Source organism: Syzygium oleosum, unplaced genomic scaffold, assembly GCF_021117445.2.
Source record: "Syzygium oleosum isolate NSW1041296 unplaced genomic scaffold, Sole_v2.1 Sole_v2.27, whole genome shotgun sequence".
Taxonomy (NCBI): Eukaryota; Viridiplantae; Streptophyta; class Magnoliopsida; order Myrtales; family Myrtaceae; genus Syzygium; species Syzygium oleosum.
Window position 1 is genome coordinate 1,350,124 of NW_026607511.1, and position 68,187 is coordinate 1,418,310.

The 68,187-nt window shown below is 41.2% G+C and overlaps 8 protein-coding genes and 1 long non-coding RNA gene across 9 annotated transcripts; 5 read left to right on the plus strand and 4 right to left on the minus strand.

Annotated features, from left to right (window-relative positions):
- Nucleotides 1-402: 402 nt before the first annotated feature.
- Nucleotides 403-4,681, minus strand: LOC115684348 (pentatricopeptide repeat-containing protein At2g36240). The gene is made up of 3 exons (XM_030609083.2): nt 4,610-4,681; nt 3,621-3,818; nt 403-2,751 (listed from the first exon to the last, which is right to left on the minus strand). Exons 2-3 carry the CDS (start codon nt 3,795-3,797, stop codon nt 1,288-1,290), a joined length of 1,641 nt encoding a protein of 546 aa, XP_030464943.2. The 5' UTR covers nt 3,798-3,818; nt 4,610-4,681; the 3' UTR covers nt 403-1,287.
- A 1,517-nt stretch (nt 4,682-6,198) lies between these two features.
- Nucleotides 6,199-7,016, plus strand: LOC130135041 (protein PELPK1-like). Its single transcript, XM_056303271.1, has one exon. It carries the CDS (start codon nt 6,271-6,273, stop codon nt 6,739-6,741), a length of 471 nt encoding a protein of 156 aa, XP_056159246.1. The 5' UTR covers nt 6,199-6,270; the 3' UTR covers nt 6,742-7,016.
- A 3,317-nt stretch (nt 7,017-10,333) lies between these two features.
- On the plus strand, nt 10,334-11,051 carry LOC115667768 (protein PELPK1-like). Its single transcript, XM_030589312.2, has one exon. It carries the CDS (start codon nt 10,373-10,375, stop codon nt 10,841-10,843), a length of 471 nt encoding a protein of 156 aa, XP_030445172.1. The 5' UTR covers nt 10,334-10,372; the 3' UTR covers nt 10,844-11,051.
- A 2,840-nt stretch (nt 11,052-13,891) lies between these two features.
- Nucleotides 13,892-17,751, plus strand: LOC115667129 (protein PELPK1-like). Its single transcript, XM_030588745.2, has 2 exons — nt 13,892-14,071; nt 17,234-17,751. The coding sequence occupies exons 1-2, from the start codon at nt 13,990-13,992 to the stop codon at nt 17,521-17,523; spliced, it is 372 nt and encodes a 123-aa protein (XP_030444605.2). The 5' UTR covers nt 13,892-13,989; the 3' UTR covers nt 17,524-17,751.
- A 2,598-nt stretch (nt 17,752-20,349) lies between these two features.
- On the plus strand, nt 20,350-21,136 carry LOC130134504 (protein PELPK1-like). Its single transcript, XM_056303281.1, has one exon. The coding sequence runs from the start codon at nt 20,437-20,439 to the stop codon at nt 20,905-20,907; it is 471 nt and encodes a 156-aa protein (XP_056159256.1). The 5' UTR covers nt 20,350-20,436; the 3' UTR covers nt 20,908-21,136.
- Nucleotides 21,137-30,730: 9,594 nt separating this feature from the next.
- Nucleotides 30,731-32,537, plus strand: LOC115684282 (leucine-rich repeat extensin-like protein 5). Its single transcript, XM_030609023.2, has one exon. The coding sequence runs from the start codon at nt 30,803-30,805 to the stop codon at nt 32,375-32,377; it is 1,575 nt and encodes a 524-aa protein (XP_030464883.1). The 5' UTR covers nt 30,731-30,802; the 3' UTR covers nt 32,378-32,537.
- Nucleotides 32,538-46,504: 13,967 nt separating this feature from the next.
- Nucleotides 46,505-51,485, minus strand: LOC115684330 (probable choline kinase 2). Its single transcript, XM_030609068.2, has 8 exons — nt 51,198-51,485; nt 49,996-50,353; nt 49,487-49,608; nt 49,127-49,319; nt 47,963-48,080; nt 47,804-47,851; nt 47,042-47,142; nt 46,505-46,725 (listed from the first exon to the last, which is right to left on the minus strand). Exons 2-8 carry the CDS (start codon nt 50,344-50,346, stop codon nt 46,567-46,569), a joined length of 1,092 nt encoding a protein of 363 aa, XP_030464928.1. The 5' UTR covers nt 50,347-50,353; nt 51,198-51,485; the 3' UTR covers nt 46,505-46,566.
- Nucleotides 51,486-55,812: 4,327 nt separating this feature from the next.
- On the minus strand, nt 55,813-58,974 carry LOC130135072 (uncharacterized). Its single transcript, XR_008814541.1, has 2 exons — nt 58,851-58,974; nt 55,813-56,034 (listed from the first exon to the last, which is right to left on the minus strand). It is a non-coding gene; the product is annotated as an uncharacterized LOC130135072 (long non-coding RNA).
- Nucleotides 58,975-59,697: 723 nt separating this feature from the next.
- Nucleotides 59,698-63,396, minus strand: LOC115666622 (root phototropism protein 3). Its single transcript, XM_030588318.2, is given in 5 exon segments — nt 59,698-60,077; nt 60,080-60,569; nt 61,124-62,410; nt 62,529-62,598; nt 62,879-63,396. Coding segments are annotated over 5 exon segments (1,992 nt in total). The 5' UTR covers nt 62,992-63,396; the 3' UTR covers nt 59,698-60,045.
- Between the last annotated feature and the right edge of the window lie 4,791 nt (nt 63,397-68,187).

Here is a 68,187-nt window from a genome sequence, read left to right on the forward strand (position 1 = left end):
TTTTCTTAAATTCAAGCTTTAGTAGGAAAACCTTTTTCTTTGACTGGAAACATTTTCCATTGACTTATTTACCTAAACGAATCAAATGGCGAAACTAATGGACCCTTATAACCTCAAATTTGGCCATTTTAGAGTTTGACAAAGTCCAACCAATGATATAGAAAATATTCAAAGAATTTAGCCTATATGGAATAACTTCCATGACATTTGGTAAATCTCTCGTAACTTCACACTTTGACATTACATTAAACTTCAAATAGTTGAAACTATTTTAAGCATTCAAATATTGGCATATGAAATTGTAATTACCGCATTCACAATTTTTGAAACTTAAATAAACTCTTTTTATTTTCAAAGTTTGGAGGAAACGTTATAAGTAAAAGCCATAAAGTAGTCAATAAGTGCAGGCAAACACGACACTCTCAATTAGTCCGGAATCCGGATCACTTGACATCGAAAGAAGGTCGTCTATCCTCGTTTCTTGTCACCAATAGTACTTCGATAATCTCAGTCGTTAATGCATTCGGAAATATTTCCTTAGGCAGCCCAAAAATTAGGGAATAAAAGAAGAAAAAAGAGTTCCTGATGAAATGGAAGGAGGCTCTGTAACACATATAGTATGACTAGGTTGTGTAACGAAGTAAAGTCCCAACCAATGTTGCCAAGTAGAGGAACGCTCATCCCTCTTTTTCGCACTTCCTGTCTTTCAGAATTTCCATGGAGTCTCTGCCCTGAAGCTCTTACCTCATTAAATTGATTGATAACAGTTTGAGATCTCCCTGAAAACTTAATGTTGATCTTCTGCAACTTTTCATCATTCGTGTATAGTATACTAGCTTATCGATTTCATTATTAATTACGTTTATTTGCAAATGCAGATCTAAACAAACTATTTTCAGTCGCTTGAACTTTACCGACTATCATATCCTAGAATTATGTTTATCACTGTTACCATGGTTCATACCTCCTAGATGTCGTCCGGGCACTACTTGTCCACATCATCTCTTGCCGAACATCACAATCTGGCTCTGCTGGCTTTATGATTCCCACAACTCAATGCGAAGTTTCCGTTCCTTTCCACTCATTGTTTTGTGCATGTACCAATTTCTATTCTGCTCCCTACCAGGCTGCCCATTGCCCTCAACCATCTGAAACACAGGCATAAACCTGCTTCGTCCCAAAGTGATAAAACTGATTCGCAAACCGAGCACAAAGCATAAGGGGGTTCCCAAACCAATGCCAGCATTCAAGAAACGAAGTTGAAATGAATAAGATCCTAACCCATCTTCAACCTTTCTTCCTTGAAGTAATTTTTGAGTTCAAAAGTCCACCAATCAATCTGTTGTATGTTGTGAGATCAGGTATAAAATCCTTGTCTAACATCTCATCTACCAGAATCTGGCCCTCCTTTCTCTTTCTTTCTCTTGTAAAACCAGATACCAGAACCCTGTACGTCAGGCCATCTGGTTCCAAACCCTTGCTTTGCGCCAACAACCTCAATTTGTTCGCTTCCACAGTCTTCCCCATATCAGAAAGATCCTCAAGCAAACAATTGAATGTCACAATGTCCGGTACAATACCTTCTTTAAGCATATTTTCCATCAAAGCAAGTGCTTCTTCCCTTTTCTTTTGCTTCCTCAAACCTTCCACCAAAGTAGTACAAGCAATCAAGCTTGGCAAATTCCCTCTCTTCCACAGATCAGTAACAACATCAAGTGCTCTATAAGAATTGCCTGAACCGCACAAAGCTTCCACAAGCCCAAAATAATCGTACTTCTCAGGCAACACTCTCTTACTTGAAAAACCAATCAGCAATTCACATGCCTCAGCCACTTTACCTTCCCTACAGAGACCATCAACCAGAATCTCACAAGTAGCACTCGACAACTGGCACCCCAGTTCGATCATCTCGTAAGCCATTGCAATCGCATCCTCAAACTTCCTCTCCCGAAAAAACCCCTTGATCAAAGTATTGAAACTGACCACATCGGGGCTGCAACCCTTCTCCTTCATCTCCTTAAACAATTCCAAAGCCAATCCAAACTGTAAATTTCTACAATAACTACTAATCAAGATATTAAAGGTGATCACATTAGGCTTGACTCTGTTCCTTATCATTCTATCATAGAAAGCCAAAGCCCTGGCATGTTCACCCCATTTCACAAATCCATGAATCAAAGCATTATAACTCACCACACTCGGCTTACCATCAATCATCTTCTCCATACTCTCAAAAGCAATCATTGCTTCCTCCAGTTTCCGAGCTCTGCAATAAGCCTCGACTGAGAATTGAAAGATTGACTCCGTCCTGGGGCATGAGAAAATTCCATCAGAGCAAGGGCAAGGGTTTGAGGCCATGAACTGGAGAAGCAAATTGAGTTGCTCGAAACGGCTTGAAATAGCGAGAGTGCGAGCCATCCACTCAAATGTTGAGTGGTCATGGCGATAGGAGTCGATCGTGGAGGCCCAACTGAAGATATGAAAGTCGTAGAGGGTCAAATTAGGGTTTGGGTGGAGTTTGGACTTGAGGAAGTGGAGGAGACTCTTTGGTGTGAGAGGGAAAGAGAGTTTGGACTTAAGAAAGTTTATCAGATTATCATGATTGGTTGTAGAGAGAGTCAAGGTTGGTAATGGAGATGGAGAGGGCAGCTTGAGGTCTGAGAGAAGAGAGGGAGGTGGTGAAGAAAATGTTTGAAGAGGTCTTAGAGTGGGTTTTACAATTTGAGGGAGATTCTTTGACGGTGGCTTTACCTGACAGTTGACAAATAGAAACCATTAGGGAAATTACAAGGAAGAAATTCACCTGAGATTGGTAATACAACTCAAGCAAATGAGATCCAATATCAATCAAATGCCAAACTGGACCTTACTAATGGATTAAGCTGGCTGTCCATGTGATTTGGTGAATGGGAAATTATTGCTACTATATTCATTGCCACGAAGCTACTAACCAAAGTATGATTATAAGATGTTCTCTCATTTTGGTTTCCAAAGCACAATATGAGAAACTCCTGGAACTAATTTTGACATCACCAGAACCCAACTTATGATTTTATAATTTTATTCCAAAACATTCATCATCCTCAACAAAATGACAAGAACAAGATTAAGTGACCTGCATCAATGTCAAAAGAAAAGGCTATGAAGGAAATAAAAGAAATTAATAGACTACAATAACTTTTCTCAAATCAAATTCCCTATTTTACAAAAACCAAGCGCAATAGGGGACAGGAGGGGCTTTGAAGCAGTTCCTTCCATTCCTCCACACCACACCCCCCCCCCCCCCCAATCTTTGGAGAAAATGTTTTGTGATCCTTGAAGGGATCTAAATTTTTTTTTTAAATTTTCCTTCCTTTTCTTTTGTCTTTGTACTATTCAAACAAGGAAAGATTTCATTTCCTCAAGTTACCAAAAGCAGCGAGTATAAAACTATTTGGATCCAATAACAGAGAAAGTGAAGTAAAATAATTCAGAATGCACAGTAAATCAATCAGAGTTTGAAGCTAACCAAATAATATGTTCGGCACCAAGAACATAAGACGTAACACACCAATGCATGCTTCTTAAGGATGTCAAGACAGAATGCATAGTTTTCTTAAGGATGTCAAGAAAGAATGTACCCGGGTGCTACCATCCTTTGTGTGCGCATCATCTAGAGACCGTGATGTAGCAGAAAAGGCTTCATGAAAGGCTGAAGAAGAAGAAGAAGAGCTCAAAAGCCTATGGTTCTCTTGAGCGTGAGCAGCAATGGATGGAGTTATGCGCTTAATCAACAACATAGATGATGATGTGGACATGTCTTCATTCAGAGCTTGAAACTGAAAACAAGAACCCCACCATCATAACCCTCAAATAATATTCAAATAACTTCTAGTGTAATCTATGCTGTCCAAGGAAATGTCATTATAACCAGATGAGGGCACGAGGATAGACTTATTGAGAGAAAAGGGGTGGAGATTTTGTCATTGTTTGACAATGGGTTTACCACCTTTCATGCAACATATAGAGTTGAACAAAATACCAGTTCACATCAATAATCAAAAGGTGATCACGTCAAAAGGGTAATGGTGATACATTGCTTTCCACATCATAGAACATCCCTTACAATGTTATTTTCATACGGATTATATTCAACGCATTTTCATGTTTACGAAGTCGAAACGTTCTCAACAGGAAAAGAACAAAACAAATCAACACATCTACTTCAACACCAAGTCAGCCATTTCCCATCATTTGGACATGTGAACCACGCAACTAATACTACCGTCCTTTAAATATAAAGTGGCGGTGGTGTTCAAAGGTCCGTTAATTTAAATTCCAATCTGAGCTGTCGGAGAAATCCAACGAAAGGGACAACCCTCCTCCTTCACATAAATTGAGTGAAACATTATGACAAACACAAGGTGTGCAAGTACTTACAAGACACCGAATCGTCTATAAACTTACCAGGTTAGCTTGTTGGCAAGACCAACCCACATGAGCTATGACCCAGAAGTGACAAGATATAGAATAACGAAGAACATAATCCAGTGACTCCACAACACATGATCGAACCATCGGCCCCTCACATTGCCCTGTGAAATGCGTGAGAGAGAGAGCGAACAATGACCTGCTAAGACCGTGAAGAAGAAAGCGGAAGGGGGATTCTACTAGTCCTTGAGACTTGAGCTCGAGCTCCAGCTGCAGCGACGGAGCGAGAGAGACAGAGAGAGAGAGAGGGGAGAGAAACTCGAGCTGAGCTTTTGCGACGGGCTTCGCTTTTTCTAAGGACGGCCCTTTAAATGTTTCAAGAGGGGCCGCACAAATTTGACAGCAGTACTTATCTAGCTCTTGCGACGCTTTGGATGTGCTCATCCTTGGGCCAGGTTTGGTCAGGTTTGGTCAGGTTTGGGGCGGGTCGAAAATCGTCCGATCAAATTGACAAATTTAATTTGCCTTGACCAATTTTCATACAGTATAAATCTACCGACACATTCCCATCCTGACCCATGCCCAATACATACCCGACCCGATTGGAACGAGAGAGCCACAGAGAGAGGGAGAGAAACTTGAGCTGAGCTTTTGCGATGGGCTTCGCTTTTTTAAGGATGGCCCCTTAAATGTTTCAAGAAGGGCCGCACAAATTTGACAACAATACTTATCTAGCTCTAGCGATGGCTACTACGCCCATCGCTAGAAGCTTTGGATGTGCCCATCCTTGGGGTCAGGTTCGGGTTAGGTCGAAATGGTCTAACCCAAATTGACTCATTTAATTTAGTTTGATCCATTTTCATACGATACAAATCTAGTGACACATACCCGATCCCAATCCATATTGCTAATACTCTTTTATATTTAACACAATCTAGAAAAACTCGTACAGAAACTGAGGTGAGAACGCGAGATCGAGTGAAGGTGAGAGAAAGTGAAAAGAGAGTTATAGTGGCGGGTTGGGTCTAAGTAAGTTATTTTAACACCTATTTTATTTTAGGTTTTACTATTCTAAGTCCATTTATGACCCATTTACTTGAATATAATTAATCCATATAATAACTTTATCCATTATATATGGGTTAAAAAATAGATCTATGACCCATTTTGACAGGTCAAATTCGAACCCAGATCTTGACAGAGAAGGAGCACGCTTACCATTTGAGTAATCCTTAACGGTGCATTTGTATAACGGAAAGTGTATGATTTGAAAAATATATTCCTAAAAGCGATCGCTTGTATCGCTTGAAATAATTAGTCAATAAAAAATATTTTCATTATCAGTAATAATTTTTGTCTAAACATTTTCGTAGACGATGGATATTTTTCGTTTATTCATTTTTATAAAAATATTTTCTGAATCAATCATTTTTCACGATACAAACGTAGCCTAGATCAAGTATGCATTTCGTATTTGGTGATCATCAACAAAACTTAGAGTTTGGTCTTACATTATTGACTTCTCCGACCAAAACTATGGATTCGTCCTGTTGTACTCGGGGAGATCATACTCCATTTCCTTTCTCTTCTCTTTCCCGCCTAACTAGGAACTCAGCACAACTGATAGTTACAGCCTCAGAAAGCCAATTGTCGGCTCCAACTTGTTGAACACATGGAAATGAGATTGGTTCAGAAGTTGAACCAACAATTAGACAAAAATCCCACCAAACCATACTTGCAATCTCCCCAATCCCCACGTCCCTCCTCTTTAAAAACCCCCCACCAAGCCATTGCTCAAACACGCCCGCACCTCTTCACTTGAGATTCATAGCTTCAATTTGCTAGCCGATTGATTCTCCGATGGCGAACTATCATAGGCTCGCGCATCTTTCGGCATTGTTCGTCCTTGCTTTGTCTTTGACGATCGGCGAGAACCCGGTCGAAGCTCGCCGACTTATGGAGGCGACCTTGCCCGAAGTGCCCGAACTGCCTAAGCCAGGATTGCCTCACCTTCCCGACATCCCGAGCTTGCCAAAGCCCGAATTGCCATCACTGCCGAAAGTCGAATTGCCGCCACTTCCCGAACTGCCAAAGCCTGAACATCCAACAATACCTAAGCCAGAGTTGCCGAAAGTACCCGAATTGCCATCACTGCCAAAAGTTGAATTGCCGCCACTTCCTGAACTGCCAAAGCCTGAATTTCCAACAATACCAAAACCGGAGTTGCCGGAAGTACCCGAATTGCCTCATCTTCCTGATTTCCCTAAGCCAACATTGCCTTTCGTTCCCACAGTGCCAGAGGACAAATCTGTGGCTGCTACTAGTCCGTGAACCGCTGTGATGTGGCGATGGAGTAGCGATACAATGTGATGCAATATAGTATTTTATTACTTCTATTTCAATGGTCTGAACATGCCTCAGAACATGATTTATTAGTATGACTGTTTGTGACGTGAACTGTGGAACTCGTTCATAGTTTGTGATGCCTTGTGTAACTTTGCTTTTAGAGTAAGCTATAATTGCTCTTTTTCAATATAGCTACTGCACTTGCCCATGTTTTATAGGAGTTTTATATTCCATAATAGAAGATTTTATGTTTACTAAAACTCCTTATCTACTTTTGTTCACATTTAACTTATATGGAAGTTTAACATTTTAGAGTTATAACAGTAATAATAATCATTCGATCTAATAATGGAAGAAAAAATCAGCAAAAAGAATGTGTCTTTTATTATATGATGGAATGAGATAGATTATTTGTCTTACATACAAATTATAAATTCACTTCCTACTCATCAAACATCTGACATATCATATTTTACTAAAATTGAATTTATCATAGATTACTTTTCCTTTTAATTTTTTTGGTCGATCTTTTCCTTTTAATTCGGCACAATTATTTTGTCATTTTTCAAGCAATCATCATTCTTTAGTTAAGTAAAATTAACTCTAATGTTGGTACTTTGTATTTGATTGAACAAAAGTAATTTTGCGCTCTATGTTATTGTATTGATGCATGTTACTTATTATTTATGTTTTCTATCAAATAGAATATTATGTATATTATAGTCAATTTTACTGTTATAAAATCTTTTTTTTTCCATTCTTGAATATTGTTTCGCATATTCAATCAAATACAATTTTCTTCCACTTCTTTTGTCTTTGTAATATTCAAACAAGGAAAGTTTGCATTCCTCAAGTCACCAAAAGCAGTGAGTATAAAACTATTTGGATCCAATAGCAGAGAAAGTGAAGTAAAATAATTCAGAATGCACAGTAAATCAATCAGAGTTTGACGCTAACCAAATTATATGTTTTGGCACCAAGAACATAAGACGAAACACACCAATGCATGTTTCTTGAGGATGTCAAGAAAGAATGCATAGTTTTCTTAAGGACGTCAAGAAAGGATGTACCCGTGTGCTACCATCCTTTGTGTGCGCATCATCTAGAGACCGTGATGTAGCAGAAAAGGCTTCATGAAACGCTGAAGAAGAAGAAGAAGAGCTCAGAAGCATATGGTTCTCTTGAGCGTGAGCAGCAAAGGATGGAGTTATGCGCTTAATCAACGACATAGATGACGATACGGATGTGTCTTCATTCAGAGCTTGAAACTGAAAACATCTACTTCTAGTGTAATCTATCCTGTTTAAGGAACCCTGAAATGCCAGTGCAACCAGATGAGAGCACGAGGATAGACTTATGGAGAGAAAAGGGGTGGAGATTTTGTCATTGTTTGACAACGGGTTTACCACCTTTCATGCAACATAAGAGTTGAACAAAATACCAGTTCACATCAATAATCAAACGGTGATGGTGATGCACTACTTTCCACATCATAGAACATCCCTTACAATATTCACGAAATTTTTTATCTTCATCACATTTTCACGTTTACGAAGTAGAAACGTTCTCAACAGGAAAAGAACAATTCAACACATCTACTTCAAACACCAAGTCAGCCATTTGCCATCATTCGGACATGCTAACCATGCAACTAACACTACCGTCCTTTGAATATAAAGCGGCGGCGGTGGTCAAAGGGCTGTTAAATTTAAATTTCAACCTTAGCGCTCGGAGAAATCCAATGTAAGGGACAACCATCTTCCTTCGCATGAATTAAGTGAAACATTACGACAAACGCAAGGTGTGCAAGTACTTACAAGACACAGAATCGTCTATAACCTCGCCGGGTTGGCTTATTGGCAAGACGCCACATGAACTATGCCCCAAAAGAAGGCCGAAGGGGGATTCTTGGTCTAAACACTGTCGTCCTTGTGCTCGAGCTAGAGCTGGAGCGAGAGAGACAGAGAGAGGGAGAGAAACTCGAGCTGAGCTTTTGCGATGGGGCTTCACTTTTTTTTTAAGGGATTAGTGCATTGAAAATCCTAAAACTTGTCATCAAAGTGCAACTGAATCCTAAAACTTTCAAAAAATGCAATTAAGTCCTAAAACTTATCACAAAGTACAATTGAGTCTTAAAACTTTCAAAAAGTGCAATCAACTCCTAAAACTTGTCAAGTTGGTCCAACTAAGTTCTTTTTTTTATTACACTTTTTAAAAGTTTTATGACTCAATTGGACTTTTGCAACAAGTTTTAGGACTCGATTGCACTTTTTAAAAGTTTTAGGATTTGATTGCACTTTTTGAAAATTTTAGAACTCAATTGCACTTTCATGACAAGTTTTAGGACTTCTAATGCGCTTATCCCTTTTTTTAATTTCAGGTTGGGCTGTCACATGAAATTTTCAAGAAGAAGGGCTGCACAAATTTAGTGGCGGCTACTGTGCCTGTCGCGAGAAGCTTTGGATGTGCTCATCCGCGGGTCGGGCTCGGGTCGAAAATGGTCTTACCGAAATTGACTTATATAACTCGTTTTGAACCATTTCCGTGCAATATAAATCTAATGACTTATATCCGACTCGACCCATACCCAACACATATCTGACCTCGACCCATATTGTTAAAACACTTCTGTATTTAACCAAATTTAGGAAAACTCATACCGAAACTGAAGTGAAAGCGCGGAGTGAGCAAGCGCGAGATCGAGTGAAGGTGAGAGAAAGTGAAAAAAGAGTCATAAAAGCGAATTGGGTTTAATTAAGTTGTGAACCCATTTAAGAGCCATTTTATTTTGGGCTTTACCATTCGAAACCCACTTTTGACCCATTCACATAATATAATTGATCCATATAACAACTCAGTTCATCGAATATATGTTAAAAAATGGGCCTATGACCCATTTTGACAAGTCTAATTCAAACCCAGACCTTGACGGAGAAGGAACACGCTTACCATTTAAGTAATCCTTAAGGGTGCATTTGTTTCGCGGAAAGTGTATGATTTGGACAATATTTTCCTAAAAAGGATTGCCTATAAATAATTGTTCAATGAAAAACGTTTTCATTATCGATAATAATTTATGTCTTAATATTTTTATGGACGATGAAAATATTTTTTTGTTCATTCAATTTTGTAAGAGATAAAAGTGACTATTTTTAGGAAAATATTTTCTAAATCAATCATTTTTCACGAGACAGATGAAACCTAAATCAGGTATACATTTCGTATTCGATGATCATCGACAAAACTTAGAGTTTGGTCTTACATTATTGGCTTCTCCGACCAAAACTATGGACTCGTCCTGTTGTACATAGGGAGATCATACACCATTTCCTTTCTCTTCTCTTTCCCGCCTAACTCGGAACTCCAGCACAACTGATAGTTACAACCTTAGAAAGCCAATTATCGGCTCTAACTTCTTGTTGAACACATGGAAATGAGATTGGTTTAGAAGTTGAACCAACACTTGGCCAAAAATCCCACCAAACCAGACTTGCAATTTCCCCAATCCCCACGTCCCTCCTCTTTAAAACCCCCCCCACCAAGCCATTGCTCAAACACGCCTGCACCTCTTCACTTGAGATTCATAGCTTCAATTTGCTAGCCGATTGATTCTCTGATGGCGAACTATCATAGGCTCGCGCATCTTTCGGCATTGTTCGTCCTTGCTTTGTCTTTGACGATCGGCGAGAACCCGGTCGAAGCTCGCCGACTTATGGAGGCGACCTTGCCCGAAGTGCCCGAACTGCCTAAGCCAGGATTGCCTCACCTTCCCGACATCCCGAGCATGCCAAAGCCCGAATTGCCATCACTGCCGAAAGTCGAATTGCCGCCACTTCCCGAACTGCCAAAGCCTGAACATCCAACAATACCTAAGCCAGAGTTGCCGAAAGTACCTGAATTGCCATCACTGCCAAAAGTCGAATTGCCGCCACTTCCTGAACTGCCAAAGCCTGAATTTCCAACAATACCTAAGCCGGAGTTGCCGGAAGTACCCGAATTGCCTCATCTTCCTGATTTCCCTAAGCCAACATTGCCTTTCGTTCCCACGGTGCCAGAGGACAAATCTGTGGCTGCTACTAGTCCGTGAACCACCGTGATGTGATGATGGAGTAGTGATACAATATGATGCCATATAGTATTTTATTACTTCTATTTCAATGGTCTGAGCATGCCTCAGAACATGATTTATATAATTATGACAGTTTGTGATGTGAACTATGGAACTCGTTAATGTTTGTGATGTCCTGTGTAACTTTCTTTGTACAGAGTAAGCTATAATTACTCTTTTTAATATAGCTACTGCACTTGCCCATGTTTTATAGGAGTTTTATATTCCAAAATGGAAGATTTTATGTTTACTAAAACTCCTTATCTACTTTTTTCACATTTAACTTATATGGAAATTTAACACTTTAGATTTATAACAGTAACGATAACCATTCAATCTAACAATCGAAGAAAAAATCAGTAAAAAAATAATGTGTCTTTTATTTATGATGGAAGGAGATAGGTTCATTTGTCTTATATACAAATTATAAATTCACTTCATACTCATCAAACATCTGAAATATCTTATATTATTAAAATTGAATTTATCATAGATTACTTTTAATCTGGCACAACTATTTTGTCATATTTCAAGCAATCATCATTCTTTAGTTAAGTAAAATTAACTCTAATGTTTGTACGTTACTACATTTTGTATTTGATTGAACCAAATTAATTTTGCACTCTATGTTATAGTATAGATGCATGTTAATTATTATATATGTTTTCTATCAAATAGTATCTTGTGTATATTATAGTCAACTTTACTGTTATGAAATATTTTTTTATTCCATTCTTGAATATTGTTTCGCATATTCTCAATCTATTCTGCTACAAATTCCATGTCAAGTGAAATAGTCGATTTCTCTCTCTATTGTGTAGATATATTTGCATATTTGTTCTTTATGTCACATAACAAGTCGTGTTTGACGGAATCAATTTTACCTAAAGTTTATAAGCATAAACATCTTTTCATTATCATGAAATTAATTATACTACTATTATTTATAATATTCAAAATATATGATATTTTTTACTATGTTGACATTCTAAATATTCTTCTCTCAAAATATTCTTGAAAAAATAAAAAGAATTTTCTATATACGTAGTCTACTTCACCACACGGACAAATATCACCTGAATATTTGTATTTAGATTGAGATTCTAAGAGACTTTACTTTAAGTTTTGAAATTTCTTGAAAAAATTATTATCATTCTCTTTGGAAAAGAAAAGAATCTGAGCATTAAATTGAATGCATTACATGTTTAAAAGTGTATTGGGTTATAATTTTAAGGATTTTTCTTTAAATTTTTCTTTTCTTGAATAAACCTAAAAATTCGATTTGGATAAGAAACGAATATTTTTGATGAAATTGAATGCTTTTAATATCCAGAAGCATCTATAATATATTAGACCAGCTTTCAAACCCGTGTGCTATAGATACATCTATAGTTAATGCTCTACTGTGTACGAAAATATGATAGATTAATACCACAAAAAATCCAAAATAGGTACACTTGTGACAAATTTATCCCAAACTAATTTTTGATCACCAAAAATCCAAACTGATAAACCTGTGACAAAAATGCACCAAACTAATTTTTTTGACTACCAGGAACCCAAAACTGGTAAATTTTTGATAAATTTACACTCCGTTAGTTTCCTTTAAATTGGATTAATACATAAAAAAATCACAAACTGGTACACCTGTGACAAACAGAGGATAAAACCCAAAATTGATACATCCGTCAACTGTTGCGTGTCATTTAACAAAATAATTTAATAGTAAAATTTAACGGAAACTAACATACGGTAAATTTGTCACAAGTATACCAGTTTAGGGTTTTTGGTGGTCAAAAAACTAATTTTGGATAAATTTGTCATAGGTGTACCGGTTTGAGATTTTTCGTGGTATTAACCCAAATATGATTATATTTTTTATATTTGTTGCAACTTCTATTGTAGTATTAAGTGGGTTATTGAATGTTTTTTTATCTTTTATTTGTTCATCAATCACGTACACTACTATTCAGAGAACATACTATAAAATTCCTTAATAATTAAAAAAAAAACCTTGCAAGGTCGGCTATTATATTATCATGTGAGATGGATTATATAAAAGATAATTTCAACTCATAAGTTCTTAATCGTTTTTGCTAATTCCTCTGAAATCGAAATCCCTCACCATTCCTTATATCTTTGTGTATTGTTGCCGAATTTTTAAGCATAGTTAACTTTTGAAGCCACTTATAAAAAGAGTTTGTGGCAAAAAAAAGAAAGAAAAAGAATCAATTGCTTTTCGAGATATTGATAAGAAGGATGATCCGTACATAATATATAGATTATTAGCTAGTCTCATTTTTGACATTTCGGATGTAAATTTATATTTTGAGATGTAGTCATTTTTCTAATCTAATTGGGAGTGATAATAACCGAATATCCACTCAATTGCAAGTCAAGATCAAATAAAGAAAAGAAAAATCAATTTCTCATAAATTGATTTTGCACCTAAGACCCCTTTCTTAGGAGAGAAAAAGGAAATTAAATGCACATAAAGACCAGAATAAACAGACCCAAAAAAAACGGTGAAATAATGGTAGTTATACAAAAAAAATTGAAATTTAAGTGACAATCATCTTTAACTCTAGCATGCGAAAAGAGAAAATGACAAGTATTGAGTGCACGTGAATGGAAAACTTAGAGAAGGTTAATAAATTTATTAAGTGCCTTTAATAGTTCTAGACTAGTTTTAGATAAGCATACATTTCATGTCCAATGATCACCGACAAAACTGAGAATTTTTCCTTAAATTATTGAATTGGCCGACCAAAACTGTGGACTCGTCCTGTTGTACTTAGTGAGAGATCATATACCATTTCCTTTCTTTTCTCTTCCCGCCTAACTAGGAAATCCAGCACAAGAGATAGTTACAACCTTAGAAAGCCAATTATCGTCTCTATCTTGTTGTTGAACATATATGGAAATGAGAATGGTTTAGAAGTTGAACCAACACTTGGACAAAATTCCCACCAAACCATACTTGCAATCTCCCCAATCCTCACGTCCCTCCTCTTGAAAAACCCCCCCACCAAGCCATTGCCCAAACACACCTGCACCTCTTCACTTGAGATTCATAGCTTCTTCACTCGAAAGTCCTTCAATTTGCTAGCTGATTGATTTCTCCGATGGCGAAGTATCACGGACTCGCGCATCTTTTAGCATTGTTCGTCCTTGCTCTGTCTTTGACGATCGGCGAGAACCCGGTCGGAGCTTGTCACGCCCCGAACCCCAACGGGCTCGCGACACCCCTCGATGGTCAATCATTGAACACGACGTCCCGGGGCGCGTCGCCGACCCAAGCGAAACACCCAACGATAAAGGCAAGCGAGGCGAATTTAAAACAACCAGACAATAAAATATGAGGGGATAGTCAAAACAATAATTCCAAATACCTGACATCAAGGGAATAGTGGTGGGGTATCTCTTATTATCAAAAGAGGGCACACAAAATATGGGGTAACTTGACCCGTCCTCCATCCCAGAGATACCACGGTGTCGTCTCCAATCAATCACGGTCGCGAGATCTGAAAATGGTTATATAATAACCGTGAGAACGAGTCTCAATAAGCAACCCCTATACCCCGCATAGGCCAATGCGTGCCCAGGACAAGTCGTACATGCAATCTACCCGATTACATATATATAATTCACATAAATGGACTTACCTCGCCATCCAACCACATGCCACTTTTGCACATTAGTCAAATCATAATAATGCAATAATAGTCAATGAACACATCAAAATCATTCGAGCGCCATACACACGTACGTTCATCCAATTCAACCCAAACACATTTCACATGCGCATCCATCCAACTTTCACACGACCGGGTCAACACCCCGCTGGTCGGCCCTCCGATCAATCAGGGCTCTGTCCCGGGTCAACACCTCACAAGGACCTTTCAAAAATAAACTTTCACACGACCCGGGTCAACACCCCACAGGTCCTTTCTCACAACCCGGGTCAACACCCCTCAGGTTGGCAGCCCTCAGATCAAGCCGGGCTCAGTCCCGCGTAACCACGCCTCAGGACATTTCTCTCGACCCGCGTAACCACGCCTCAGGTCATTACTTGCCTTTCTAGCCACACCCGCGTAACCACGCCTCAGGTTGGCAGCCATCAGATCAAGCCGGGCTCAGTCCCCCGTAACCACGCCTCAGGACATTTTTTCCCTTTCCAATGACCCGCGTAACCTACGCCTCAGGTCTAACTCACCTTTCATAGCCCGCGTAAACACGCCTCAGGCTCAGCCCTCCGATCGATCCGGGCTTTTCTCATGCACATGCACCACAATACAAAATTCACCATGCTCTTAGTCATATAAATCAATTTCAATCACCACCCATTCACCAATGTCAATCTAGCACGCCACATCAGTCAACTCAATTCATGCTCCCGACATCGGCCCACCGACCCGACATTCAAGTCGGCACATTCAATTAATCCAATTCACCCACAGCGCCACGACAATTCGGTCGAGGCATATTTATCTCGATCAATCACTAAATCAGCCGCACAATTATCGCCACAATAATTCACCAATTAAGCACAATCGGTCTAATTAGCCAACGCCTAATTAAAGTCCTAAGCCGGTACTAAATTTCACCCTAAACAAGTCTAAAAATACCCAAAGTACTAGGTAAGGTTTAGGAAGTCACTTACTTGGTTTTGGCCCGGAGAAAATCGGCTCGGGCCTAAAATGGCCCGGGTGAACAGTCCGAACTAGGCGCGGGCACGGGCCAACGGGCGCGGTGGCCGGCCAACGCGGCACAATGGCCGGACGGCGCCCTTTAGGCGCGCGGGCGCGGTGGCCGAACAGGCGTGCCGGGGCGCACGGCAAGGCCGAACGGGCGAGGTGCAAGGTGGGCAGACAGGCGCCGGGCCACGGCCGGGCGACGCGCCTGGTCGGGACGGGCACGGTGCAGGGCGATAGGCCACGATTGGGCGGCGGGCGCGCGGGTAGTGCGCGTGGGCAACGGCTCGGCCACGACCGGGGGCCGCTCGCCGCGAGCTCGAGCACTGCCATGGGCACGCTCGGCCGAGCAGTGGTGGCCGTAAGCCGGGTGGCTCGCCGGCAAGAGCCGGGTTGCCGGAATGACGATCGGACGGCGACGGAGGCAAGCTACTTGGCGGGCAGCGAATTTTGCAGTCGGCGGGTGGGGCGAGCTCGGGCAAGGACGCCGTGAGGTAGCTAAGGCTGGCTTGGCCGTATTGACCGTATCCGGCGACGGCGGCGGCGGTGAGCTAAAGGGGGATGAAGGTCGGCCCGGGGCGGTGAGGGTGAAGGAGAGAGAGAGGGCCAGGGGTGAGGAGCGGCGGCGACGAACTCGCCGGGCGACGACAGTGGCGGCCTGGAGGCGGTGGGACGACGGCGGCGACGGCCCGAGCAGCGTAATTGGACAACGCCCGGCGCGACAGACAACGGCGGCGAGTGACACGGGACGGCGGTCTCGAGCGGCGAAGCCAGGTGCGGAGGAGAAGGAGAGACCCGGTCGGTCGGGGTGGTGGGCAGCGGACGGTGGCGGCGGTCGGGCGGTGCGACGGCGGACGGCGACGGCGGCCCGACAAGCAACGGCGGCGCTGGCGAGCGATCCCGTCAGCGAGTTGCGAGGAAGCGAGGCGGAGCGGGGAGCCCGGTCGGTCAAGGAGAGAACGACGAAGAAGAAGAAGAGAAGAAAGAAAGAAAAGGAAAAAGGAGGAGAGAGAAAGGAGAGAAGGGATAGGTGCATGGCTTAATGGGGGAGGGACGTGCACGCAAGGGGCGGGGGGGTGGGGGCGAGGACGCGGCTGAGAGAGAGAGAGAGAGAGAGAGAGAGAGAGAGATGTGCGCAGGAGGGGACGTTGCACGGGGGTGGGTGGCGCGGCGCAGAGGAGAAAGGAGAGAGAAAGAAAAAGCTAATATTTATCCTCGAGCGCGAACCAACGGACACGGTTTAAACTAAATATTATTCTAGCTGTCGCGATTCAAACCCGGGAAAAGATCTAAGCTGTCCCGAAAAATCCCAAACAATAATATAAGACAACGGGCCAAAATAAAATAACTCGAAACACACTACGAGGAGGTCTACCGGTCAAATTCGCACCCGGTCCAAAATTTCACTTTTCCACTATTCCGACAATCTCGAGGCTGGCCACAATAATATCGACACTGTCCAATTAAATTCTTCCCGAAACTCCCGAAAATCGACTGCCAAGTTTGGGGTCTAAATAACGGCCAAATTCGATCAAGTGCGATTCTAGCAAAATTTCTATTTTTAAAAACAAGAACCCAAGAGTGATCAGTTCCCGGGCGAAATTCTATTATAAGCGCACTGACGAATTACACGTTTTATAAACCCCAAAAATGGGCCAAAATCCGGAATGTCACAGAGCTCGCCGACTTCTGGAGGGGACCTTGCCCGAAGTGCCCGAATTGCCTAAGCCAGAATTGCCTCACCTTCCCGACATCTCGAGCCTGCCGAAGCCAGAATTCCCATCACTGCCGAAAGTCGAATTGCTGCCACTTCCTGAACTGCCAAAGCCTGAATTTCCAACGATACCGAAGCCGGAATTGCCAGAAGTGCCCGAATTGCCTCATCTTGTTGATTTCCCTAAGCCAACATTGCCTTTCGTTCCCACGGTGCCAGAGGACAAATCTGCGGCTGCTACTAGTCCATGAACCGCAGTGATGTGACGATGGAGTAGTGATACAATATGATGCAATATAGTATATTATTACTTCTATTTCAATGATCTGAGCATGCCTCAGAAAAGGATTTATTAGTAGGACAGTTTGTGATGTGAATTATGGAACTCGTTCATAGTTTGTGAAGTCTTGTGTAACTTTCTTTATACGGAGTAAGCTTTAATTGCTCTTTCTAATATGGGTACTGCACGTTTTATACGAGTTTTATATTCCAAAATAGAAGATTTTATGTTTACTAAAACTCCTTATCTACTTTTTTCACATTTAACTTATATGGAAATTTAACACTTTAGAGTTATAACAGTAACAATAACCATTCAATCTAATAATCGAAGAAAAAATCAACAAAAAAAAAGAATGTGTCGTTTATTATATGATGGAATGAGATAGGTTCATTTGTCCTATTTGAGGTTTTACCCCTCCGTTTGTCACAGATTTACTAATTTGTAATTTTCTGTAGTATTAATCTAACTTAAAGGAGGGTAAATTTGTCACAAGTGTACCAATTTAAAATTTTTCGTGGTAAAAAAATTAGTTTTTAGTAAATTTGTCACAAATGTACCAGTTTAGGATTTTTGATAGTAAAAAAATTAGTTCAGGATAAATTTGTTACAGGTATACCGGTTTAGGGTTTTTCGTGGTATTACCCCAAAAAAGAATCATTTGCTTTTTGAGATACTAGCAAGAAGGATGATCATACATAAAAAAAAAAAATAGATTATGACCTAGTCTCATTTTTTACATTTCGGATGTAAATTTATATGTTGAGATGTAGTCATTTTTCTTATCTAATTGGGAGTGATAATAACCGAATATCCATTCAATATCAAGTCAAGATCAAATAAAGAAAAGAAAAATCAATTTCTCATTAGTTGATTTTGCACCCAAGACCCCATTCTGAGGAGAAAAAAAAAGGAGATTAAATGCACAGAAAGACCAGAATAGCAAATATTCTACCCTCTTAAGGGTGAAAAAGGGGTAGGTATACCAAAAAAAATTGAAAAGTAAGTGACAATCATCCTTAACTCCAGCATGCGAAAAGAGAAAATGAAAAGTATTGAGTGCTCGTCAATGGATAAATAGAGAAAGAGAATGGAAAGCTTAGGCTCCGCTTGTTTTACGGAAAATGTGACGTTTCTGGGAAATGTTTTTCAAGAAGCTATTTTTCAGGAAAATGACAACATTTTCCTGTGTTCGGCTGAAACTTGAAAATGAACTAACAAATATTTTTCCGCTGTTTGGTAATTGATTTCATTTTCTCTACACAATTACCAAAAAATTCAAAATTTTTAATTATTTTTATTTTTAATTGTTGTTATATTAAAATTATTTTTATTTATTTTCTTCTTTTTCCTTATGCTTCTTCCTCGGCCGGTCGCTGGCCACGACAATAGCCGGCGACCGGTTACAGGTAAGCTCAAGCCTCACCACAGGCCAGCAATGCCTAAGCTCACTCGAGGTCGCCAGACGTCAGCGAGGCTTTGGCGACCTCCGACGAGGCTCGAGCTCACTTGTGGCTAGTTGCCAGCCGCCGCCATGGCCAGCAACCGTCCGAGGAAGAAGAAAAAAGAAAAAGAAAGAAAGGAAAAAAAATAAAAAAAAAATTAAAAACTAGAATTTAAATTTTTTTTATAAAAAACAATAAAAAAGGAAAATGTGTTAAAGAAAGTGAGGTGGAAAAAAATATATGGAAAATGTTTAGAATGTTTACTGCTAAACATTTTCCCTAGGTGTTTTTTCCATTGGCGGAAAATGTTTTCCTTGATTAGTTTATTTTTTGTGAACTGAACATCCGAAAGTTCGGGAAAACGTTTTCCTGGAAGTTGTTTTCCGTGAGACGAACAGAGCCTTAGAAAAGGTTAATAAATTTATATAATGCACTTCTGTATTTAACCAAATTTAGGAAAACTCATACCGAAACTAAAGTGAGAGCACGGAGTGAGAAAGCGCGAGATCGAGTGAAGGTGAGAGAAAGTGAAAAGAGAGTCATAAAAGCGAATTGTGTTTAATTAAGTTGTGAACTCATTTAACAGCCATATTATTTTGGGCTTTACCATTCAAAACCCACTTATGACCCATTCACATAATATAATTGACCCATATAACAACTCAGTTCATCGAATATATGTTAAAAAATGGGCCTATGACCCATTTTGACAAGTCTAATTCAAACCCAGACCTTGACGGAGAAATAACACGCTTACCATTTAAGTAATCCTTAAGGGTGCATTTGTTTCACGGAAAGTGTATGATTTGGACAATATTTTCCTAAAAACGATTGCCTATAAATAATTATTCAATGAAAAATGTTTTCATTATCGATAATAATTTATGTCTTAATATTTTTGTGGACGATGAAAATATTTTTTTGTTCATTCAATTTTGTAAGAGATAAAAGTGACTATTTTAAGAAAAATATTTTTCAAATCAATCATTTTTCACGAAACAGATGAAACCTAAATCAGGTATACATTTTGTATTCGATGATCATCGACAAAACTTAGAGTTTGGTCTTACATTATTGACTTCTCCGACCAAAACTATGGACTCGTCCTGTTGTACATAGGGAGATCATACACCATTTCCTTTCTCTTCTCTTTCCCGCCTACCTAGGAACTCCAGCACAACTGATAGTTACAACCTTAGAAAGCCAATTATCGGCTCTAACTTCTTGTTGAACACATGGAAATGAGATTGGTTTAGAAGTTGAACCAACACTTGGCCAAAAATCCCACCAAACCATACTTGCAATTTCCCCAATCCCCACGTCCCTCCTCTTTAAAACCCCCCCACCAAGCCATTGCTCAAACGCACCTGCACCTTTTCAATTGAGATCCACAGCCTCTTCACTCGAAAGTTCTTCAATTTGCTAGCCCTGATTCTCCGATGGTGAACTATCACGGGCTCGCGCATCTTTTGGCATTGTACGTCCTTGCTTTGTCTTTGACGATTGGCGAGAACCCAGTCGGAGCTCGCCAACTTTTGGAGGCGACCTTGCCCGAAGTGCCCGAACTGCCTAAGCCAGAATTGCCTCACCTTCCCGACATCCCAAGCTTGCCTAAGCCTGGATTGCCATCACTGCCGAAAGTCGAATTGCCGCCACTTCCCGAACTGCCAAAGCCTGAACATCCAACAATACCTAAGTCGGAGTTGCCGGAAGTACCCGAATTGCCATCACTACCAAAAGTCGAATTGCCTCCACTTCCCGAACTGCCAAAGCCTGAATTTCCAACAATACCTAAGCCGGAGTTGCCGGAAGTACCCGAATTGCCTCATCTTCCTGATTTCCCCAAGCCAACATTGCCTTTCGTTCCCACGGTGCCAGAGGACAAATCTGTGGCTGCTACTAGTCCGTGAACCACTGTGATGTGATGATGGAGTAGTGATACAATATGATGCCATATAGTATTTTATTACTTCTATTTCAATGGTCTGAGCATGCCTCAGAACATGATTTATTATTATGACAGTTTGTGATGTGAACTATGGAACTCGTTCATAGTTTGTGATGTCCTGTGTAACTTTCTTTGTACAGAGTAAGCTATAAAATAATTGCTCTTTTTAATATAGCTACTGCACTTGCCCATGTTTTATAGGAGTTTTATATTCCAAAATAGAAGATTTTATGTTTACTAAAACTCCTTATCTACTTTTTTCACATTTAACTTATATGGAAATTTAACACTTTAGAGTTATAACCGTAACGATAACCATTCAATCTAATAATCGAAGAAAAAATCAACAAAAAAAAAGAATGTGTCGTTTATTATATGATGGAATGAGATAGGTTCATTTGTCCTATTTGAGGTTTTACCCCTCCGTTTGTCACAGATTTACTAATTTGTAATTTTCTGTAGTATTAATCTAACTTAAAGGAGGGTAAATTTGTCACAAGTGTACCAATTTAGAATTTTTGGTGATAAAAAAATTATTTTTCAGTAAATTTGTCATAAATGTACCAGTTTAGGATTTTTGATAGTCAAAAAATTAGTTCAGGATAAATTTGTTATAGGTATACCAGTTTAGGGTTTTTCGTGGTATTACCCCAAAAAAGAATCATTTGCTTTTTGAGATACTAGCAAGAAGGATGATCATACATAAAAAAAAAAATAGATTATGACCTAGTCTCATTTTTTACATTTCGGATGTAAATTTATATGTTGAGATGTAGTCATTTGTCTTATCTAATTGGGAGTGATAATAACCGAATATCCATTCAATATCAAGTCAAGATCAAATAAAGAAAAGAAAAATCAATTTCTCATTAGTTGATTTTGCACCCAAGACCTCATTATGAGGAGGAAAAAAAAGGAGATTAAATGCACAGAAAGACCAGAATAGCAAATATTCTACCCTCTTAAGGGTGAACAAGGGGTAGGTATACAAAAAAAAAATTGAAAAGTAAGCGACAATCATCCTTAACTCCAGCATGCAAAAAGAGAAAATGAAAAGTATTGAGTGCTCGTCAATGGATAAATAGAGAAAGAGAATGGAAAGCTTATGCTCCGCTTGTTTCACGGAAAATGTGACGTTTCTGGGAAATATTTTTCAAGAAGCTATTTTTCAGGAAAATGACAACATTTTCCTGTGTTCGGCTGAAAATTGAAAATGAACTAACAAATATTTTCCATTTTTTGGTATTTGATTTCATTTTCTCTACACAATTACCAAAAAATTCAAAATTTTTAATTATTTTTATTTTTAATTGTTGTTATATTAAAATTATATGTATTTATTTTCTTATTTTTCCTTATGCTTCTTCCTCGGCCGGTTGCTGGCCACGGCAACAACCGGCGACCGGCTACAGGCAAGCTCGAGCCTCACCACAGGCCAGCAATGTCCAAGCTCGCTCGAGGTTGCCAGACGTCAGCGAGGCTTTGGCGACCTTGGGCGAGGCTCGAGCTTGCTTGTGGCCAGTTGCCAACCGCCGCCATGGCCAGCAACCATCCGAGGAAGAAGAAAAAAGAAAAAGAAAGAAAGGAAAAAAATAAAAAATAATTAAAAACTTGATTTAATTTTTTTTTATAAAAAACAATAGAAAAGGAAAATGTGTTAAAGAAAGTGAGGTGAACAAAAATATATGGAAAATGTTTAGAATGTTTACTGCTAAACATTTTCCCTAGGTGTTTTTTCCATTGGCGGAAAATGTTTTCCTTGATTAGTTTATTTTTTGCGAACTGAACATCCGAAAGTTTGGGAAAACGTTTTCCTGGAAGTTGTTTTCCGTGAGAATAACGGAGCCTTAGAGAAGGTTAATAAATTTATATAATGCACTTAATAAATTTAGACTAGTTTTAGATAAGTATACATATCATGTACAATGATCACTGACAAAACTTAGATTTTTTTTCCTTAAATTATTGACTTCACCAACCAAAACTCTGGACTTCCTCGTGTTGCACATAGTCATATCAGAAACCATTTCCTTTCTTCACTTTCCCGCCTAGCTAAGAAATCCAGCACAACTGATAGTTACAGGCTTAGAAAGCCCATAATTGGCAAGATCCTTTGTGGATCATCTGCTCCATCTTGTTGTTGAACATATGGAAATGAAAATGGTTTAGAAGTTGAACAACACTTGGATTGTTTTCCCACCAAACAATACTTGCAGTCTCCTCAATCCCCACGTCCATCCTCTTTAAAAGCCCCCCCAATCAAGCCAATTGCCCAAACACACCTGTACCTCTTCACTTGAGATTCACAGCTTCTTCACTCGAAAGTCCTTAGATTTGCTAGCCGATTGATTCTCCGATGGCAAAGTGTCACGGATTCGCGCATCTTTTGGCATTGTTCGTCCTTGCTCTGTCTTTGACAATTGGCGAGAACCTGGTCGGAGCTCGCCGACTTTTGGAGGCGACCTTGCCCGAAGTGCCCGAATTGCCTAAGCCAGAATTGCCTCACCTTCCTGACGTCCCGAGCCTACCGAAGCCCGAATTGCCATCACTGCCGAAAGTCGAATTGCCGCCACTTCCCGAACTGCCAAAGCCTGAATTTCCAACAATACCAAAGCCAGAATTGCCGGAAGTGCCCGAATTTCCTCATCTCCCTGATTTCCCTAAGCCAACGTTGCCTTTCGTTCCGGAGGACATGTCTGTCCCTGCTACTAGTCCTTGAACTGCTATGATGTGAATTTGGAGTCGGGAAACAATATGCTGCGATTTAGTATTTTGTTACTTCTATTGTAATGATCTGGTCTGTGTATGCCTTAGAATGGCATATGCCATATGCACTTGTTTGTATGACAGCTTGTGATATCCTGTGTAACTTTTCTTTATGCCAATAGAGTGTGTTATAATCACTCTTTCTTAACCAGCTAGTGCACTTTCCCATGCTTCGCATGAGTTTATATTCTAAAATATATCGAAATTTATATTTACTAAAACTCATAATCTACTTTATTCACTTGTAACTTAAATGAAAAAATTAATACGTTTTTTTAGAGTTATGGCAGTGATAATAATTATAGAATTTAAATAATAGAAGAAAAAATTAGCAAAATTAAATGTGTCGTTTGTTATATGATTGAATGATAGAGGTTCATTTTTCTTATATATAAATTATAAATCCACTTACTGAAATTGAACTTATTATAGACTATTTTCCCTTTTAATTTGACACAACTATTTTGTCATTTTTCAAGCAATTATAATTCTTTGATTAAGTAAAATTAACTTTAAATTTGTTTTTATTATATTTTGTATTGAATTGAGCAAAGTAATTTTATGCTCTATGTTATAGTATCTATGTATGTTAAATATTATCGATGTTTTCTATAACATGACATACATTTTATTGTATAGACAATTTTACTGTTATATTGTTTCACATAACGTCGGTCTATTCGGCTCCAATTTCTAATTCGAGTGAAAAAGTTAATTTCTCTCTCTCTTGTATAGATATATTTGCACAATTTATTCTTTATATCACATAATATATCCTACCAAATAGAGTCAATTTAAACTTAGATTTGTAAGCATAAACATCTTCTCATTCCCATGAAGATACTTTCACTACCCATTACATTAAATACCATTTGATATGCATGTTACTCTAAAATATTTTTCTCTCCCAAAATTCCTTGAAAAAATATAAAGACTTCTCTAAATACATAGTTGCGTTACTGCACAAAATATATATAACCTAATTATAGTTAGATTGAGACTTAAAAGACTTTCCTTTAAATTGTTACTTTTTGTGAAAAATCTTATCATTCTTTTTGGAAAAGAAAAGAGACTTTCTCATTAAATTGACTGGATTTAATGTTCACAAATGTATTTTGGTTTAGATTTTTTGAGATTTTCCTTTATATTTTTACTCTCCTCGAAAAATTGTCAAGATAAGAGTCTTTTCTCATTAATTTGAATGGACTTAACCAACATGGTTAAGCATACACTCATTCCATAAGAACGGATCTATCAAGCAAAATAATCGGCGGACGATCACTCGATCTTGTATCACTGTCAATGATGAGTACAAGCCGGAAATTCCTTCTCAAAAAACTACAACATTGCCAATTAGCATTGTGCGCTTAGATTCACCTTCCTCTACACCCGTACGAAAACAACTAAAATAGTTTGAATAAACACATATGTAACTTTTGGAAGAGCAAATCTTTATAGTTCAGTGAAACGCTAGAACTCTTACGTTCACCATCGAAATTGGATGTAGAGGACCTATACACGGATAGAGCACGAGATATCGAATCCCTGAAAGATTATTGAACTCCCATATCTAAATCGGGAGAAAATAACTCCAAAATTTAGAATTAGACCGGGAGAGTTCAAATTCTCAGATCTAGAACTAAACCGGGAGAAGAAAACTCCCAGATCTATATGGAGATAAGAAAAAATAAGAAAATAACAAGACAACTCAAACAAAATCAACAAGAGAGAGAGGGGGCGGTGAGACTAGCTCAAGCCCTCCGCATGGCTGAAGGTTGAAGAAGTCGATGGAGAGAGGAGAGAGGGAGCTAGAGAACAATACTTTTAATGGACTTAATGTTCACTAGTGTATTTTGGTTAAGATTTTTTGAGATTTTCCTTTATAAATTTACTTTCCTTAAAAAGTTCTCAAGATTCAATTTGGGTAAGGAAAGAAGGCTTTCATCTGAACTGAATGCATTTAATGTTCAAATGTCATTATAATATGGTAGACCAATTTTCAAACCAGTCCGTCAAAGATACATATATACTTAATATTCTACTCGATAAAAACATATGATTATATCATATTTGAGACTTCTATGGTAGTACTGCGTTGGTTATCAAATATTCGTTGATCTTTCATCCGTTCGTCAATCGCGTACACTACTAGTCAAAGAACATAATATAAAATTTCTTAAATAATTGAAAAACCTTGCAAGTTTGGCTATTATGCTATCATATGAGATGGATTGCATAAACGATATTTCAAGACATAAGTTCTAAATAGTTTTGCTACTTCCTATGAAATTAAAGTCCCTCACCAATACTTTTACCTCGTTGTATTTCTTCCGAATTTTAAAGTATAGTTAATTTTTGCAGCCTTGAATTAATAAAAAAATTATATGCCAAAAGAAAAATCAATCGCTTTTCGTGATACTGATAAGAAGGACAGTCCATACATCATAAGCGGGAAAATTACCAAAAAAGTCCTAAACCTTTTTTTTTTTTGCAAATTCAGTCCCAAACCTTTTGCAATTCAGCCGATTCAGTCCTTTTGGCAGGCCGGAGCTGACGTGGACGCCGGTCGGCGCCGACCAGTGACGTGGCAATATTTTAATATTTTTTTCGAATTTTTTTTTCCTTTCTCTTTTTTTTTTCTTTTCCTTCTTCCCCCTGGCCAGTCCGGCCAGGGGGAAGCTCGCCGGCAAGGTCCACTGGGGAGGCTCGCCGTCGCCGAGCAAGGCGAGGTGACCTCGCCCAGCCTCACCACGGTTGTGCGACGGCGAGGGCCGGTGAGGGCGGAGCTCGCCATGGCTGGGCAAGCTCTGCCCTCGCCACCGTTGGGCGAGCTCGGCGTTGCCCAGCTCGCCCAGCCATGGCGAGCTCCGCCCTCGCCGGTCCTCGCCAGTGCCGACGAGGGCGAGCCTCGCCGTCGCACAGCCACGGCGAGGCTTGACCTCGCAGGGGCGAGGTCGAGCTCGCCCGGCCATGGCGAGCGGCTCGGCGAGGGCGACCTCGCCCGGATCCGGCGAGGTCGAGCTCGTCCCGGCCATGGCGAGCTGCGAGGCTCGCCTGAGGGCGACCGCCCGCGATCCGGGCGAGGTCGAGCCTCGCCGGGTGGCGCGGGCGAGCTCTCGGCGTAGGCTTGCCCGGGCGCCGGGCGACGCGGAGCCGGGCTGGCCCGAGCGAGGGCGGACGCCTGAGCTCACCATGGCGTCATGGGCGAGCTCCGCCCTCGTCGGCCCTCGCCGTCGCACAGCCGTGGCGAGGCTGGGCGAGGTCGCCTCGCCTTGCCCGGCGACGGCGAGCCTCCCCAGTGGACCTCGCCGGCGAGCTTCCCCCTAGCCAGACTGGCCAGGGGGAAGAAGGAAAAGAAAAAAAAATAAAGAGAAAGGAAAAAAAAATTCAAAAAAAATATTAAAATATTGTCACGTCACCGGCCGGCGTCCACGTCAGTGCCGGCCGGCGTCCACGGCAGCTCCGGCCGGCCAAAAGGACTGAATTGGCTAAATTGCAAAAGGTTTATGACTGAATTGGCAAAAAACAAAGGTTTAGGACTGAATTGGCACAACTGCAAAAGGTTTAGAACTTTTTTAGTAATTTTCCCCATCATAAGCAGATTATTACCTAGTCTCATTTTTTTTTTATTTCGAACCTAAAATAGCTATATTGTGATGTTCCGACCAAAAAAATATATATATTGGGATGTAGTCATTTTTAGGATATCATTTATAATGATAGTAGTTCATGGTAGTAGTACGGTAACCAATTAACGATTTAGGAAAAAAAGCAAAACAAAAGCTATATAAAACCAGCACGACTTATAGGTACAAGCTTAAAAGGCCAACAAATGGCAAGATCCTTTCTGGAATTATCGGCTCATCCTGTTGTTGAACGCCTGGAAATGAGACTGGTTTAGAAGTTGAACTAACACTTCGACAAAAATCCCACCAAACCATACTTGCAATCTCCCCAATCCCCACGTCCCTCCTCTTTATAAACCCTCCATCAAGCCATTGCTCAAACACACCTGCACCTTTTCACTTGAGATTCACGGCTTCTTCACTCGGAAGTTCTTCAATTTGCTAGCTGATCGATTCTCCGGTGGCGAACTATCACGGACTCGCGCATCTTTTGGCATTGTTGGTCCTTGCTCTGTCTTTGACAATTGGCGAGAACCCAGTCGGAGCTCGGCAACTTTTGGAGGCGACTTTGCCCGAATTGTCCGAACTGCCTCAGCCAGAATTGCCTCAACTTCCTGACATCCCAAGCTTGCCGAAGCTCGAATTGCCATCACTGCCGAAAGTCGAATTGCCGCCACTTCCCGAACTGCCAAAGCCCAAATTTCCAACAATACCGAAGCCAGAGTTGCCGGAAGTACCCGAATTGCCTTATCTTCCTGATTTCCCCAAGCCAACATTGCCTTTCGTTCCCACGGTGCCAGAGGACAAATTTGTGGCTTCTACTTGTCCTTGAACCGCTATGATGTGATGATGGAGTGGTGATACAATATGATGCAATACGGTATTTTATTGCTTTCTATTTCAATGGTCCGAGCATGCCTCAGAACACTACATGGTACTTGTTTATATCACAGTGTTATATGAATTATGGAACTCATTTGTATGACGGTTTGTGATATCTTGTGTAACCTTTTCTTTTACACCCGACAGAGTATGCTATAATTACTCTTTCTTAAATAGCTAGTGCACTTGTCCATTCTTTGCTTTAGTTTTATATTTTATAAATATATTAAAATTTATGTTTGCTAAAACCCCTCATCTACTTCTTTTCACATGTAACTTATATGAAATTTTTTAATATCTTTTCAGAGTTATAACAGCGACAATAATCATGGAATTTAAATTGTGGAAAATCAGCAAATGTAAAAGGTGTCGTTTATCATACGATCGAGTAGTGTAGGATCATTTGTAATATATATAAAGTTTAAATTCACTGTATATATAGATTTCATATTTTGCGAAAGTTGAATTTGACACAACTAGTTTGTCATTTTAAGCAATCATCATTCTTTAATTAGGTAAAATTGCCTCTAATATTTGCTTTTACCACATCTTGCATTGGATTGAACCAAAATAATTTTAGGCTCCATGTTATAGTATTTATGCATGTTAATTATTACCTATGTTTTTCTGTATTACATAATATATTATGTATACGATCTTCAATATTACTTTTTATAGATTTTCTTTCTATTCTTGATATATTGTTTCACATACTAGCAGTCTAATCTGCTACAAGTTCTATTTCAAGCAAAAAAGTCAATTTTTCTCTCCATTCTATAGATATATAAGCATGACCATCTTTTCATTCTCATGAAGTTAGTTTTACTTCTTATTACATTAGATAGTATCTGATATATATGACACTGATGAATATGTTAACATTATAAAATATTCTTCTCTCAAACTTTTCTTGAAAAAATAAAATGACTTCTCTGTAGACACAGTCTACCTTACTACACATAAAGTCATAAACAATATTATCTAAATATTGGTATCCAGATAGAGATTTTAAAGACTTTCCTTTAATTTTTTAGGGATAAATGCACTGAAAGTCCTAAAACTTATCAAGAAGTGCAATTAAATTCTAAAACTTTTAAAAAGTGCAATCAAGTCTTACAACTTGTCAAGTTGGTGTAATTAAATCCTTCCATTAACTCCATCTAACTTGACAAACGGAAAATGTTAACGAATTTTAAGATTTAATTGCACCAACTTGACAAGTTTTAACACTTGATTATATTTTTTGAAAGTTTTAGGACTTAAGTGCATTTTGGTGGCAAGTTTTAAAATTTGATTGCACTTTTTGAAAGTTTTAGGACTCAATTACACATTCGTGACAAGTTTTAGAACTTCCAGTACACTTATCCTAATTTTTTACTTTTCTTGAAATTACGCCATCATTCTATTTGGAAAGGGAAAGGATCTTTCTGATTAGATTGAATGCATTTCACGTTCAAAAGGCATATCAGAATAGCTTTCAAACCCGTGTTACTGATACATCTGGACTGAATATTCCACTACATATAAAGGATATGGATCATATCATGTTTGAAATATGCTGTCGAAACTTCTGTGGTAGTATTGCGTCGGTTGTTAATGAAGTTCCAAGTACTTGGTACAGAGCTAATGCAGACGAACAGAAGAAGAGAAAACCCAGATTGGCATTGGCATTGAAGTAGAGTTCAATATCTGTACTTCACCCCCATCGTGCCTTTGGCGAAAACTTGTCAGTTAATGTTCAAAGTTATGATGGGCAGCCAAAGTAGGTATGATGTGTGGGGATGTCTCTGCTTTTAGTCTCTCTCTCTCTCTCTACATATCCAAAGATTGTGCATCAATTAAACTTGCACTTGACACATTGGACGCTCACATTACGTTACTGTAACGATCCGGTCCGATGAGGGTGGGGAGTCATTGCTGGGGCTAGAGGGCCTTGATAAGGAGTGGCTCCCAAAAAGCTTCTAGGATGACGAAGAGAGCAGGAATAAACCGAACTGTGCACTGAACAAGGGAGGGCGATTCTGAGATATATATGTGAAAATCATGCGCTTTTTGACTTAACAACGAGTTTTGCTTTGGAACTTCGAAAGACAACCTTGAGACTCAGCCAAAACGGAGAATACCTCGAGTGAGTTAATCTAGAAACGCAACAATTACTCACGTATCTAGAAGCTAACATCTTGGATTCTATGACGCAAGATTCAGTAAAATGTTGTAATGCCATCTTATCTTGGAACCTGTCTTGTTTCGGTGTAGTAAATGCTATGGCTCGACGACATGCTGCGTGTTCGTTTTGAAGCAGAGGAGGTACTCGATGCTGTTTAGAATGACTGCGGCGGTGAGGAAGAGAAGATACTCAGATCTTCTGGGAAGTACATAGAGTAAAAGGACCAAGACAGTGAAAAGTGCCCAGCATGACCCCACCTCCAATAAAGACCTTGGTCCTAGCCATTAAAACGATATTTACAACCCTGACCAACCCAATCCTTCCCACCCCCACAAGCCTGAACACCTCCAGCTCTTCTTATAACACAAGTGCAGGGCTGGCATCACAATCTGGATCATTTCACATTCTACAGTGCAATGGCTTCTCGCTGTTGCATTTTCTTGGTTGTGTACCTTGGTTTGGTCTTTGAGAGAACCCATGTGACGACCGTTGAGGCGCGGTCTCTCCCCGATGCCGGGAAGGAATCGCTGTCGGCGCCAGAAGTGAAGGTGGTGCCGCCATTGCCTAGGCCTAAGTTGCCGCCTCTGCCTCCTTTGACTTGTTCGCCGCCTATTTTGAAATCACCAGCGCCAAAGTTGTCACCGTTGCCACCCTCAGAGTCTTCACAGACTCCGCCTAGTATCATTTTACCATCACCAGCGACCAAATCAGCGCCGTCACCGCCGAGTCTCAATGCACCCACGCCTAAATCCCCATCACTGCCATCGAAATCAACCCAACCTCCAAAATCATCCCCATTGCCCCCTAAGTCGCCTAGTCTCAAGCCACTGGTCCCTAAACAATTGCCATCGCCGCCATCGAAGTCTGCTCATCCGCCCCCTTCTGTCAATTCACCATCGCCAAAATCACCACCTGTACCGCCATCAAAATCGACCCAATCACCACCTAATCCCACTCCTCCAATGCCAAAATTGCCACCATCAACGCCTACTGCACCTCCCCCTGATTTATCAGCGCACAATTCGTCACATTCGCCACCATCAAAATCAAGCCAACCACCACCTCGAACCAATTTGCCCTCTCCAAAGTCACCATCTGTACCGCCATCAAAATCGACCCGATCACCACCTAATCCCACTCCTCCGATGCCAAAATCGCCACCACCATCGCCTAATGCACCTCCCCCCGATTTATCAGCGCACAATTCGTCACATCCGCCACCATCAAAACCAAGCCTACCACCACCTCAAACCAATGCACCCTCGCCAAAATCACCACCATCGCCACACAAATCGCCGCGTCCTATCTCACCTCCTAAATCGACCCCATCACAGCCATCACCTTCGACACAAACTCCGCCTGGATCCCTTTCACCATCTCCTGAATCACCTCCATCACCACCTAGCTCGCCCAGCTTCGACCCACCGACGCCTAAGAAATCACCATCACCACGATCAAAGTCCATGAAATCTCCTCCTAGTCCACCAACTCCTAAATCATCATCACCACCTACTTCTCCCCAGCCAGCCCCAAAATTGTCACCACCATCACTAAGCCCACCAAGTTCCGCTTTACCGGCACCTATACCGCCGGCACTGTCTCCACCAATGCCAAATCCATTGCCACCTGTATGCAATTCACCAGTGCCCAAACCATCGCCATTACCGCTGAAAACAACTTCCCCCCCACCCAACTTATCAGAGCCACCACCGACCTCCTCTGCACAAGCTCCAACCTTACCACCGTTGCCTTCAAAAGGAGAATTTGCTTCACCATCAGTAGCACCGCTGCCTTATACACCACCAGCATCTTATGAACACACAATGCCTCCGCCGCCGCCGCCGTCCTATCCGACGCCTACATTGCCTGCATTTCCGACACTCCCGAATTTGACATGGCCTCCGTATCCTTTCATCCCCAAGATTCCTGGGATCCCGAGGACTAATTCAACCACTTCCTCTCCTCCATCTCCTTCATCTGCAAGAGCCTGAGCACTTTCACTTGTGTAGTCAGTTTTAGCATATAAGTCACTTTGATCTTCTTCACCTATTGCCCCTTAATGTTTGTGCTTTCACTGGCCTCCGAGCAAAGCAAATGCTCAACTGCCTTCTTTTTTTAATGATTTGCAAGTGAAAAACAGCGTTATGTTCATTGAAGCTGTCAATATCACGTCTCGGTTTGTATGATCTGGTCACTCACGCTTCTGCAATTCTGCCAAGATTAACTGGGTTTTACCTGCAATAGAGTCGTGCCTCCAATATGAATGATCATGGCAGACTCAGAGAGCATGCAGAACAAACAGGACTCTTCTTTAACATTGAAGCCATCAGCTTCATTGGTGGATGAGGGAGAAAATTTAATGCTATCTTATCATTGAGGGTGATAAAATCCCAACTACTAGACTCTCATTAAAACTTGTTGGGTATCCAGTACAAACCAATCTTGATTTAGTGTGGGTGCATGACATCGATAGTGCTGTTTAGAGCATGCAAGCTGACAAAACAATGGATTTGGAACAATGATTCCGTCTAATAGTCAAGTGATTGGATAGTTGCGATCGAGACTGCGAACCACTGCTATTCAGTCGATGACAAGCGCATGCGCAAATGATTAAGGAAGTTACATAATGTACGGACTAAGGAACCTGTAGTAATCATCGACCGAAACAGTAACTGCCGGGAACATTGATTCAAAGTGGCCAAGTTCGAGGGAAAAGAATACTCTCATCTTAAATTGGATTTATCTTTCTGAGACAGAGAAACGTTATTTTTGCATCTTTTGTTTTAGGTAGTTTGAAACAATAATAAGAAAATGGTTATTGTATTACTTTAGTATTTGCACCAAGCAATATGTATAGGAGATGAAGTAATCTAATCTAACAAGGAAACTAGCTATTTCACAATTTCAGAATATTTTGACAGTATTTTTAACATCCCTCAAACTTAAAGGTGGTTCCAAGGAAACCAACTGAGTTTGGACAAGAAACTAGAAAATTGAGCGAGACGAGGAGCCTTCCTTAGACCATCCGTTGTTTGATTAATGGAAGAGACGTGGGACAAGATCGATGGTTCCTTGCAGAAGATGCTGTCGAGTAAATTGACAGTTGTTCTCAACAAGTTTAGTGCGTTCGTGAAAAACTGCATTTCTCATGATCTGAATGGCGAATTTGCTACCGCACCGACTGATAGTGGGTGATTTCAGAAAGCCAACGGCGCCAAACAAGTTCTGCACTAGTATCAGCCAACGTGTGACGCTCAGATTCAACGCTAGACCGTGAGTTGATACTAAAGCACTGTGCGACATTTTCTCATCAGATGCCTTGCTGCAAATGCGACACCATATTTTCTCTGCGCGGAACGATGTTAATGGATGCTCGTGGGCAAAACAATCAATGACCTCTATCTGGTGTTCAAGAGATAGAAATTACAGTCTGCGTGGAGGTAGAAATTACATTTATCACAGTGATAGGCCTTCTTATGGAAGATTCCATACTCACAGGCTTAATTTTGTATTTTGTCAAAATCATCAGAAGAGACGGCTTACTGAAGCATGGTTTTCAACATGAACAAAGACAACATAACCAATTGACCAACAAATATTTTTGTAGTAAATGGTACGATTTTACATTTTATCATAAGAGTTGCGTTTTTACCCAAAACATAGAATTGGAAACCGGATCAAAACAGGCCAGTCGAGGAACCAGCGGTTTCAGAACTGACTGGTTCTGTCCTTGGTTCGAATCTTTTGGAACTGGAAGTCTGGAAACCGACCCGTCCGAGAACCAATTATCCCTACGTGGAGCCACGGATACTACATTGGTGCAAGCATCGCAATCAAGCGACGAAGTCAAATATCCGCTCAACTCGCGGAGGATCAAGACATGAAAATGGCCGGAAAGTCAAAGGAACATCTCAGATAGACTGAAAAGGAAGACAAGAAGCAGGGCAGAGACAGAGAGGGACTGCCCCCTTACAGTTTTACTTCTCACTGATGGGCATGGCCGCTCTGCTCTCAATTCTTAAGCATGTGACATAAGTATATGTACATGATCTAAAGTATTAAGAACATATACAAATTACTTTTAACAAAACAGCAGAAACAAGAATTTTCAATTCCTAACAAATCTTGTTTGTCTCTGCAAAATAAAAAATAAAAAATAAAAGTCTCCAGTTATATGCCAGCTAATTTAAGTGTATTTCCGCAATTCGCTTCGGATGGCATTGAAATGCTTCAATTTTTTATCATTTGCCGAGCTGCCAGTCTTTCACCTAACATCTCTGTTGAAAAACAAAGAACAAATGAAGGCAAGAATTTAACGAGGTTCGGCAATGTGCCTACGTCCTTGGACAAAACTCTCCAACTCTTCTTTTTCTTTTGTGTCGTGAGAGATGATGTGCCATTATTCTCTATATGTACAGAACAAGGTTGCTACAACCAAGGAAACAGGCAAACCATAAAAGGAAAAATATCCTTGAAATCAAGCTACAGAAAAAGGAAATACAATATTCACATCTCCTTTCCAAGAATAGGAGCACGAATTCGGCCAACACTCCCCTCAAGTTGGACCAAAGAGATCATCGGAGGTCAACTTGTTCATCATCTCTTGAAACATTCCTTTAGACAGAGCCTTGATAAATACATATGCTAACTGATCTTCACTGCGAATGTACGGGGTCTCAATAGTCTTATCTTGCACCTTTTCTCTCACAAAGTGACAGTCCACCTCTATGTGCTTAGTCCTCTCATGGAATACAGGATTCGAAGCAATATGAACAGCGGCCTGATTATCACATAATAGTTTCGTTGGTTTGGTTGTAGAGTTGCAACCCAACTCTTGAAGCAACAATCTCAACCAAACTATTTCACTTGTAGCCGTAGCCATAGCTCGATATTCTGCCTCTGCACTAGATCGTACAACAACCGCTTGTTTCTTGATCTTCCAAGTGACAAGATTTCCTCCCACAAAGGTGCAAAAACCTATAGTAGATTTTCTATCAACGGGGCTGCTAGGCCAATCCGCATCCGCATAACCAATGATGTTTGTGTGACCATTATTCTTCATTAGAATTCCCTTTCCTAGAGAGGCCTTCAAGTACCGAAGCAAGTGATTTATCAGTTCCATGTGCCCCTTTGCATGAATTGACTCACATAGCTGACAGCGTATGCTATATCAGGTCGAGTAATAGTTAGATAGATCAATCATCCAACAAGGCGCTGAAATTGCCCAACATCATGCAACAATGTATTATCAGAAATAAACTTACTATTATAATCCATGGGGGTGCTCGCTGGCTTTACTCCTAACTTACCAGTCTCCTTCAGCAAATCAAGAACATACTTTCGCTAAGATAAGAACAATCCTTTCCGAGATCTAGCAACCTTAATCCCAAGAAAATACCTGAAATTACCGAGGTCTTTGATGTTAAATTCTTTATTTAAATGCTGCTTGAGAGCTTCAATCCCGGACTGATCACTGCCTGTAATCACAAGATCATCAACATATACTAAGACAATAACAATTCCTCTGTCCATGACTTTGGTAAACATTGAGGAATCTGCTGCACTTTGCTTGAATCCAACCTTGACAAGGGCAGTGTGTTGACACCTAAATTTTACCCAAATCATTTAGGGCTTCATCGCATAAAAATTAGGGTTTAATTTTTAACCCCTAAGCCAAAAATACTTTTATTAAATTCCATGACATATAGACATTAGGCACATTTGCATTAATAGGGCCTATTAGGACACAAAATTTTTATATAAAAAAAAAAATTCGGGTCGGGTTCGTCGCTTTTTTTTTTTTTTCTTTTTTTTGTCCCGTGTGCCGGCCCTCTTTCTCTCGGCCCAGCCCGCGTCTGTCCATCTCCCCCCCAGTCAACGCTGCTGAAGCGTACGGGGAAGAAGACCGGAACAGTGGCAGAACGCCACAGATGGGCGGAACGGGAGCCAGACGCACGGGGGATGGCAGCGCGATCCGCGGGTCGCGAGATCGGCCGGCCGCGGCAGCCTGGCGGTGGCAGAGGCCATGCGGGCCTGCCGGCAACAGGGGCCACGCGGGCGTGCCGGCCAGCTCCTTTAAGACCAGATCTGGTCGTGAAGGAGAGGGGAGAACGGAGAGACCGGAGAGGGAGAGAGAACAGAGAGAGATCCGGGGGAGAGAGAGAGTGAGTCCGAGAGTTCCAGGGCGTGAGATCTGAGAGCGAACGGTCTCCTTGGTGACCGCCACACCTCAACCGTGACCGGCCAAGCTCCGACGCGCGCCCCCTGCACACGGTAGGTCACGTACCCGAGCTGCTGTCGGGTTTTGCTTCGTGCGATTCGGGGCCGATTTCCCGAGGATTTCGGCTCGGTGGCGTGCAAGGCAACCGGACCTAGTCCGATCTATCTCGCTCGCCCTCGTTCGCCGCCGCCGAGCCGGATAGGGAGTGCCGCAACGGCAGCCCCCTCCCCTGTTTTTGCTTCCATCCTCTGTTTCTCGAGTTCACCGGCCGGAGCTCGCGGCCGTCCGGCTGGCGCGAGTTCCGGCCCGTGACGCCTCGTGCGTGCTTCTGCTTCTTCATATGTCTGGTGTTGATGATTTCAGCCCGTTTTGAGCCTCGATCGTGCGAGAAATCCATCGTTTTTTGCCGCGCGCTCCAACTGTTTGTTGTTATGCCTGAACCGAGCTCCTTGAATTTGTCTCTGTGCTGTTGCGTTTTGTTTGTGCCGGAACGCCGGACGGTCCCGGCGAGCCGACGGTGACGCGGGCAGGGGAGGCCCGCGGATTCGCCCGGCGGTCGGGGCGTGGTCGCGAAGGGAACCGGACAGCCGGTCCCTCGCCGGGATCCGGCTGGTTCACGGCTGATTCACGGCTGGCTAACTCCTCGTCGGGGCGGCGGCGAGTACTGAGGCAGCCGCGAACCGGGCCGGTGACGTGGACGGGAGGCGGCCGGGCTCGGGCCTAGCCGAGTAGCCGGAAGGTCTCGGCCATGAAGGCCGAGCATTCGCTCCACGTCGAAGCGGCGGCCGGCGTTCGAGCGAGTCGGGTCGGGAATCGGGTTGCGGGCACTAGGGTTTTGGGCGAGTCGGGTCGGCGGCCGGTGACCGGGTCGGGTTCGTGGGTCACAACCGGGTAGGGTTTTGTGGGTGTTGGGCTTGGTATTAGGTTTTTATTAGGTTTTGGGCCTTTTTTTTATTTCAGAATTAGAGTGGGTTTCATTAGGTCTTGGGCCTTTCGCGGGTGGCCCGAAATTGGAATTTGGGCTAAATTGTCTTGTTTTGTCTTTTTATTTCCAGTGGGCTTTGGGCCTTTATTGTTTTTCTAAATAAAAATTCGGGCTGGACCCTTTTCTTTCTTTTAAATTTGTCGGACCGGGCTCAACAAATGAACCCGGTCTGGTCGTGGACATGGGCATGCGCGCCCGGGTCAGTCCCGGGCCGGGTCGGATGTCGAGATCCGACCCGGATCCGTTTTATATTATTTTTAATATTATTTTTTTAAAATTTTAATTAAATTTACAAAAAAATTCGAAAAATTCAAAAAAAAAATTTCGAAAAACCAGAAAATATATTTGGACTTTGGATTTGATTTTTTTGGCCCTATTGTGTGATTAGTTCCATATTCGACCGCACGTTGCTTGGTTCACACACTTGAATTGTGCGTTTAATTTAACCTTGCATGTGATTGATTACGCATGTTAGGTTCATGTAGTGATTGTTGCCTCCCTTAGCTTGGTTAGGAATGAATTTTTGAGACTCCCGATTAGTGTGAACACATTAGGTGGTGAAATTGAATAAGATTAGGTACCGAAAGGGCACTAATTAGTCAATTAGTGTAATCAAGTCCCCGTACCCATTGAATTTCTGGTTCGTAGAAGTACAGCATTTCTCCCATGCTTTACTAGGGTGTCTAATCGACCCACCAAAAACTGATTAGTGGCGACTCCTAGATAAAATTGATTTGCATGTTAACAACTTAAACTTAAGTCGCGAATTGGTATGGGTTTGGGAGAACTCGAGCTAGGTTTAACTTAGTAATCCATTAGCCAAACCCCTTAGGCGGCTGGGCCGGTTCGGGGAGGTCGCGACACAGTGCTAAGTCTACCGTACCGTGCTCTAGGGGATTGTTTAAGATGATAGATAGCTTTCTTCAGTTGACACACAACTCCATCTTCATTCTGTAAGGGATGCCCAGGTGGAAGATCCATGTAGACTTCTTCCTCGAGATCTCCATGAAGAAACCTATTCTTCACATCCATTTGGAACAATGGCCAGTCATAATTAACTGCCACAGACATAAGGGTACGCACCGTATTCATCTTGACTACCGGAGCAAATGTTTCTTTGTAGTCTATACCATAAGTTTGCGTGTATCCCTTTGCAACAAGTCTTGCTTTGTGTCTTTCAACTGACCCATTACTATTGTACTTGGTCTTGTAAGTCCATCGGCATCCTACAGTCTTCTTCCCTTTTGGTAGCTGTACCAATTCCCAAGTATGATTTCGATCAAGAGCATGAAGTTCATCCTTCATGGCATTAACCCATACATTCTTCTTACTTGCTTCCACAAAGCTACTAGGTTCCTGTTCTTCAATGATAGATAAGAAACTCCAAAACTTGGGAGAGATTTTGTCATACCTTATATATTCTTGGATAGGATGCTGAGCAGAATAATATGTGGCAAAGTCCCGAAGGCGAGTTGAAGGTCTCGGAACGCGGGATGACCTTTGTGGCTGAACTGGTGCAGCTGATATGTTATCAGTTCCCCCTTCTGCTTCGAATATGTCAATAGTCCCTCTTTCGGCTTCAGTAGCAGCTTCAATTGGTGCCGTAGCTGACCTGTCATCAATCCCCCTTTCAGCTTCAATTGTTTGTTCTATTGTTGGCACGACAGTGCTTTGTTGTCCTTCAATTTCGTAGCCCACTTGTGTGTTTTCTTGCCCCGTAAAGTCTTGACCAGTGGACACTCTTTCAATGTGCGTAGTGTTAGCATTCACCGGGACAGGAGCAAATTCAAAAGAGAATTCGCTGTAATCATCTTGCTCCCCCTGAATTTGAGTCCTGTCACAGTAAAACATGTGAGCTTCATCAAAACTGACATCTCGAGAAATATAGACACGTTTTGTGCTAGGATCATAGCACTTGTATCCTTTCTTGGTAGAAGAATATCCAACGAACACACACTTGCGAGCACGAGGGTCTAACTTGCCCCCATTTTGAGAATGGACATAGCAAATGCACCCAAAGATTCTTAAATGGGAGAGATCAAACTTGCAACCGTGCAACACTTTCATAGGGCTTATATAATTCAAAATGCGACTAGGTAGTTGATTTATCAAATAGCAACTAGTAAGCACAGCATCTGCCCAATAAGTTTTGGGCAAATGTCCAGAGAATAGCAAGGCCCGAGTGACTTCCAATAGGTGACGGTTTTTCCTCTCTGCTACTCCATTTTGTTGAGGAGTACTGACACACGATGTCTGGTGAGATATGCCCATACGCCGTAACACAGCCTGGAATGCCTGATTGGTATACTCGGTACCATTGTTTGTTCGAAGAACTTTCACCATAGTGTTGAACTGATTTTTCACCGTGCTGTAAAAATCTTGAAAGACTGTAAGAACTTCGCTTTTGGACTTAAGAAGGTAAAGCCAAGTTGCACAGGATTTATCATCAATAAAAGTAACAAAGTACTTAAATCCTTCTTTAGAATCAACGAGAGAATTTTCCCAAACATCAGAGTTTACCACATCAAACAACTCAGTTGACTTATTGAAATGCTGAGGAAAAGGCAACCTGTATTGCTTAGCAAAATGACATGGATCACAACTACTAGAATCATGTGTCAATGACAAGTCTAAAGCTTGCAACACCCGATCAGAAGGATGTCCCATTCACCAATGCCATAGATGAGAAGCCGTAGAAATCTGTTTTGTTGCCACTAGAGCCTCGTCACCAAGATCCAAAGTGTACATCCCGTTTCGTAGCTGTTCCTCACCAATCATCCTCCTGGTAATGCGATCCTAAAAAATCACCTTTTGAGGAGTGAAGATGACATTGCAATTCCACTGTTTAGCACATTTGCTGACCGACAACAAATTAGATTTCAACCCTGGAACTATCAAAGCTTCGGCTTTTTTCTAAAAAATAGTTACTTGGCCCATACCTTAAGTTGGGACTTGAACTCCATTCGCAATAGTTATAGGAGGGTATAAAGTGCTAGAAACAGTATTAGATAACATATGTGAAGAGCCACACATATGGTCTGTAGCCCCAGAATCAACAATAATCCGGAAATTTAACTTAGTAGAGAGAGCATGGATATTACCAGAGGTATTGGCCATATTTCCGGATTTAGTGCCTGTAGCACCCGATCCCTGTCCATGAGTTTGAAGCAATTGCTGAATCTGTTGAGTTAAAAATTCTAGCTTAGATTGAAACTCTGCGGCATCCCTCTGAACCGCTAACTTCGCATCAGGACCTTTATCTTTGCCTGGTCGCAACTGCGGATTAAGAACCCAACATCGTTCCTTGGAATGCCTGTCACGATTACAATGATCACAGTGAAATCGTATGGGTTTCTTTCCCTTTCCTTTTGCTCACCGACTGCTAACATCACCTTGCTTGAAATTAGACATAGTATAACGGGCTGAATTTTCTAGTGAATCAACATATGCCTTCACCTTTGAATCTGCCGCCATGACTCTTTTCCGTGTTTCCTCATTCTGTATGATGGAACACACAGTATTGAAGGACGGCAGCTCAAGTCGCATAAGAATAGCTCTTTTGGTCTCCTCAAATTCAAGCTTAAGACTAGCCAAGAGTTGGAAAATCCTGTCTTGTTCTTCTCGTTGAACATAGTCGCAAACATTTGGAGTAACAGGTCTGTACTGCCGAAGTTCTTCCCACTGTTTCTTCATTTTTCCTAGATGTTCCGTGAATGACTGATTCATCCCTTGCTTGGAACTAGCAAGACCTTGCTGAAGCTCAAACACTCGAGATGCATTATTGGCTTGTCAGCACATCTCATATAAGGAATCCCACAAATCCTTAGCAGTATCCAAATAGGCGAATATCTCATATATTTGAGGCTCCATAGAGTTGAAAATCCATGACATAACATTATGGTCATTGGCTTGCCATTCGTCAAACTTGGGATTGGTCTCAGCAGGAGCTTGGTCCGTCCCGTAACATGACCCAGTCTGGATCTCCCTCCAAGAGCAATTGTGACTGCCCGAGACCATGGCAGACAATTCACTCCATTCAACAGCAGCTTTGTAAGCCGTTGGTTGTTTGTGTCTTGCACAACACCCTTTTCAGAGCTAGATTCAGCCATGGAGCGGCAGAAACTTACAGCACGAACGACCAAAATAGCAACAAGAACGTGGATCGGGAATAAGAAATAGGAACAGGTCCATTCATTCCCGCTCTGATACCATGTTGAAAAACAAAGAACAAATGAAGGCAAGAATTTAACGAGGTTCGGCAATGTGCCTACGTCCTCCGATAAAACTCTCACACTCTTCTTTTTCTTTTGTGTCGTGAGAGATGATCTGCCATTATTCTCTATATATACAGAACAAGGTTGCTACAACCAAGGAAAAAAGCAACCATAAAAGGAAAAAAAATCCCTGAAATCAAGCTACAGAAAAAGGAAATACAATATTCACATCTCCTTTCCAAGAATAGGAGCACGAATTCCGCCAACAATCTCTTTTGCCAGTTCCCTCTGCGTGGTGTTGAATTCAATCACATGCATGTACAGGGAGAATTCTTCCCTCTCTCAGATAGTGTATACACCATATATGCAGGGGTAGGAGTATGGTGCTGTTTGGTTGGTAACACATTGAGATTAGAGTGGGATGCTCTTTGTAGATTGAAACATGGTAGAAATTTATCGTATAACTTAAGGTTCGGAAACTGATAAATATTCACTTTATGGCTCGCCAAAGAAAGAAAGAGAAGATATTCCATGTTCCCGTATAGGAAGATACGGACCGGTCCTGTGCCCCTAATCTAAGGGATAAAGAATGGAACATTCAATGAACACCAAACCTCTGGTAAAATGCCTTCCCATAACGTAAAATTACCGCACAAATCGAACTATGGTTATTGGACATATGCTCGGGATAATACAATTTCGAAAGACATTGCTATAATCATAACGCATCGACATAACATGAGTCCCAAAAAGCAAAGTATAGAGTTTCTTACGGAAATGTGAGACCATTTGTAACTCAGATGTTGCCTCCTTTTATCGACTGGACATAATTGCTTCAATTTCTTCGGCCAGTGCCTCCAGTTTTCTCTCCTTTTCCTTCAAATCTGATATCATCGTATTTACTTCCTTCAAACGTTGACAATCTTCAAATAGTTTTGTAAGGGCAGGGCCCACAGGGTCTTTCTTATTTCTCCAATTTCACCTGAAAATTTTGGTTAGATTGTGTTGAAACTAGCTAGAATTTTCTTTATATATGCTAAAACTAGCATCACCTTGACTGGAAACTATTTGAATAAAAAAATGCGAATTTTATAAGTTCATCGTGAAGACCAAAGCAGATACAAAAGGAGGCGTCTGTTTATTGCTACAGTAGTTATCAACTTCGTGCGATAAGCTTATTGCTTTCAACTGGTCTCATTATGTAACATATTAGCGGCACAACATATTCAATGGCCAGCCATCCCGGTAGTGCTCCCACAACATTCCAGGCCGTCACATATTCAATGGCCAGCCATCCTGGCAGTGCTCATACTAGGATGGATGACCTTCTCGGAAAATGCATAGTGCGCTCATGAAAAACTGCATTCCAGCGATCTAATATGATAGCTTTGCTATTGCGCCAAATAATAGCAGGTGACTTTTGAGGAACCCCCTTGTTGTTCAAAAGCCAACGCAGCCAAACAAGTTCAGCATAGTATGAGCCAACATGCAAGTTACTCAGATACAACGCTAGACCGTGAGTTAATAATTTGCTTCTCACTCTGAAAAAAGATTAGATAACCGCCACAAAAGACACAAAAACCTGGGATAGAAATGTTGGGAAAAATGTTCACGTAAATCAGAACGGGAAGAAAATGGAATCAAATTTTGAGGCGTAATAACACTCTCTTTAGGAATTGTTTGCCCCACAACGTTACTAATAGTTACCGCCAAAAATCCTTCAGGATATAACAAAGTCTCGAATAAGAATACCAGATAGGAATTCTAATATTTCTCCAAGGTCTCTCAAGGGAAGCAATTGGAAAAGATGGCTGTATTGTTTTGAGAAAGTAGTATCAAAAGTAAGTGAAAATAGACTGAAAAATATGAATATATATTGCAGTCTTTTTGAACCGAATGTAACCTTTTGGGAGAAGCTGCATTGTCAAAAGATGCCATCACAAAAGACATAATGAAATTCGGATTAAAATACTAACAAAATAAAAAAAATTATTTATTATTATTCCGAATTTTATAAATTTTGAAAAAAAAAAGATCTTTGAACAAATACAACCTTTCAAAGATAAAGGGGTTATGTCCGAAAAGAATAGTCACACTGTTTCAATAGAATAAAATCGTTATTTTATAATAATAAAATCGAAATTTAATAAATAAAAATAATAATAAACGAGGATTAGTGCTAATTATCGCGCCAAAAATGCACACCCGCATGCGGGTATTGTACAATCTAGCCACAGCCCATCGCCTTCAATTGAACAAATTAGAAGACATACACACTAATATAATGATCCACGCAATCAAAACTTTTCTATGTGAGATAAGGAAAAGCACTGTTTTGTTTGTTTTACAAACAAATAACCAACAAGAAAATGCGGCCATTAACATTCCTGGCATGGTCCGAAGCTTCCCCGGATAGTTATGATCACTTCGTCAGATACTTTAATCCCTCGAGCCATTGCTACAAGCACAGCATGTGCAACACTGCCTCGTCAGTGTTGGATTGTACTTGGCGTGTAAGTTATGCAACATCCATCATTTATGTAGTATAAATGCGTCCAAAACCATTGCGGGACAAGATGCGAGGATAATGATTTTAGAGGATGGTTGAGTTACTGCAATGTGCAGATATCGGAAAAAATGTCAAAAAAGTCATAAAACTTTTGCAATGGTGCCAATTTAATCCTAAATCTTTTTTTTGTTCTAATTCAGTCCTAAACCTTTTGAATTAGTGCCAATTTAGTCCTAAACCTTTTTGTCTTTGTGCCAATTCAGTCCTTCCGGCCAATTTTGGCCGGATTTTGCTGACGTGGACGCCGGCCGGCCGGCAGTCGGTCACCGGCCGGCCGGCAGTCGGTCACCGGCGCTGACGTGGATAACTTTAATAATATTTTTAATATTTTTTTGAATTTGTTATTTTTTATTCTTTTCTTTTCTTTTTTTCCCTCCCCTCCCTCCTTCCTCCAGCCGGTCGTCGGACCGGTGACCGGTTAGAGGCCAGAGGCTGGCGAGGTCGACCTTGCTGGCCACTGGCGAGGGCTTGAGCCTCGCCAGCGGCTGCACGAGGCCCGACCTCGCCGGATCTAGCGAGGTCGTGCCTCGCCGGCGGCTGGGCAAAGCACGACCTCACCAGCCTCTGGCCGGTCGCCGGACCGGTGATCGACTGGAGGAAAGAGGGAGGGGAGGGAAAAAAAGAAAAGAAAAGAAAAGAATTAAAAAAACAAATAAACAATTCAAAAAAATATTAAAATATTATTAAAGTTGTTTACGTCAATGCCGGCGACCGGCCAGCCGGCGTCCACATCAGCAAAATATGGCCAAAATTGGCCGGAAGGACTGAATTAGCATAAAGACAAAAGGTTTAGGACTGAATTGGCACAAATGCAAAATGTTTAAGACTGAATTAGTACAAAAAAAAGTTTAAAACTAAATTGGCACCAACGCAAAATGTTTAGAACTAAATTGGCACAAAAAAAATGTTTAGGACTAAATTGGTACCAATACCAAAGGTTTAGGACTTTTTGGACATTTTTCCCTGCAGATATCAAAGCTCCTACGAGAGATACGAGTTCACAGGCGTTCACACTTGTGTTTTTGCATGTTTGGTGAGCCGTGGCACGTCTTCCATGTACTTGCAATACCGTATCATCTACCAACTTTCTCTATGCAAGGCAATACATATGATATGACATGCTAGAGTGAACCAAATTTCTTACAAATTAATAGCAATTTACCCTATCTTACATATTAATTCAAGGCTTTCTCCTTTTGCATGCCGGCTATCTTTAGTAATATGACAGCAAAATAAATAGTTCTTAATTGCATATAAAGCAATATACATATAGTGTAATCTAATATTTTATATTTTCCTCTATCTTTTATTGGAAGAAAGTATAGCTCTTAACTTTGATCTCCTCTGATAACGAAAGTGAAATGAAGAGAACTATAGTACTAGACGCCGTCACTTTCTAGTGAGTGTTAATCAAAAACGAAAATAGTAACCGCGAAGTTCATCCAAAAACCGCCGACAACGATGACACAGAAAACAAGAAAGTTCAGATACCGGAAACAACGAAAGGATGGTAACAACAGAACTGTACAGTGATCACCAAAGTACGCTCACAATTTATGCTATCTCATCTAGATTCACAGTCAAAAGTTAAATCTAGAAATTTAAAACCTTGACATTTAATTGCTGGTACGATGATCATCTAACCATTTTCTAGGCAAAAGGACACTTTAAGTGCCATAACTTGTGTACGGAGATCACTTTGGTGCCATACCTTTTTTTCGGATCACTTTGGTGCCAAGTCAGAGGAAAAACGATCACTTAAGTGTCATAAGTTTTTTTTGGATCACTTCAGTGCTAAAATTTTTGAAAAAAGATCACTTAAGTGCTAAATTTTTTTAAAAACGATCATTTAAGTGCTAAAAATTTTGAAAAACGATCACTTAAGTGCCAATCTCCGGCGAGCCACGTCAGCTTCAGAAATTAATAAAAAAAATGCCACGTCGGATTTCCAGTGAAAAATTGTGTACGGCACCGGAGTTGACACTTAAGTGATCGTTTTTCAAAAATTTTAGCACTTAAGTGATCGTTTTTCAAAAATTTTAGCACTAAAGTGATCCAAAAAAAACTTATGGCACCAAAGTGAGCGCCGTACACAAGTTATGGCACTTGTAGTGTTCTTTTGCCCCATTTCTATGGATAGGAGATTGACAACATCGTACTTTGCTTCGCATCTCGACAATACTTCGACCAAGTTAGAAAATGCAAGACCAGGGCACCCATTTAGGTGTTGACTTGTGGTCGGAGCGAGGAGTTTCATGTGAACTCAATAGCATTGCCCTTGTTGACCAATATCTTTCAAACCGCTGCCTTGAATATTCCATATAGTCAAAGTCGATTTCATTCACGTGCTCCTGAAAGCCAAATAGAAAAGGGGGAAAGATCAATGATAAGATTGAAGCTTTCAATTACCTTCAAGCTGTTCTCCGTTCTAAAATGAGAATGGTACAAAAATAAACCATCTCTTTGACATTGTACTAATCGAACAACGGCAGTGTGAGATGCTACGCAACTTCAAGCACCAGCATATATTGTATAGATTTCACATGGCAATACAAATTTCTACCTGGAACGGTCGTGCAAAAGAGAGAGCTACTTCATAGTACACTATAGAGTAAAATGGTGACTTTGAGATAGCAAGAAACAAAGCATATGGGTATATGTACATACTGATATTATTCCCCATAGTCCCCAGAATAGATGACTCGCCAAAGTATACTTCTCAACATCTTGGAGCAGCTGCTCTACCTCAACATCAGTAGGTGCATCACCTGCTTAGAGGTTTGACATTCCAGATTGCACCATAAAAGACTATAAAGATAAGGACAACAAGAATAGATAGAATGCCTGACTAGCTAGTTCATAGTTCTTCAAATGTGGCTCAAAACGCTTCTAGAGGTTTTGAAGAAAATGGCTGTTGGATTTGCTCTGCACAAATCCATTCAAGCATGCACAGAAATTAGAAAATTTGACTGGGAATGAGGTTCAAATGCCTATCTTGCAGTTCTGAATTTCACTGTCAAAGGTCTTAAAGATTATTTTAATGAGGAGTGCAAATCACATGCAGAACCATATTTTGTCAATGTGTTGGACACTAAACTTCTTTGAATTTTTGGTCGCTAGAGACAGTTTCTTGGTTGCCAGAAACTACCCAAAAGTTTTCTGGTCTTTCCGGTGAGCAAATATTTTGGTCGCTAAAAGCTGTCTCTGGCAACCAATTCAAAATTTGGTTCTGGCGACCAGTTTTAAGCGACTGATTTCTCGCAAGAGAGCTGTGTTTTGTGGTGATTTGCCTATGCACGTCATAGTAAGTTGGCCCGTGAAAATGGACTGACCAAAAGTAAATTGGAGCAACAAAGCAAAACCCATGCCATTTGTATCTTATAATTCTTCACACATAAAAGAAAACGAAAAACATTAAAAGAATTCTACCTGAAGTACTCAAATAAGTCTGCACAAATCTTCTACGCTCCTCTAAACCTGTTGAAATCACAATTTTAAAGCAAAGCATTTCTATTTGCTACTCAGAGGTAGATGAAAGCTAGGAGGAAGTGGAAACAAACAAAACAACATGGTAAAATAATTGCGCACTTGGATATTTTCCATAGTCCAAAACATGTGGAGTCTCGGTATGATAGTCGGCAGCCATCTCGCAGAAATGATTTGCAATATCAAAAGCAATTGGATTGTAACTGGAATATTCATAGTCCTGATGAGGTAGAAGAGAGAGAATTTGAGAAACAATAGCACTAATTGACATCTTCATCTGTCAAGCTACCCTTATTAATACATGAAGAAAGCATTAACAAGGAAATTTAACAATTACATAGACAAGGGCAATCTTCTAAGGAAAGGAAAAGCACATGAAGAGTGGAATTGACAATAATCTTTCTCTACACAATTTGCACTAGTTTTCTTTAATAAGTCTGGGCAATAAACCCAGTATGTGAACAGCAGCCACAAGGATCCTGTATATCAGTTGAATCAAGTCTATAAACTTATAGGAGATGAATATGTAACTAATACGACTATTCTTAAGCTTCATGAATCAAATTCATGGCGACATTATCACTGGCAGTGCAACAAAATGAAGAAGATGAATTATCCAAATAGTGTCCCAAAATGGTGAAATCAGAGATCATCACAAGAAAATTTCGATATATGAACATCTGCTGAAAGAAGTATCTGCAAGAAGGGGCAGACACAACACTCTGCCATCCAAAGAAAGAGTAAGTGAGATGTTGTCTGCAAAGTTTACATCGGAACCTTGCAAAGAAATTCAACTTTGGATAGGAACTTTGCAGAGGACATTGCACTTGTGATTGGACGGAGCCACTTTCTGTTTTTCTCCCTTCCAACTACAAAATTTTCATTTACAGCATATCTCACATTATTTAACTTCCATCTCGACCAGTAAATCTTATCATTCTGTCTCCTTGTGGCTTTCTGGTTTCTGCACCATGAAAGGAGTTTTCTACAAGAACTGTAATACAAACTTTCTGAGATACCCCCCTACCAAAAAAAAACTTTCTGAGATACCCTATCTCTACTGCTCTGAAGTAACAAAATCCTCAATGGGTATTTTTAGGTATGATGAGTTGGAACAATATGTAGAGCACTCCCTAGGGGCATGAAATGGGCTTATTCAATGCTGACCATCTCATTAAATCGAACTTAAAAGTTTGCACTCACAAACCGCACGTACTAGCCAAAAAAAGGAGCAAAACAACATAATTCACTTGTGAAGGATCTTACGATGATGGTTATCGCTTTAGTGTCTTCATGTATCATTATGTTACCATACTGTAGATCATTGTGGCAAAATCCAATACGTTGATCCCCTGCAAGTTCGCTTTGCAAGACAAGAATTTCGTTTTTTATGGCATTCAAGTGGACAACCTGGGCTTCTTGTGGAGTAGCCATACGCTTGGCCATTCCAAGCCACTTTCTGGAAAATTTGCAAAGAAATAAACAATCTTACACATCTTTGTATAGAAGTACTGCTTGTGCTATATTCAAGAAAAATGTGACATCAGCAATACATGTAACACTATTATATTTCCTCGTACACCCGAGAAAGTAGGAATAATGACTAGGAAGAAACAAAATCCATACCTTAGTCTATCCCAGAGAACAACATCCTTTGAACCCGGCATATCGAGGTCATGAAACTCTCTCATTTTAGTTGCTATACTAGCAGAAATGTCAGGGTTCCTAAGATCAGAAGCCGAAAATGTCTGCATCATCCCACACAGTCAGATGAGCTTAGCTAGCCGTCAATTTCAGGTGACAGATAAAATAATAAAAGAAATGATTCTGTACTCATCCTCTTGTCATTCTACTTTTCGAAAAGCAGGCAAAAAATTTGGCAAACAATTGCAGGCTTAAAACTCGTAAATTGGTTTTGCAGGAATCGCCCAATTATTGCTGCAAAATGCTTACATTGTTTAAACAACCGAAGACTACAGTGTTAATCTTCCTTTTCTTCCCTTTCTTTTTAATGCGAAGAAAGACCGATAACGCAGTCACATCAACCTCATTTCGAATCTCTTTGTGTATTGTGATTTGTTCATCATTTAGTGAGAACTTTAAATTTAAGTGTACACCAAGATAAGGAGAAGTACCCGTGCATGAATGAACTCTTCCACTCTCCCGTTAGAGAATCTCCCTAAAAGACGAGGCCCTTGCCCATTCTTGGAGATGAACTCGAACGTCCGAATCTCGTTGTCCCTGTCAAAGAACACCTCCACACCCTCCCCGTAAATCCGGACCAAAACCTTCCTCGAGATGTGATCTTTCGTGGTCGGCCAATTTATTTGGAAGACTTCATTCGTCATCGTGCCCCTGAGTGGGATCACCTGTAATGCGGTTGAATCAACCACGTCTTCCCACTCGGACGCCAATGAATGCAAGATCTTCTTCGTTTCCATAGCTAAACAGTCTTTGCCCCCCATCGGATGCTCAACGGCAACCATCGTAGATCTGGTAATTTTTATCAAAATAACCACTTGAGTTAATGGTGCTCCATAAAATCTGGTAGCTTCAGATGAGAAAAAGCTTTGAGGACCAAAAATGGAATTCTGACATGAATATAACGACCTCCCTTTCTATGTTAAGAACGTCTCCCCTTCAATCATGTTAAACTGTCCTTGTGAGTTGACTAAACAAAGTATTTGCTACATCCGCAACAACAAGAATAACATATAGATCCCGACTTCTTCTCGTCACGAATTCAACGCCCGGATGAATGATAATCAACAAAGGAAGAAGCTACGATGTCGTTACCATAACCACTTTCAGTAGAGGAAAAGAACAGACCAAGGCCACGAAAACGATGGATGAGAAATCAACATGGAATTGAAGCCTCGTCAGCTCATGAACCGGATATGGACGTGTCGACAAACTCGACAAGTTGCGCAACATTCCACAACACGAAATCCAGACAACAAAACCAATCATGTACTTACCCATGGCTATTCATATACAAGTAAATTCTAATTAAGTCGCGTTCCCTGCGCACAACTCACAGGCCTTTTCCCCACATCAAAAGCCACTTGCAACGTCACATTCGAAGACGAGCGCCACCGGGATTCCGAGCATCGGCATGAATTGAAGTTTCAAATTCATTGACGCGTAATTTCTCTCCTCAGGGCAAAACACCATTAAAGCACAAACAAGAAAAGAGGAAAAGGAGAATGCAGATCACGGGGAATCTTGGCCAATCGTCGATAACCTCTGTAACTCGGATCAATCACGATGAGTCATAGAAAGTAGCTCTATCCGAGCGCGTGTACAGATACAGAGAACTGCGGGAGAACCGACTCACCGGAGAGGATCAGCTCCGGCGATCAATCGACGGAGAGGGGTCGCGGGGTAACGAAAGCCTCGAGAGCTCGGGGGGAGGAAGAAGATCGAGAGCTCTCGTTGCCAAGGAGATCGGAACGAGAAAATCTGTTTCTCTTTCTGTTTTGGCAACGGACAGCGCGGGACAAATGGAGAAGAAGTTGGCCGCCATTCGAATTTTATAAGGTTCCTCGCGAGCCTTGCACGGCCGTGGGATCGTGTAACGAGATTAACGGTCGGACCTCGGAACTTGGAAGGGAGGAAAGGTCTTAAAGCTTGGCCATTACAATTTCCAACATTTTTATTTTATGCTGGCCAAAAAAGTATTTCGACCGGGATGGGACCCACCTCACCCGCCGATGAAATAGACAATTCAGACCCGTCAAATGGGTCGGGTCGGGTAGGTCTAAAATGGTCCGATCCCAACAGACTCATTTACCATCTCTCAATTCCGTGTTCACTTACTCACTTTATACTCTCACCTAAATTTAAGTATAAGTTTTTTTCTAAATTGGTGAAATATGTAAGCATTTTAGCAATATGGATCGAGTCGGGTAAATATTGGGTGTGCTTTATTAGATTTGCATTGCATAAAAACGAGTTAAAATAGGACCACAATTTAATGCATAAACGATTTATAGACATTGAGACGGGCTACGCCTACAAACCGAAATCGTAAGAATCGAGACCATTAAGTCAATCTCGTGCTGGAGAGAAGCTAGTGCTGGATTTCGTTACAATATATTGTGACTTAACACAGAACCCAGTCGTCGAATCTTGTACTATACATATAAAACTTCCGTAGAGGAACATCAATTGACGTGCAATTGGAATATTTCTGCTTTTTTTGGGGTAAAAGATTACTTTCAACTTCATCTCCATGTTTTTATTAACTCACATGCCCCTGAAAGGTTTTATTGATTCACTGGATTTATGAAAGATCGTAATGTTTTCGATCATGGATTTTCTCCTAAAAGAAGAGACGCTTTACATTTTCTTCGAATCTGGAATAGTGTTAGATATTCAAGAAATCGCCCTATTGTTATCTTGACTACTTTTAAATTAGCATTGTGTCCCTTAATTAATGATTCGCATTATGATTCATTAATTTTGGGGCCCTAATGAAATCTACCGGTAAAAAGATTTGAGCATTAGGATTACGATATTGAGGTAGGTGACCCAACTTTACATATTTGTTTGAAGTGGCTCATACTTTGTATTATCTTTACTCTTATTTTTTGAAATTTTGCGGTGAAAAATGAGCTTCGACTGACTTGTAAATTCATATATAAACTCTTTTCATAATTTTTTAAAATTTGATCAATACTTTCAATTTTGACTGGATAAAAAAATGGTTAATATCACGGAAAACTCCAAATTGGTACACATGTGACAAATTTACCTAAAACTAATTTTTTGACCACAAAAAATCCCAAACTGGTACACTTGCGATAATTTTACCCTCTATTAGTTTTCGTTAAATTTTTTCGTCAAATTTCTGAGTTGGATGACATGTGGCAGTTGACAAGTGTACAACTTTGGGGTTTTACTCTCCATTTGTTGTAGGCATATAAATTTGTAGTTTTTCGTGATATTAATTCAATCTAACGGAAAGGAAATTTGTCATAAATATACCAGTTTATGATTTTTTGTGATCAAAAAATTAGTTTGGAGTAAAATTATCACAGATGTAACAGTTTAGGATTTTTGGTGATCAAAATATTAATTTTAGGTAAATTTATTATAAGTATACCAGTTTGAGATTTTCTGTATTATTAACCCTAAAAAAATAAAGTGGCGAGTCATTTCAAACTTTTCTCTAAGCCAAACAAACCTATAGAATGATCCGCATCAGACACGAGTGGCAGTGGTGTAATTTCATGCAATCCGAAGGGCATTTACTTATTGTGCATAGTCCGAATCGGAATCTATTCGGCTTGAGTTTTTCGGAATGAACATCTTTTCCTACTTCTTAACCATCCCATTCCCTGAACTTTCGTGGTGGTTTTTCGCAAAAAACTCTCCCGAGAGCTTCCTTCTCCTCTTTGGGGGTCTTCCTCTCCCTCCGTGGGATTCATCCTCTCCCTCAATGGGAGTCGTCCTCTCCACTTGGTCAGAGTTTTCCCTTTCTTAATCGCATCATCTTCACTTAGTCCCTTCTTATTCCGCTTCTCGCCCCAGGTCGCCAACTTCCCCCCCGACCGAGACGAGGATGATCTGCTCCGTCTGGGCTAAAATTTCATCTGCTGGTTGTGTGATAGTGAAGTAGTAGAACCATTCAGCAGCAACTTGGTGGTGCTCGGTGATGTCGGTACTAGAGTGGCTCCCCGTCTTCTTCAAATTACTGAGGTATCAGTAAGTGCACACCAAGTGTTTGCTTTTTTGCCTGATAGAAAATCGTCAGAGGAGTGTGGTGTTTTCTTTGGCGGCGGTTGGTGACTGAGGAAAAGGAGGGGTGATGTACTCTCCTCTCTCGGAAGTACTTCCCTCCACCCATTGGGGCAGCCTAGCCAGTGGAAACCCAAAATGTCCCTCTTCTTCCTTCCCCAATATAGCTCGATCACCATGAACCATGAACTGCTCCTCAGTAACCTAAAGCCTTGTCAACTCAACACCCACCCATAACCCTTCAACTTGTCTCACTAAAATCACTCTCTGGAGCGGAACTCAACTGTGAAGACAAGTAAGTTTTGTGTTCCTTCAGCTCGAGGAACTACAGTTGCTGCGATTAAGCTCCATCTCCATGGAGCCAGATGAAGATGCAAATCACAGGTTGGTCCTGCTCTGCAAAAGATTAGGAAGAATGTGGTCAGACAACGTCACTAAGAATGTCGGAGGGATTCTGGCATCAGCGAAAGGCAAGGATGGGAATTTAACTTTGATAGGGCAACTCCTTAAAAATCCAAAAATCAACTTCCAAGCTTTCCAAAACACAATGCGGAGAGCATGGCGAGTGGAAAATGCAGACTTTACTCCTTTAGAACAAGGTATTTTTGCAATAACCTTCGACCCAAGCTATGAGGAAAAAAGTGATGGACCGAGGTCCATGGTCTTTTATGAACAATCTCTTGATCTTGAAACAATGGGAACCAAATACTACAGCTTTAAGCTACAACTTTGACTCGTGTGACTTCTGGGTACATATTCTGGGGCTTCCTTTTGAGTGGATTTCAGAGGAAGTTGTTCGAGAAGTAGCTGGCAACATCGGACAAGTGCGAGAAGTTAAAATTGAGACAAGAGGAATGGTGTCGTATGGAAGGGTGCGAGTGACATTGGATATTAACTTACCCCTGCAGTCAGGAATGCTTGCTGACAATGAAGGGAAGAAAATCTGGCTGGATTTTAAATATGAGAGGCTCCCGTATTTTTGCTTCTCATGTGGGAAAATAGGCCACTATGCTTCTGACTGTGAAGAGGTGCCTTTTAGCGTCGATGATGTGAACACTGATGAGGATAGACTATTCGGCCCTTGGCTGAAGGCCGAGGTAAGCAGCAACAGCCCCTTCAGGAAGTTATTTCATGGGAAAGACTTAGTTGAACCTATGGTAGAGGAAAGCATCCCGGAGACACCTACCCACTCTGGACAAATAGTGATCTACGATGAGAGCAGCTCCAGCCAAATCCAGAAAATCCAGCATGTTAAGCAGGATAGCACAAAGACTAATCTTACTGCAATGAGTATTCCAGCAGGTCAAAGTGAACATTTGGTTAAATTCCCTGTTACATTGGCTGGAAATCAGGCACCTCCCAAGAAACCAGATCTTAGTCTGGTACCAGCTAGTGCCAATAAAAAGAAACAAAGTGGACAGAAAACTCCCGTTCGCAAGAGGATTAGAAGGTTCAGCCCATACAACGCTCAAGGGGGCAAACCGTTACTCATAGATGAAGATCAACTACTTGAAACGCCAATCCAGGTGGTGGAAGGCTCGGGACAATGGGCTGTGGTTGCTAGCCCTAATAAGCCATCGGGATCCATATGAAGATTTTGAGTTGGAACTGTCAGGGGTTGGGCACACCTCTGACAGTCCAAGCTTTAAGAGGCCTAGTGGCTCAAGAAAGGCCCGAGGTACTATTTCTCATGGAAACAAAAAACAGAAAAGAAAAGATACACTGGGTAAAGAGGATGTTGAAATATGACGAGTGCTTTGTGGTTAACCCAACGGGAATAAGAGGCGGCCTAGCGATTTTGTGGAATGTCCCTGCTGATTTATCAATCTTATCAGCTTCAGAGGGATTAATAGACATCGAATGTGAAGAGGACAACTATAAAATGAGAATGCGAGTCACATTTGTCCATGCACCAACAACCTACAAGGAAAAAGACAAGATGTGGGGAAAAATATATAGAATCAGCTAGGTAAACCAGCTGCCTTGGGTGTGCTTGGGGGACTTTAATGAAATTATGTATCATTGGGAAAAGGTAGGCAAAAGAATGGCTGAGCACTATAGACTCCATGCTTTTAGAGAGTTCCTGCATAACTGCGAACTAATGGACCTCGAAAGTAAGGGTTGTGCCTTTACCTAGTCAAACAATCATGAAGTAGAAGAGCTGGTGAAAGAAAGACTGGATAGAGCAGTTAGTACTCTGGATTGGAGACTACAATTCCCTGAGGCAGAAATCTATGCATTACCGGCTATTGGTTCTGACCATAGCTCGATCCTATTGTCTACCTATCAAGCCCGTAAGAGGCAGAAGAAAAATTTCAGTTTCGAAGCTTTTTGGCTAGAAGATGAAGAATGCAAAGAAGTTATACAAACAGCATGGAATTCTTCAACGCATGCGAATGAGGGCCTCTTGATCAGGATGGGAAAAGCTGCAGCTGCCTTACAAAGCTGGAGTAAGAAGAAATTCACAAATGGGCAGGACAGGATTAAGCTCTTAATGGGGCAAATACAGTGCATAATAAACAGTCCAGCTGCTGAGAAGGAAAAAGAACAACTACAAAAGCTGAGGGATGACATTCAAAGGCTATGGAGTCAGGAGGAGATGTATTGGGCAATGCGTTCGAGGATTAATTGGCTCAAGTGGGGGGATCGAAACACTAAGTTCTTTCACGCCTCTACTGTACAGAGGAGACAACGAAACAGAATTTCTATGTTGAAGGACTCAACAGGAAACTGGATCCGAGACCAAGAACAACTAAAGAGGATGACATATGACCACTTTAGGGAACTGTACACTTCAGTTGGAGATCGACAGTTTACTCCACTACTTCAATATTGCTCTTGCCGTGTGAAGGAGGAAACTAATCTCAGGCTGATTGAGGACGTAACACTAGAAGAGGTCAAGCAAGCAACGTTCCAGCTTGGAACCTCAAAGGCCCCAGGTCCGGACGGCTTGAATGGCCAGTTCTTTCAGCATCATTGGGAAGTCATAAAGAAGGAAGTATTTTCAGAGGTCAGAAACTTCTTCCAAACTGGTGTGCTAAACCCCCTTCTGAATCGAACACTTATCTCTTTGGTGCCAAAAGTTAAAAACCCAGAGAAGCTGGACGAGCTTAGACCTATAAGTTTGTGCAATTTCGCATACAAGATCATTTCCAAAGTGCTAGCAAATAGGCTGAAACCATGGCTCCCGGAATTGATAGAAGTTGAACAGAGTGCCTTTATAGGTGGACGACAAATACAAGACAACATTCTTGTAGTCCAGGAAGTTCTGCATCAATTACGGGTTCGCAAGCGTAAACAGAAGTTTCAGGCTGTCCTAAAGTTAGACATGCAAAAGGCGTATGATCGGATAGAATGGGATTTTCTGAAGGCTTGTATGATTACAATGGGGTTCAATGAAAGATGGGTGAATTTGATAATGCAATGTGTTACAACAACCTCTTTGAGTGTCAAGTTGAATGGGGAACCCCAGCCTTTCTTCCAACCTACAAGAGGGATAAGGCAAGGGGACCCTTTATCCCCATACCTTTTTATACTGGTTGCAAATTTCCTGTCAATGCTGATGAAAAGAGCTGTACAAGATGGCACTATCAAAGGAATACAACTCAATAGACATTGCCCTGTACTATCTCACCTACTCTTTGCAGATGATTCAATATTTTTCCTCGATGGTAAGCTACAAGAATGTCAGAACCTAGCTGCAATCATTCACCAGTATTGCTTTGCCTCAGGACAAGCGGTTAAGTTGAACAAGTCAGGGATATATTTCAGCAAGGACTGCCCTAGTGAATTAAGAAGTAATATGGCTAGAGAACTAAGAGTCCCAGAGATTGAAAAGACAGGGAAGTACTTGGGTATTCCTTCTGATTGGGGAGCATCTAAAAAGCAAATGTTTGCTTGGATCCTAGCAAGGATAAATATGAAGCTTGAAGGGTGGAAAGAGAACACAATGTCTAAAGCGGGGAAAGAAATTCTGATCAAAACTGTTGTCCAAGCATTACCTCAATATGCTATGTCAATTTTCAAGATTCCACTTTCAGTATGTCGAGCTATTGAGAAAAAAATCACAGCCTTCTGGTGGAAGAACCAACCAGCAACAAAAGGAGTGCACTGGAGGAAGGCCGAAGTTCTCAAACAGAGAAAAGACAGGGGAGGCCTTGGGTTTAGGGATTTAATATCTTTTAACAAGGCCATGCTGGGTAAACAAGCTTGGCAATTAGCACAAAATCATACAACTCTGTGCAAGCAAGTTTTAAAGGGTATCTACTACCCAACCAAGAGCTTCTGGAAGGCAGAGAAGGGATCCAGACCATCTTGGGGATGGCAGAGCATACTCATGGAGCGCACATCAATTGAAGACTCGGTCATGTGGTCAGTAGGGAATGGGCACAATATTAACATCAGGGAGGATAAGTGGCTCAAAAGGGGAATTATAGGGGGACCGGCTAATGCGGGGGACCCAAAAAAGGTTGATGAATTGATAGACTAAGAGGAAAGCACATGGAAGGAACCGCTTTTGCGACGACTATTCGATGAACAAGTAGTACGAGAGATCCTCACAGTACATATCAGACCACAAATGAATGAAGACAAACTGATCTAGACAGGCACGAAGGAAGGCGACTACACTGTTAAGAGCGGCTACAACACCCTTCGAAAAAAGGTAAACACAGAAACTCAACCTGCCTCCTCCTCTCATCAAACTCCTACTAAACTCTGGAACAGGATATGGAGAATGAAAACTCCCCACAAAATCAGAAACTTTGTATGGAGCGTATGCCAAAACGTACTACCAACGAAGGAAAATTTGTACAGAAGGAAACTGGTACCTGATCTGAATTGCCCATTTTGCCGAGTTCATGCAGAAACCACAGAACATCTATTCCTACTATGCAAGTGGACGAGGGAAGTCTGGGATGTTCCTGCACTCAACATCCAGATATCAAAATACCAAACTTTCCGCTTTGATGAATGGCGATTAAATTCATACCCAAGAAGCAACAACTCCCCCGAATTTGAGTTAGTCTCTGTTGTCCTCTGGGAAATCTGGAAAGCAAGGAATAGCCTCGTCTTTAGAAGGCTCCTCCCGGACCCACGATTCTTGGTTGAAAGAGGACGACAATTGCTAAAAAATTTCAACAGATGGAACAACCTTGACAGACCAATTGAAGCTGTAAACCACTCTGAGGAGGATGTCTGGAGTCCCCTAGAGAGGGGCAAAACAAAGGTAAATATGGATGCAGCTCACCAACCTGGTTCCTTTGAAGGTTCAATAGCTTGTGTACGCCGCAACTCAGCTGGGATCTTGATCGACGGCTTTGCCAAGGACGTCCTCGCCTCCTCCGCCGAACAAACCGAGAGCCTAGCCATGGCGGAAACCCTCAAATTTCTCTCTCCTCGTGCGGGTGAAAACATAATCCTGGAGTCAGACTGCCTAAATCTGGTCAATAGCTTGAAGTCTCCATAAGGTATGTTGTGGGAACATCGTGCTCTCCTCAGGGAAGCACGTGAGCTGTTGTCTTCGTTTTCAAACATAAAATTGCAGTTTTGTAATAGGTCCAGGAATAGTGTCGCGGACTGGGTAGTTACGACACACAGTAAAAAAGCACTCACTGAACACTGGTTGACTCAACCTCCGCAGGCCCTTAGAGATATGCTTTGTTTTGAGACCCCGAAAATGGGTTCTGTCTTTACTAGATATCAATGAACAGTCTTTTCTTCTAACCAAAAAAAAAAAAAAACCATCCCATTCCCCACTAAATGTCAAAGAAAGAAATGTCTGAACTTCAAGAAATCATCAGGGAATTGCCAACAAGAACAACTTTAGTCCTCTTCTTAACTCTTTCGCCTCGAAAAATATAGGTAAAAAAAATGTGGATTAAGCCATCCTAAATTCGTTCTAGAAAAACAAAATTGACACGCACACATTTTTGGGTTTGACAAAGCTGATCTAAAAAATTCGAATCATCTAACTGAATAAAGAACAACATAATGTCCAATTCGAAAGCTTAACTCCTAGATAAAAAGATGCGGAATTCTTTAACACCATTCTCATGTACAAGTCGGATTAAGAAGGGTTGCCCACATGAAATAAATTGCGCAAAACCTGACTTTGATATCATAATGGAATGTCCAATCTTAAACTGATGGGCGGATAGAAATAACATAGAAACATGAGATTTAACATAAAAGAATAACCGAAAAAGCGGAAAGCTCACTCTCAGCAGACAAATTCTTTTGTTTTGTTTTTTTCTTTGTGACCCAGTTATGGTTTCCCAAGTTCTTGTAACACCTACCAAAATGAATCAACTTTGTAACCCAGAAACCAAATTGAGAAGAACAAAAAAGGTATTTTCCTTCCATGAAAATTAATTCTTTTTTTCCTTTCATCACTTCACTTTTATTTCCCCAAATCTCCTCAGGAAATTGAGTTTCTCCACCTCCTAGGAGTCTTCCTGGTTTGATCTGCACTTGGCACCTGAGGCCCACTGTCCTGGCTCTCCAAGTTGTTCATCTTGGTGAGCTTGCTCAGCTTCTTCCATCCGCTGCTCCAAGCCGACCCTTGCTTCGGCTTCGCCATCTTGTCAAACTGCCTCTGCAGATTCTCCATGTCATTTTGCAGCTCGAGGTACTTGGCCTTCATGCTCTCGAGCTCGAACTTGAGGGTGTTTATGTCCTTCTTCGCGGCCGCCCAACCTTCCTGGAATGACTGCGGGGTCCCTTCCAGGAGGGTCTTCCGGTTTGGTATCATCGGCTGGTAGTGCACATCGCCTCCGGTTTCCTTGAGCGAGCTGCTGGCTAGCGCGTTGCTTATCTTCACTTGCTCCGAGAAGAGGACTTGGACAACCACCCTCAAGGGGAGCCGCTCGTTCTGTGCGGCATGCATGCACGCGTCGATCGAGAGCTTCTGACAATCCATCACCCGGCACAGCCGCTTCCTCTCATGCTCGGTGAGCGTTGGATGTGCCTGTCAATTTGTTAATATCAATCTAACAGCGGAGGATGTCAAATTTTGCATCAAAATCAGATCCATGAGGTAAATTTTCCTGTCATTCACAAGATTTCAAATTCATGACATACTTATTGGAAGAAAGGCAAAAGTTACGACTAATATATAGGTTGTGAAACGATATTATGTTCGAATTGATTGGTGAACGATTATTTGCACAAAACTCAAGAAATTAGTTTGGTGTGGAATCAAGAACATAATGGCCCGGCAAGATTTTCGGTTTGGTATGGAATCAAGAATGATTTTGTTTGTCACACCAAGAAACAGATAATCCCATTGTTGAGAAAATAGGATCCCCTGTCAAAATTTATGCAGAGATCCTCAGTGAGCAGATAAAATTTAGGTTTGAGATCCTCAAGAGATTACAAGTAACACAATCCACCCTAATCCAATTGTAAGGCTACTTTGCAATCACAAAGTTTCCGCTATTGCTTTGCTGGTACTATCATCAAATGTTGAGCAGATAAAATTTTAGAGGTGATTAAAGAGACCGAGAGCAAAGAGTCATTTACCTTGAGATACGAGTCGACTGCTCGGTAAAGTCCATCATCACAAGTCCTTGCAGATTCAGGCAATGCCTCGGCCAGCACTTGAAACTTTGTCAATGAGAGGTTTCTGTCTCTGGACACCTCGGTGAGATAACTGTCTACTAGTCTAGCCACTCTCATCTTCGCATTTTGCCCGTTAACTCGTTGAGCACCATCATAGCCATGCTTCTCCGATAACGACTGCCTGCTCGGGCTTGAGCCCTCCGTCTGTTCCTGAACAAGAAAATGCTCCAGAAGCCTCTGAACTAGATCAACGTCGTACGAAGTCTCACTCTTATTGTACGAAGGGATAAGGAGATCGGCCAAGGTCGCCTGTTCGAATTGCATGCCAACCCGTTTCTCTAACTCGGTGACTAATGCAGGAGCCACTTTCAACATGTTTGCCATTCGTAAAAGCCGAAGAAGGAAGCTACACGTGACGCTGTCCTTCTGCGGAGGAATTATACTGATAAGGCTCTCTGTTATCATCCTCCGGTCTTTGGCCTGAACCGTGGAAGGTTCATCCTTAGTACCGGCCACGACCATGTGGAGCCCGCCTTTCCAATTACTGCTTCCACTGCTGCTATTGCTGTTCCCACTGTTGCTTCCTTCATCTCCTGCTCCATCTCTTATCAAACCTGGAAGCCACTTCGCAGCATACTGCATAATTGCCGCGCCGATCAATTCGAACCTCATGCCTTTCACTTTGATAGCAGTGACAACCCTCACAAAGTGATCAATCCTCAGAATTGAGACATCTTCGAACCACCAATCGGGAGGAGCCTGGTGAGCCCTGCTCGGGCTCGACTCCTTCATATCGTTCCATTTTGGGCTCGAGACTTTCGGCGGTTTCCCTGTGTAAGCCCATCTTATCCCTTTCGGGTTCGCACAAGCCTTCCAAGCTATTGACTCGCTGCATCTTCGTACAATTTGCAGATTCTCCGCCCATGGCGAGAGCTTCTCACAGCTTTTAAGCACTAATATTGAATCTCGCCACGAAGATAAGACTACGTAGCTCAGAAAGGCTTCGGTTTTGAATATAAGATTGCCTTCCTCCAAGTCCTCGGTCATCTCCAAGTACTCAGCCGCACACCGCAGGCCGGAAATATTGGCTGCTGTCAGATCGACGGCGACGCCATAGCAGAACTTTGCGGCCAGCTCGAAAGCTTCAGGCCCACCGGGAAGATCATCCAAAACTACCTTGCTTAAATCGGGGTCACGCGATTCATATATGATCCTGTTGAACTTCCCACTCCTAGAGAGCAGGGGATACTTCAACAACACATAAAAGGCTATGTCAAAAATTTGATAATATTTTGCTGTAACTTATCCAAAACCTTCCTCTGAATCTAAAGAAGATGAAGTGGTTTGAAAGAAATGATGGTTCTACCTTGTGTAAGTGGAAATTAACTTCTCCAACATGAACAAGAAGGTCACTTGGAATGTCAGTTGCAACATGCCTGTGTGCATTTGCAAAAATTTGCTGTTAGCCCATCAATTACATCATGAAGCGAGCTCACTTTAACCAAGTTCTCTGTTGTTTTTCCCTGATCCAAAAATATTTCTACTACCACAAAAAGGAGTAAAAAAAAAACCCTTCTTTTTCCATAAAATTCAGAGCACATCACTACCAAATCCATTCGCTTTCAAGCAGAACCTCGCTTTTTCCTCAGACTTAAAAATGAAAAAGAGAAGAAAAGCAAAGAAACGAAAAACAGAGAAGACAGAGTCTGTACTCACCATGACTGATCTCTGAGCTCAAACCCTTCTGTTTTAACCCCTTGTTTGGTGGAGCTGAGCACACCATTTCCATAATCTCTCCCAGCGATGGACTCATTTTCAGAATCCCACATGGTTGAAACCTGGGAAAGAACTTGTCGGAGCTCTCTCTTTCAGCTAAAGCGACTCTTTCAGCAGCAACCAAAAGCAGAGAAAAAGAAAAACGAGAACAAGAGCAAAGAACCAGTGGAACAGAAGATCATGGGAAGAAAAAGGGAGAGTCCCACATGGGGATGCTTGGAACCATCTTGAATTGTCGTCTTCCTCGGAAGATTTCGCAAGGCCACGCTTAACAGACTCTCACAGGCTGTGAAGGAATGGGTGGCGTCTTTGAGTGTACTGTTCTTGTCTTGGATTATCCGGAAACTCTTTTTGCTATTGAAAAAGGCTCAACAGATTCAGTGCCTTTCTCGGTGCTGTCACTTGGGATTTCTTTCAGCTGCTGCAAACTTTCTAATAATTGAGCATTTGTTCTGATCCCAGGACCATGGCAAAAGAGATTTTCTTTGATACAGACACTGTAAACAATATGAAATGAGCAGTGACTTTGCCACTGGGATTCAACTTGTGAAAGGAAAGTACGTTGTTTTGGGAAAATTTTGTCTAGTTCGTGACAATTATTTTTTAAAAAAAAAAAAAAAGGATAAAAGCTTTAATTTCTTCTAGTTATTGGGTCCAAGTCCAAAATCAAATGATTGGCAGTAAATTTTTTTTTTTCTTAAGAGACAACGGTTTATAGAGCATTTCTCGTATGAGACGATGGAGACTTGACTTGGCAATTTAATCGTGCAAAGCGTCACGACTTCCTAGAAACGCCCTTAGTTATTATTAAGTTTAGCTAGGTCCACTAAATGTGCAAAACGATTTGACAAAATAACTGTCGTCTTAGTTATGTAATCAAATTATTTATATAACAATCATCCCACAGTAGCCTTATGTATTACTTACTACCTATCATATGAACCTAATTAAAATGCACTTAGAGACACTATGCTATAAAATGAAGATATAAATTTAAACTTTAAACAACTTCAGATAGGATGGCTGCTTTTGGGAATACTTTGGGGGTTTTTGGGAAAATGCAAAGGACTTTAAGTTAAAAGAAGTTTTCCAAAATGCAAATTGTGTTTGGTAAGTTATAACTTAAAAGTCCATTGCAAAGCAACTTTGAGTAAAATAGCGTTTGGAAAAATTACACTTGCAAAACACTTTTTTTATTTTTTATTAAATAAAAGTTGAAACCCTTCGCTGGAGCCGGCAAAGGGCGGGCGGCCGCCGGCGACCCAGATCTGGCGCCGCGCGGCCGTCGTTTGAGGCCGAACGACCTCAGGCACGACGGCCGTGCGGCATCAGATTTGGGTCGCCGGCGGCCCTCGCCTGGGTTTCGTGACCCTCGTCGAGGGTCGCTCGACCCCATGCGGCCCCTGTCGGCGGTCGCCAGGGGCTGCCTGAGGTCGTTCAACCTCAGACGACGGCCACACGCCGCCAGATCTGGGTCTCTAGCGGCCCTCGAGGGTCATCTAGGTAGCACGACCTCAGGCGGTCGTGCAACCCCGTCGCTCGACCCCAGGCAACCCTCGTCGGCGATCGCCGGGGGCAACCTGAGGTCGTTCGACCTTAGACGACGGCCGCACGGTGCCAAATCTGGGTCGCCGGCGGCCCTCGCCTGGGTTGCGTGGCCCCTCGCGGCGGTCATGTGAGCTCAGGCGACGGTCGCTAGGTTACGTGACCATGTCGGCCCCTCTCCGGTCGGTTGCCGTCCCCTCATAGCCATGCCGGCCGAGGTGTAAGCGAAGAAGATGATGAACAATGACAGACAAGGCCAAAACCAAAAAATCAAAAAATTGATCAAGGTAGTTTCGGAAGAAATTTTTTTTTTACTTACCCGGGGACTTGCATGCCGAGAAAGCTGAAAGCCCAAGGCAGCCTAGGACCTGCCTTGGGCTTTCAGCCTTCACAAGGCTCACTTTTGCTTAATGGGAGTTTCTAAAATTGTTCCCAGTCACTAAATTTTAGCCCACTCAAAGCCCCTTGGCAAAGCCAATTTCAAACGCAGCCGATGTAAGCCTCAAACTAGTATGTATATGGAGTTTTGATTGATCAAACATGTGTTATCAATGGATGTTTAAAATCTTTCCACTGTCACGTTTAGATCCTTCGGATGCCTTCATCGATCTTGAGTACAACAACAGTCGCGACAATTTGGCTATGTCGGTGAACCAAAGGTTGGGGATCGGCCTAACCGGAAGCTCGTGGCTATAGTACGTAGGTGACCACATGCAACAGACAAAAACACAGTACACGGCTGGAGCATGTACTGTTTGCTTGTGTGCAATGGAGAGAGGACTCTGAAGCTGTTATGAATTCAACAGTACAAATTCCACATGCATATCTAATCGAGGTAAGTGTGGTATACGAATGGACCCCCCCTTTATTCCGGTAATTTTACTATGGAATTTAAAGATCAAAGTTCACTTTACTTTGGTTTGCTTTTGTACTACAAATGCTTCATGATTGCATCTGGTAAATTATTTCCCAACAGCCACTCTCAGAGCCAAGAATGATGAAAAGAGAGATGGCCTGACCACCACCATGCATTAGGGTTTCAACGAGCAATTTTTTTCCAGGTAAGTTTTCCTTATGGGACATCTTTTTTCGTTTCTTTATTTTTTTCTATGTTGAATGCAGAAAAAGAATGTACTAAAGGGTAATGTCTCTCCCCCACAAAGATGCACTCCAAAGTCCAAACATCACTTTTCCCCATTTTAAGGATGTTTTTTGATATTTTGAATTTTCACTTCTTTCACTGCTCATTCATTGCCCTCCATGCCTTTGTAAATCTTGTGAAACTTTATCTAGAATTGGGATCCATAAAAATGCCCCTTACGCTCCAAACAAAAACTAACATCATCCAAGACGACCGGATCAGATTTATGTCGCCAAATTGTCAAAAGGACAACTCAAGCGATGACCTCTTTTCATATTTGATGTGTGGTTATGTATTTATTCGTGCCCCTCACACCTCGTGTGACTAGCCCGGCTCACGCAATCAACCCTCCGTCTCTTGAGTTGCCTACAGTTAATTAGCTTCCATTGAATTTACGTAGAGTCACCAACCTTTAATATCATCCATAGCGATTCAATAATCGAATTCGTGTGAACTAAATTACCAAAAGTAATACTCAGAATACGGATTTTGGAGAGTGGTCTCTATTTGTGAATCACTTCACAAGGTATCTTTCATATTACGTGGGATTTCGACTTTCGAGTGTGACACGGCCATCTCCTCAAAATTGACATATGATTATAAACTACTTCTTCATCCAACGGTGTGAGAAAGTAGACATAAAAATCAGTCTGACTTACAAACACATCTAAGTCAAAGGAGGCATAAGGGGTTTGGACCAAAATCTATAGCAATATCAGAAAATGTCGTATTAATCATTGTTTCGCTTCGATAATAGAATGTACTGCAGAATATGCATCTGTTTTAGAATGGGGACAAAGAATGAAAGGTTTTGAGAAACCAAGGAGGCCACTTGGTATTACTAATGAGAGTTATGATCACCAGACAATTGAATGTGAGGAAGGGGGCCTCCTTCCTACCCGATGCCGAACGCTTATGAAGATACAGAAGAACAGCGGCCCACTGATAGATTGCCCTGGATGAGAGAGCTGTTCTTGTCTGTGCCGAACGTTTGCGAGCACAACTAAATCTGAAGCCGCTCGATCCCGTGAGACCCACGTGGGAACCACAGCTTCGAAGGACAGAGATCGAGCGGGCTCATGAACATCCGGCGCAGGTAAGAGTTTTCCGATGGGAAAACGGTCTCTCATCTCCAATTTCAGTGGTAGGTCCACCAGCCTGTCCATTTGGTTTTGATGGAACCTGGAAGATGCCCATTCAACTTTGGAAAACAGGCATTAAAGGCATTGACGTGATGACTACTTCCTTGAGTCATGCTAGGGTCTCTCAAGTGTACGAGGCTTCAGGGTGAATATGGGATCTGTCTTATCCTGGAACATGCTGACTTTGTAGTTTTAGAAAAAAGTGTCAAAAAAGTCTTAAATCTTTTGCTTTGATAGCAGTTGAGTCCCAATTTTTTTTTTTGGCGCCTGTCGCGACTTAACCTCCGGCATGTGCACCACCTAAGGTCGGCTAATGAATTATTAAGTCTAAGCCTAATTCGGGCCCACTCAAGCCCTATCAATTCGCAACTTGGGGTTTAAATTCTTAACATGCAAATGTTTTCATGCTAGAGTCGCCACTAATCTATCTGTGATAGGTCGATTAGAAATCCGAATAAAACATGAGGAGATATGTTTTATTTCTACGAATTAGATATTTTGAGTTCGGGGACTTTATTACACTAGAACTAGTCTAACGCCCTTTCGATACATTTTCTTTTCAAAAAAAAAAAATTTTGAGCAGGCAATATAAATCCTTTTTATTAGGGGTTCGCGATCTATCAATTTAACACCCAATAAAGAAAGCAGTAAATAAATTACTAGCTTATGAGAACAACGTACTTTTTAGCAACGCAAGCATCTGCATTATTAGCTAGAAAATCACACAGACAGTCCTAATATGATTTCTAATTAACAAGCACTTCAATGAATGTATTTTTTGGGTTTTCTCTTTATTTAAATGAAACTAACCTAAGTGCTATGACATGCAAAATATGACATACCATTAATTAAACCTAGCATGCGAACTATATGTCATGCGACGATATGACCTATTTCTAATGATAGGCAAATAATGTATTTTTTTTGTATTTTTCATTAAAATTCGGAATAATAAAAAACGTCTAAAATAACATGCAATCCATTCTAGAAAAAGATAATTTAATCTACCCTAAAGTTACTCTTTTTGGGATATTTTTATGAAAATTCGAAATTCTAAAATACCTTAAATAACCTATTAGAACTAGAATAACCCCTAATTTAAACTAGGAAATAAACTACCTTAAATCCCAATTTAAATTAAACAATTATCCTATCTTCTAGATATAGTAGGGTTCCCTAAACATGCAAAATTTCTAATTTAAATTCTAACTAATATTTTTTGGATTTTCTTCTATTTCAAAGATAAAGCAATCAAACAAAAGAAAGCAAACACATTCGAACAGTCCACACAATCCGCAAGATTTATCTATCATGTTCAAATTAGGAAAACAATTCGAGCTAACGATCATATATATTTATGATTATAGATATCAATAAAAAGCCGACCGTTTGAATTTGGAAAGCAAATAAAATATATTATC

Bases quoted from the DNA above. Each gene is read 5' to 3' on its own strand.
- LOC115684348 (XM_030609083.2), bottom strand. From the start codon at position 3,797: ATGTCCACATCATCATCTATGTTGTTGATTAAGCGCATAACTCCATCC. The intron at 2,752-3,620 runs GTACATTCTTTC...GTCAACTGTCAG, and splicing joins CAAAGGATGGTAGCACCCGG to GTAAAGCCACCGTCAAAGAA.
- LOC130135041 (XM_056303271.1), top strand. From the start codon at position 6,271: ATGGCGAACTATCATAGGCTCGCGCATCTTTCGGCATTGTTCGTCCTT.
- LOC115667768 (XM_030589312.2), top strand. From the start codon at position 10,373: ATGGCGAACTATCATAGGCTCGCGCATCTTTCGGCATTGTTCGTCCTT.
- LOC115667129 (XM_030588745.2), top strand. From the start codon at position 13,990: ATGGCGAAGTATCACGGACTCGCGCATCTTTTAGCATTGTTCGTCCTT. The intron at 14,072-17,233 runs GAGCTTGTCACG...CGGAATGTCACA, and splicing joins GATCGGCGAGAACCCGGTCG to GAGCTCGCCGACTTCTGGAG.
- LOC130134504 (XM_056303281.1), top strand. From the start codon at position 20,437: ATGGTGAACTATCACGGGCTCGCGCATCTTTTGGCATTGTACGTCCTT.
- LOC115684282 (XM_030609023.2), top strand. From the start codon at position 30,803: ATGGCTTCTCGCTGTTGCATTTTCTTGGTTGTGTACCTTGGTTTGGTC.
- LOC115684330 (XM_030609068.2), bottom strand. From the start codon at position 50,346: ATGGTTGCCGTTGAGCATCCGATGGGGGGCAAAGACTGTTTAGCTATG. The intron at 48,081-49,126 runs GTAAGATCCTTC...CTACCTCATCAG, and splicing joins CTAAAGCGATAACCATCATC to GACTATGAATATTCCAGTTA. The intron at 46,726-47,041 runs GTATGTACATAT...TTTGGCTTTCAG, and splicing joins GACTATGGGGAATAATATCA to GAGCACGTGAATGAAATCGA.